This window comes from Anomalospiza imberbis, chromosome 12, assembly GCF_031753505.1.
Source record: "Anomalospiza imberbis isolate Cuckoo-Finch-1a 21T00152 chromosome 12, ASM3175350v1, whole genome shotgun sequence".
Lineage (NCBI taxonomy): Eukaryota > Metazoa > Chordata > Aves > Passeriformes > Viduidae > Anomalospiza > Anomalospiza imberbis.
This window is the reverse complement of record NC_089692.1, coordinates 17,867,509-17,919,170: the sequence shown is the minus strand read 5'-3', so window position 1 is coordinate 17,919,170 and position 51,662 is coordinate 17,867,509. Positions and strand designations below refer to the sequence as shown.

At 45.5% G+C, this 51,662-nt stretch overlaps 3 protein-coding genes across 7 annotated transcripts in view; 1 reads left to right on the top strand and 2 right to left on the bottom strand.

Moving 5' to 3' along the window:
* Positions 1-2,932: 2,932 nt before the first annotated feature.
* MEAK7 (MTOR associated protein, eak-7 homolog) lies at positions 2,933-15,523 on the top strand. Of its 2 annotated transcripts, XM_068203141.1 has the most exons (9): positions 2,933-3,092; positions 3,296-3,410; positions 4,520-4,696; positions 7,226-7,456; positions 7,919-8,063; positions 8,698-9,138; positions 10,333-10,451; positions 11,232-11,411; positions 12,438-15,523. In XM_068203141.1, exons 3-9 carry the CDS (start codon positions 4,529-4,531, stop codon positions 12,570-12,572), a joined length of 1,419 nt encoding a protein of 472 aa, XP_068059242.1. In that variant the 5' UTR covers positions 2,933-3,092; positions 3,296-3,410; positions 4,520-4,528; the 3' UTR covers positions 12,573-15,523. The 2 variants fall into 2 exon arrangements, with proteins under 2 accessions (XP_068059242.1, XP_068059241.1); XM_068203140.1 differs by lacking the exons at positions 2,933-3,092; positions 3,296-3,410; positions 4,520-4,696 and adding an exon at positions 5,974-6,033.
* On the bottom strand, positions 15,440-42,616 carry ATP2C2 (ATPase secretory pathway Ca2+ transporting 2). Of its 3 annotated transcripts, XM_068203133.1 has the most exons (27): positions 42,485-42,615; positions 36,919-37,029; positions 36,172-36,288; positions 33,557-33,646; positions 33,136-33,171; positions 32,982-33,043; positions 31,718-31,826; positions 31,492-31,641; positions 31,064-31,132; positions 30,679-30,754; positions 30,373-30,439; positions 29,088-29,212; positions 26,742-26,839; positions 25,586-25,687; positions 24,662-24,751; positions 23,162-23,263; positions 22,446-22,602; positions 20,654-20,824; positions 20,275-20,372; positions 20,136-20,186; positions 19,399-19,565; positions 18,672-18,740; positions 18,475-18,591; positions 17,713-17,860; positions 17,032-17,127; positions 16,588-16,729; positions 15,440-15,922 (listed from the first exon to the last, which is right to left on the bottom strand). In XM_068203133.1, exons 1-27 carry the CDS (start codon positions 42,581-42,583, stop codon positions 15,810-15,812), a joined length of 2,832 nt encoding a protein of 943 aa, XP_068059234.1. In that variant the 5' UTR covers positions 42,584-42,615; the 3' UTR covers positions 15,440-15,809. The 3 variants fall into 3 exon arrangements, with proteins under 3 accessions (XP_068059234.1, XP_068059235.1, XP_068059236.1); XM_068203134.1 differs by lacking the exon at positions 33,136-33,171; XM_068203135.1 differs by lacking the exons at positions 15,440-15,922; positions 16,588-16,729; positions 17,032-17,127 and having other exon boundaries at positions 17,719-17,864; positions 42,485-42,616.
* Positions 42,617-49,420: 6,804 nt separating this feature from the next.
* WFDC1 (WAP four-disulfide core domain 1) overlaps positions 49,421-51,662 on the bottom strand; it is a 14,204-nt gene continuing 11,962 nt past the window's right edge. For both annotated transcript variants that reach the window (XR_011003479.1, XM_068203131.1), the window contains exons 6-7: positions 50,726-50,800; positions 49,421-49,944 (exon numbers count right to left, since the gene is read on the bottom strand). Coding sequence is in view for 1 of the 2 variants with exons in the window: in XM_068203131.1 (XP_068059232.1) it covers positions 50,742-50,800 (59 nt within the window). In the remaining variant the exon portion in view is untranslated. The remainder of the gene's footprint in view (positions 49,945-50,725; positions 50,801-51,662) is intronic.

The following is a 51,662-nucleotide window of genomic DNA, read 5'->3' as shown; positions in this document are numbered from 1 at the left end:
AGGAGCATAATCTGTGCGATTTAGTGTGAGTATCTTGTGGCTTTAAGAGCTGGTTACCCTGCAGTTTACAGCCTAATGTCACAGGCAAGTGACAAAACTCCATCCAAGAGCAGCAGGAAGCTCGGGTTAGATTGATGGCAGGGCAAACAAACCCACAGCTCACAGTCAGCTCTGTCACAAACGGCCAAGGCTTGAGCAAGAGGATAAATTTGAGCTAAGCCAGGCCAGTAGCTTTCAGTAGCTTTTGACTGATTCTGAGCTCAGTAGCTGGAGAAAAAGGGTCTTGAAATCATCATTTCTTTGAGAAGATTATACTGGTCAATCAGAATTAGCTGGCTGGTTGTCAGTCTTAGTGCAAGGTCAGTAAACCTAGAATTTCAAGTCTTGTATTTCCCGACTGAAAAGAGGTCCTACAGAAATAGATAAAATATGAAACGCAACCAATAAAACAAACAAACAAACAAACAAAAAGTAAAAATACAATTGCACGTGAAGCAATACATCCACAGAAACACTAACCTTTAAAAATAAATTAAGGAAGAAAAAATTAACTTGAATGAAAAAATATTTTTCTCATTCTGCATGTTTCACTTTTCTCCTTGGGCATCAGCTAGAAGTTCATGAACACTGATGGAAACCAAACACACAGTGGACTTTTTCCAGGACCCGCTCATGTAGCCCAAGGAGGGATTTCCACCAAGAACCGACTTTTGTCCTCACAGTCATTACGCAGAGTTAACAGGAAAGGGATGAACTTATTTATTACACAAGGTTTTACTTCTAACACACAGTGTGTAAACGGGGGAATCCAAACCCGCTCGGAGCGGTGCTGAAGCTCGCAGTGTGGGGAACTTCCTAAACTTGCGATGCCATCGTGTGGGCAAAGACATCTCCAGCAGTTTCCAGAGGAATGTCATTGAATCCTGGAATGTTTCGAGCTGGTTTGAGTTAAAATGGTCATCTCGACCCTGCTACGGGCAGGGACACCTTCCACTAGCCCAGGTTACATTCACATCATATGAACATGCCACTAATTCCTTCGTTTTTACTTGCTATGTCCTGACCCTGCTGACAGGAGCTGGGTAAGTCCTGTGCCTCTAGTGGTGATCAGAGAGAATCTGGAAGAGCATCCACCCTGGAATTCTGGTCAATCTGTTTCTACGTCTGAGCTGGCAACAGAAGACTATTCGTCAGGTTTTTATGCAATTTTGAATCCATGAAGGTTGCAAAAAAACACCCCACAATTAAAAAGTGTGGTTAACTTTATCAAGATTTTTACCTGTTCTTGAAAAAGAGCAAAACAGTGAGGCTCTGCCATGGTTAGTACAGACAGAATCACAGATTGGGTTGTATTGGAAAGGACCTTAAAGCTCATCTCATTCCAACCCCTGCCATGGGCAGAGGGACACCTTTCACTAGCCCAGGGTGCTCCAAGCCTAATCCAACCTGATCCTGAAAACTTACTTCTCTGGGAAACTAGTTTTTTCCCCCTAAATTCTCTTCTTTTGTATATTTCTGCTTTCTGTTGAAAACACACTGATCAGACTATAATTCAAAGTTAAATGCCAAAGCTGTTAACCTGTTCTATGGTACCTTGTTGCAGGAACACTCACAATACCAGATTTGTGTGAATTTGCCCATCTCCCCCTATCTGGAAGAAGAACGCTTCACAGTGAGCTCAGGCTGCAAGAAAATCAACCAGAGTCAGACAAAGCATGGGCAAAAATGGTATCACTGCTCTGAATGTGAAGGCCTTGGTGTGCTGCAGGAACCAAACCCTGTGGCTGAAAGAACAAGGAGAATAATGCAAATGGGATGAAAAGTTGCCACCTGAAAAAAAAAAAAAAAAAAAAAAAAGTGAATTGTGGGATCAGAGTTTTGCAACCACTGAGATTATAATTTTTCTCCCAAGTCTTCACATGTCTGACCGAAGGCATGGCCAGTCCCTGTGACCTTGTGCTTGTCCCTTAGCCCATGTACAGCCTTTTTACCTCTCAGCCTCACACCAGCCTGATTTTGCCGGTCAGGAGACAGGAAAGGAACCTATTCATTGAGAAATTGTTGTGCTTTCCCTCCACTCCCCACTGCCATTGAAATTCACCAGAGCCTGAGCGTTTACCCTGAAAGTGACCCGGTGCACATGTGTGTATTGACTACACACAGGCACACCCAGCTTTTCCCTTCCCAAAGCCCATGAGCTGCTGTTTCCAGCACAGATCAGGGCCAGCAGCACCTTCTCCCAGACCTTTCTGGGACCTTCCCAGGATACTTTTTAGGATGCTTTTTAAAACACTTCAGCACTGGGCACCCCGCACCTCAGCCCTGACAGGAGCTGCGAAGGGTGGTTGCTGTGTCCCAGCTACAAGCCTGAATTTTTACTGTTTTTAAAACACATTTGAGGGCCAGGGAGGGCTGAGTGAAAAGGGATGCCTCAGGAAGAAGGGTCTCCTCAGGAAGGAGGGTTCCTGGAAAAGCAGGGTCTTCTCAGGGAAGAGGTTTTCCTGGAAAAGCAGGGTCTCCTCCGGGAGGGTGGTTCCCTAAAGGAGAATCTCTCAAGGGAAAAGCGTCCCCTCACAATGGAGGCTTTTCCCAGGGTGGAGGGTTCCCTCAAAAAGGAGGGAAGGGTCCGCTCAAAAATGAGGGTTTCCTCAGGGAAAAGTGTTCCCTTAGAGAGAAGGGCCCCCTCAAGGCTGAGGAACCCCTGATGGAGGCGGGGTGGCCGCGCTCTCCTGGTGTCCGGAGCTCTCCGGCTGCCTCCTCACCGCCTCCACTGAGGGCCGCGGCACCGCCCGCCTGTGCCCTCCGCATCGCGGGGACAACACCGCTGCTCCTCGCCTTCCCTGCCTTCCTCCAACCTTTCCCTAATTCCCTCTGCTTCCTCCAACCATTCCCTGCTCGCCTCGCTCCGCCCGTCCCTCCCCGTGGCCGAGGGCCGGCCCCGCGCTCCGCCCCGGCCGTGCGGGCGGAGGTGCCGGATGGCGCCGGCCGGGCTGGGGCCGGTGTCACAGCCCGGGGCCCATCGGGGGCTATCGAGGGCCGGGCCGGGGCCGGTGTCACAGCCCGGGGCCCATCGGGGCCGGCCCGCCCTGCCGGTAAGCGAGGGGCGGGCAGGGGCTCGCCCCAGCCCCGGCCTCCGCCTCATTGCCGGGATGGGGCGGGGAGGCGCTGCCGCCGGCTGCGGAGGGATGGGCAGGGCTGAGCTGAGCTGGGCACACCGGGAATAAACCTTTCAAGACCCCTTTTCTCCAGCGGTTTGCTGCTTAAATTAACAACATCTCCACGGTCTGTCTTCTAGGTTACAGTGGTTTCCGTTCAGCCCTCGGTGTTTACCCCTCCATCGGCATCTTCCTCAGGCAAACAAGGCTTCAGGCCTGAAGGTGAAGCAGCCACAACCCGGCTTCTTGTCTACGGTAAACAGAGTTAAGGACAGAAATACTGCATTGGGCTCAACAGTGTGTCCTTCGGAGGCGGCTGAAGGGCTGCGTGATGGGCTCCTCTACAAAAGAGAAGTGTCAGGAAGGACATGGCATTTGCAGGAAAAAACCCTGCAAAATGATGGTTTTGTTCCATATCTGATATTTTTTCATATTGTCATCCCAGGCTTGTGTCTTCCCCAGACAGGTGGGGAGAATGTTGGCAGTGGTGGCTGTCACTGTGGTCAAGGTGGAATGTGGGGATTCAGGTGCTGTTAGGTTTGTGCTGTGCTGCTCCAGGGAGAAGGGCAGAGCACATGGCCCAGACAATGCTAAAAATTAATCTGAAATGCAGGTGACTCCTGGGACATTGAGAGATAGTTACATCACTAAAAGTGTAAAACAAAGAAACCCCAAACCAACCCCTCACCACCATCTTTAATTCTGTGGGTACCAGCTCCCAATGATGGATTTATTGGTTTCACATGAATCTATGTGTTTTTAATGGGTCTTGAGTTGTGTCCCTAAATGTTTTTGTCCCTTTGTTTCAAATTATTTTTGTAGTGTGTCCATGAAAAAACCCACTCTCGTGTGATTTTTCAGAGACTTTGCAGTGATGGTGTTTTAGTGCCACATCATATTGGCAAACTTAGGTTCAGTCCATTAATGCACCAGAAAGATGCAGCATAATCTGTCATAACTAATCCATTATCTGACTTTGCTCTTCATGTTAGGGATGTATTCCAGCTGTCAAACTCACGGTCACTTTGTGTAAACTAATTTTACCGTTAGATCATATTGGTTTTTCCATCTGATAGAGGCTTCACTGAGGTTTGCATTGGTGGCCAGGGTGGTTTTAGCCAAGAGCTGTCAGACTGTCAGCTTTTAAAGCACAGTTACTGTTCACAGATGTTCTCCAGGTTCATTAAGCCTTGGTGAATACAGAGACTAAACAGTAGTTTTAATAATTTCCTGTAAGGCTGCTAATTTGCTCTTCTTGTAAAGCTTGCACTGCACTGTTAGTCTGTTTGATGTGTCTTTCATGGCCCTTGTGATACCTTTCTGTGTTTAATGTTTCTTTTTGATGTTTTTTCTCTTTGCTTCAGGTTGAAAAGATGGGGAATGCTGAAAGCAATGCCTATCAGAATCACCTTTCCAGATTTCTTCCTGAGGAGCAGTCTGACATTGATGGACTATTTGATACCTTATCAGGATCCAGTGGCTCAGCTGGAGCAAAAAATGCCAAAGCTGCAAAGAAAACTGTGACTCTGGCAGCACTACAGGCAAGACAGTCTGTTATTCATGATATATCTGGGGTGTAGTGCATTGAACAGAGTTCCAGAAATAAACTATAAAAATGTGGTGTTTTTTTAAGGATTGCTCATCTCAATTTAATTTTCCGTGTTTTGGGGCAAGATGGTTATTTAACTTTTTCTTGCAGTTTAACCAGAGTAGTGGCTTTCAGGTTTGCATTTATCTCTTAAATTGCACTTTTGGGTCCATTTGCAGCTTTTCTAATTCTGAAGTAAGTTAGATTATATGGAAATATTTTCACAGAGACATGATAAATGGGAAGAATATTTTTACCTCCGGAGTCTGTAGTGTGGGATCATTTATAGATTGTCTTGAGAAGCTGTCACAAAGTCAGTTTTTATTTGGTTATGCCTATCTCCCTCGACATATCAGTGTCTCTAATCTCTTCACTTGTACTAAAAGGAGAGAATTCAATTTGACTTGATTAAGCTGTGGCTCGCTGTTTTAGCTAATTAACATGCGTTATGCTTCTGATTAACTTTGCATTCATTTTCTAATCAAGAAAAGAGAAAAATGAGTCATTGGGATCCTTAATAACTTCAGCTAGTCAGGAACTAAGTGGCCAAATGAATGTAGTGGTAAAGTGCAGTTTGATATATATTACACAGATAATGGAGTCAAATTAAAACTCATTGCAAGCAGCAGGTTATTTTAAGGTTTTCAGCAATGCCTGTGCATACAGACCAGCTTCAGCCTTCCTGCAGCCTAGCTGTTTGTGAGCTGTCACCAATTTTTGGAACACCAAGTTTGGAAATGATGTTCCTGCTGCCTGGTTTTTCAGCACTAGGTCATCCAACGTCCTTGGTGCCTGTTAATTGTTTGGGACCTGGCAGAAGTTCTTTCTAGGTTTACCCCAGATTAGTGTGATCTTTGATGAACATTTGCCTTTCCCCTTCCTGCCTTTTTGTTTGCCAGCTTAAATCAAAATTTTTTGGAAGACTTCCTGTAGGTGCAAGGAGGATGGCGATGGCATTTCTGCCTTGTAGGTGACAATGCTCATGGCCTGGACTGAGATGTGACAGATTTGATCCAACAACAATCTGGTACCACTGGTGAGGCCCCAAGCATCTGGGCCAGGACAGGCTGCACTGCATAGCTTGGGAAGCAGGTGGAGCAGGAACCTCTTGATAATTTCATGAAGCCTCTTTAAAACAGGGGTTCTAAGCTGTCAGAGGTGTGAGTTAGATGGTTATTAAGGATTCCTGTTATACACACCTCCTTTTTTTTCACCCCAGGCCCACTCTTTGGAATAGCTAGAAACAAAATGAAACATCACAGTGAAGTGGTGGGATTAGGTAGGGAGTAGGTAATTCAGCAGTATAAAGTAAAAAACCCTTGAGTATAATGTTTTAGTTGTGTTCCCTGCTGCCCCTCCCACTTCAGGCTCCTACAGGATTTTTAGAAAGCCTCTCAAAGACAGCTGTACCCCCTGTGAGCATCCCTCCCTCGCTGTGGAGCGCTCTGATGGGAAAGGCTGTGGCTGCTATTTCTGCTGCTGCTGGAATCAATGGGAGTTGTGGCACTGACATCAGTGCAAGCAGCACAGAGCTCAGGATGCTGGATCTCTCATGCCCAGCAACAGCCATTAACAGCAAATAGGAGCAGCCCAGGTGGCTTCCCAAGAGTGGTATTGAGCCAGGAATCAGTAATAGCAGCTCCCCTGAGTGAAGCTGCAGTTGGGCTTTTAGGCAGGTGGGGCTCCGCTGGTTTCAGCACGGTCCCCACTGAGCTATGCCCCGTGTGGAAGAGTCAAGTCTTCATCAAACCTCTGTGCACAGCGAGGACACTGGGTAATCACGTCCTCCTCAATGCATGTACTTGAGATGATTTATTTTTAAACTGTGTCATTAACTTGAACACTCTGAAAGTTGAATCCAGAGTCAGATCTTTCCCACAGAGCTGTGATGAGTGATGATGTATTCCAGCTAGATTTCAATTCAAATGGCCAAGCATGCAATCCAGATGAGTAAGTGCTGATTTTGACTCTCTTAACACCAGGGATGCTTTTTAAAAATCAGGTGATCTGTGCTTCAATTAGCTGCTATGCAGGGGGAAATTTTCCAGGATTGTTTCTGCACATGTGTGGGGTTAAACACTACCTTGAGGCCAAAACTGACATATGAAAAACACTCCGCTTAGTTTTGAAATGAGCTGCACTATCGAAAGCAGAATTAAAACACAATTTTGAATGTTTTGCTGGCAGAGCTGTAAACCTTTGCACCAGAGTTATCACTGAGAAACCCTTTGCTAATATCCAATTAAGACTTTACAGTGTTGATTTTTCTGAAGGCCGTGTTGTTTCTAGAAAAACAGTATCAACCCAAATCACTAAAAAATCACTATAGAAATAGAGATTTTTAGTTTTTCTCTTGGCGAAGCAGTTCTTTGACAAAAATGTATTGCTGATAGTACATATTGCATGTCAGCACAGATTAACTGGAACACATCAGTTATTCTTCATTTGTAAAACTTGCTCTTTGCTGTTTCTCTCACTGCAGGCACACACCCGGGAGCCTCTGCCACAGCCAATGACTGCTCGTTTGTACAATGGAATGAAAAGCATTGACCTGCCTGGCAAATCATCCGGGCTCAGTGAACAGATTGCTAAGGAGCAATTTGTAATTTTTATGTCAAATCTCTTAAAAGGGAATGCAGATGAGAAGATTAGCATAATAATGAGAATGATCGACAAGACGGGAGGGCCTCTGAAGGGCAAACACATCCAAGAGGTAAACAAGCAGTTAAAGTGTGTTGGGAGGACAGTAAGAGAACAGGTCTATAGTTAAGAGTCAGCAAGGGCTGTGGTGTGGATGGTGCTTCAGGGAACTGAGTAAAATGCTTTCTAGAACTTTAGTTGCAGGATCAAGTATGTAGCTTTTGAGATGTCACCGAGTAGTAATTCACTAGCAGCTCCTACACTGCAAAACTTGACCTTCCCCTCCCTCTTTCATTCCCTGTTTTATGGAGGTGTTTTGTGAAGTAACATGTATGAAATGCTTTGATAAAGGATCCTTTTCAAGGCCTATGACACTGAAATAGCATTTCTGAAGTTCCTGACTTGTCATGGCAGATGTTTCTGCCTTTGGGATTACAACGTCACTACTGCTTGACTTTATCTTCAGACAGTCCTTTGAAGCTCTTGGAAATTTCACTTAAGAAATACCAAAATGGTGATGTTTTAATCTTTTAAGTTCACAGAAGATCTGATCACATCTGTAGTCCATGTACTGAGCTACAGGAAGGAGCTGAAAGGTTGGAGTTTGGAGAACACAAGGGATTCCTCAAGTGGAGTCAAAGCTTTGGCTTCTGAGCTGCTCTCGGAATTGAAACTTCCAGGTAAGCAGCCCTGATTCAGCTTATCCCAGAGCTTGTGTAATCAGTGATCTCATGAGAATTTCTCTCTTTAGGTCACATCTTTGAATTTTAAGGGTGAGACCAAAATTTCAAACCTAGTGCTTAGAAAATGACATTCAAATTTTATTTATTTAACCTTACCATCTTTCTCCCCTAAATTCAGGTGAGATTTGGTCTGAAGTCCTAGTTTGTCATGGAGCATGTCTATTTTACAAATACCTGACTTGCAAGTGATAGGAATGGGCATCTAAATAATATTTATTTAAATAAAATTTATAATGTATTTTTGGCTATGTCCTTTTATAAAGCCTAGGTCTATCTTTGCACTGTTGTAATAACAGATTTTGCTGTCTTGTAAAGAGCACTTCATGAGTTGTAGCTCGAAGTCTGTCTTTCTAAATTATGACAGCCCAACCAAAGAATGCCACAGGTAGAGGTTTCTCAGTTCTATGGTTGCATTTGTTTAATGTAGTTGACACTTTACTGTTCCAGGCTCCTTTCATATGTGGTTTTCTGTCCATTACAATAATGGACAATTATGTTCACACTTAAAAATAACCTGATTATTTTCCAGATGGGGAGACTTACTCCTCTCCCTGTATGTCTTTTTCTTTAGATGGTACAAAACCTGTGGGTTCTCAGCTCCTGGAGACAAATTTTGACCAAAGTGTCATTGAGGATTGGGTGTACCGAGTTCCCCAGATCTCAGTTTTCCTCAGTGTTGTCATCAGGCAAGGCCTCCACGTCCTGCATTCCCTCCCAGACCAAACCAACGACATCCTCAACCTGGTTCCTCACTGCAAAGGCATCAAAGGAAGAGGAGTTGTCAGCCTCTTTGACATCCCAGCCATCATCTACATCAACTCCCACCTGCCTGCAGAGATGCAGCACAAGTGGCAGCTTTTATTTTCCTCCAGGCTCCATGGGGAAAGCTTCTCACAGCTGTGTGCCCACATAGTGAACAAAGGCCCTTGCATAGTGATCATCAGGGACTTGGATGGTTTCCTCTTCGGTGGGTTTGCATCTCACTCCTGGGAGGTGAAGCCACAGTTTCAAGGTAAAACTCACTTTTTTGCTTTAGTATCTCTGGTAAATTCCCTGGTTTTGTACAGGCCTAAGAATCCTGTCCCCTTAATGGATACTGTCCCTTTAATGACACAAATTGTTTCTTACACTTCCAAGTGAATTTCTCTGTGGCAAAAAATAACACTAATTTTCAAATAATATAAAACACATGCAAAGTGTTATTCTTAACATGGCAGTCAGGCGTGTTACTGATTAATATAGTTTGGTATTTGATAAGGCTTTTAAAATTGCAGGACTTATTGACCACAGAACAAGTTGTCAGGGAAATCTGTCAAGCCCTGTAGCTGCTTAGGTTGAAAATTAAATGAAAATGAATGAAGTAGAGCACAGATGATGAATTAGTGTCTGAATAATTTGTCCACAGGATGGCAGTCCTCCATCAGGAACACCTGAGCCTCCTCTTGCCGTTTGTGCACTGTCTTTGTTCCCCTTCTAAAATCCAGCAGCCAGAAAATTCTATGGACAAGCTAAACTTCTTGTTCCCTTAGAACTTTGAGGGAGAAGGGAGGAAAGAATGTTTGTGATAGATTTGTGAAGAAAAAAACATGGCCTTTGGGTATTTGGTGATGTTGGGAATCCTTACTCTGGCTACATTAGAAACTCAATTCATGTTCTAAATGAGTATTTGAAAATTACCACTTCAGACAGTTGGTATTATAATTTTTTACACTGATTACACATCCCTTTCCTTGTATTTTTTCCTGATAGAGAAACATACAAAGACTACAGGGCAAGCACACCACAGGTGCCTCTGAATCCTGAACTGGTCATGGTGAAAATTGCTCTAAATCATCGACTCTGAACAGATTTATCTATCAGTGTAGTCAGAACTAGGGATGTCTGCATTCAGTTCATACAGATCTGTCAGCTGGCCAGTTTTAGGTGATATAATGCAGTCTGGGGTAGGTGACATAGTGACATAATGTCCTAGTGGTGCCTCTGACTCTGCCCTTGATCACAGCCTGTAATTGCATTGATTTTTGTGACTGCACAGAGTTAACTTAGGATAAAAAGTAGATCTAAATCTTGATGGGAGATGAACTGGATTTCTGAGATGGCAGCTGCTGTCTTTGAATTATTCAGCTTAAATTATTTTTTCTAATTTACATGTAGGCAAGTTAGTGCTTGATCTTTTGTCTGACCTGAGATGCTTCTCTGTTTGCAGGTGACAACAGATGCTTTCTGTTTTCTGTTTTCCCCACTCTGGCTGTATACACATACACAGGGTACAATGAGCACTACATGTATTTAAACCATGGCCAGCAGACTATGCCAAATGGACTTGTGAGTATTCACAAATGATGATTTAGAATTTGGATTTGTGGCTGGTGTTCGGAAGTGTTTTGTGGGTTTTTTTTGCCTTCCTGAGAGCAGATTTATTTCACTTGTTATTCTCTGAGGAAATTTGCATGCCTGAAGCAGCACAAAACAGTGATCTGTATAACTGAGGATTCTTCCACTGGCTGCTCTCCCTGCCACAAGCAACTGCTTTTGGAATTGTGGAGGAGAAAGCCCAGCAGGATGAGACATTACAAGTAGCTGCTGCTGCTGTGTGGTGACAGTGGCAGGAGCTACTCCTACTCAAATTCACAAATGAGCTCTCCAGATGCAGAGGAGTTTCTACAGAGCTACAACACACCACCTGTCTTGGAAATGCTTTACAGTTTTGGAGCATTATGTGCCCTTAAATCTAGAAAAAGTGAGCAACATCAAATGACATTATTGGTTTCTGTAGATATTTTCCTAAATGGAAGGAGGCAGCAAACCCGAGCCCTGCCACTCTGTTTGAAATGGAACTTTTAATAGTCAATAAACAAAAGCCAGGAGCTTAATTTCTGACACAAGTCATAGATATTTGTATTCTGTGAAGCACAGAGGTAGGGCAGTATCACTCAGGTAAATTTTTAGTATTCAGGAATAGTAGAGGTGGGTATCCTCTTTTTTCACTTACCCACAGAAGTGTGGCATAAATACTGACCACAGCAGCTTACTCTGAAGTTTCCTAACTTTCCCAGTCTGTTTTCCCTGTGCAGGATGTGTTTAATGTGCTGGTTTTCTCCTCAGGGTATGGGTGGGCAGCATGGCTACTTTGGGCTCTGGATAGACAGTGACTACGGCAAGGGCCACAGCAAAGCCAAACCTCGCTGCACCACCTACAACAGCCCCCAGCTGTCAGCCAAGGAGGATTTTACACTGGATGCCATGGAAGTTTGGGCAGTGGGAGACACCCCTGAGAGTGCAGGGGTAGGTGAAATTGTGAATTGAACCTGTGAAATTGCGTCCTGGTTGGAACAGAAGATGTCACAAAACCATGAACCAAAGCTCATGGTTGCAGTTTTCTGTTTAAACACTGTCTTTCCATGGTAGTGAATAATATTTTCTTTACCTGGCCCTGTGGTGCCATGTGTTTTATAGCACCAAACAGCAAAACTGTAGTGGAATTATTGAGGTTGCCAACAAGAAAGAACATCGGGAGCCATGAGGTGATAGAGTCAGAATAGCAGTATTTTGAATTTCAAAAGGCCTTTTCAATATTGAAGAATGGTCTCCAGGAGGAACCTCCTTGGAGGGGCTCAGTAAAACCCAGAGTTTCTAAAAGCACTGGAAATTCTCAAGTAGTCTAATCTGTAGTTCAAGAAGAGACCCAAAAGCTTTCTTTATCAGTAACTTTAAATTTACTGTTGTTTTACCATAAATTTGTGTGAATAGGTTTATGCCAGTCTTTCTGCATTTAGTTTATTTTTGGGAATGAATAGGAGCCCTCTCTCCAGTCTCCTCTATCCCTGCAATTTATTGTCTTATTAAACTGTCTGTTTAGTCTGTACAGTTTGGTGGGATTTTAAAATTTATTTCTTTTTAATTTTCACTTCTTTTCTTACTAAATTCATGTACCCTGACTTCACTGGACACGTAGCTCTAAGTAGAAACAGAGCAGACTGTTTACAGAAATTGTTGAATTGTAACTGGATCTCTTTCAAAACTCACATCAGCACTTCAGACTGAGGTAGGGTTAACCAGGATGTCCTGGATGGCTTGTAACCTGAATAAGCTTGAAATATCTCACTGTCATCTTAGGAAAAAGTTTATGGCTATTTTATGTAGCTGCAGCAGTAAAAATCATTTGATGTATTTGTGAATTTTGAAATTGGAAATAACATCTCTGTTGTGCCAAGCTTGCAGACCACATCACTTACAGACTTTTGAGTGTGTCCTTTCCCTGTAGCCTGATGTTGACGTTTTAAATTGACTGTATTTTATTTTGTTTTGAAGAGAAAAGGTAAGAAGAGTATCCTGGATGTGGATCCTCAGGCTCAGGCCTTGCTGGAAATGGCTGGGAAAAGCCGTCAGAGCGAAGGTCTGCGGGAGCCCATGGAAGAGGAAGAAGGTGATGATGATGAGAACTAAGGGAGCCACAGTAACATGTAAAAACTTCACTTTTATTTGCTTCGAGTGGTGATGATGTTCCTTGGACAAGATATTTTTTCCTTCTTTTTAACCTAATTGTCTGGGACAAAGCTTAAGCCTTGTACTTGTGTAATATTTAGGTTCAAAGCACTATTCTGCCTGAAGGGTTTTGTTTGGGGAGGACAGAAGAATTAACCGGGACAAAATCATTAGGCAAGGCTGAGCTCTAGCTGAATATGAATCTGCTTTCATTCCCCATAGATCATGCCTGCACACTGAATTAAAAGCAGCAGAAGTTATTGACAGTATGGCTTTCTGTCCTGGAGAATTGATATGTACATAGTTATATATTTATAAAGCCTGTTCAAGGCACTGATTAAAGCTCTTATACCTCAACTGCACAAATTTATTTGCATGCAATGAAATTAGTTAGCAAAGCTTACAAACTGTAACAATGTCTTACACTGGTGAACATAGAATAGTCCACATGATGCCATATGAAGGGTGCTATAAATTTGCATTGCTTCAGTTAAAGCATTAAATTTCAAGCTTTCTAAGTCAGATTTTCAGTGATTCCATGTGAGCTGTAGGTTGTTGCACAACAACAAGTTGTATAGTACTACACTATCCCTAGTGCATCTCACTTCATCTGTTTCTGCAGAAAGTTGTCTGTTGCTTTTTAAACTTAGACCAGAATCATTGGAGCCATATTTATCCTAAAAATACCTCCAGCAGAATTCTCTAGAGAAGGTACATTCTTTAGTAGCCTCATGAGACTGGAGTAAAAGATCAGGCTGTAAAAAAGGTTGAGTAAGAAGCAGCCACACTTAATTGAGAATAGGATCTACAGATACCTTGTGAAAGAAATAAAAATCAGGGTTATGTCTGTAAAATGTTTAAAAAAGATTGCTGTACACTTTATTTCCACATCAGGAATTATTACTCTGTTATGGAAAACTGTAAAATTGTTGGGGTTTGTGCTCTGTTTTGTGACTGTTCACCAGTTTTGTCAGTTCTCTTATACGTGGGACTTTTTCTCCTTGAATTAGTTCCCATCTCTCAGTAGTTGTTAGTTTGACCTTGCTAATTCTATGTGTAATTAACTTGTCAAAAAGAACCCTGATTTCTACCAGGGGCTGCAGTTTCTAACTCAGCAACGAGTGTTTGGTTATCAGTGTCTCTGATTGTCAGTCTTCCTTCTCCTGAGGAAAAGGACTGTGTCCATTCCCCTTTGTCCTGGCATGTCTTCTTTGCAGCTTAGAGAAAAACAGTAGAATTCTATCATTTCTGCTCATGTGGCTTTCCTTAAAAGTCTTTCCCTTGGTGTTTTCTTGTATGAGATTTTTCCCCCACCTCTTGTTTTTCATAGGGAGCCAGATTTGAATATTCTGAACAATCTGCACTTGTGCCTTAACGTAGATGTCATTTTTAAAAATTATATTAAACAACATGAATTTAGCCCTGAATGGAGAGCATGAAGAAATCACTCCAGCCAGGTATCCTAGGACTCAACTGTGTGTTTTGTGGAGTACCTGAACTAATGCTTGGGGCATTTACATGCTGTTTGTTCCAGTACAGAGTGCTGTGAAAGGCCTGGGAGAATGTCCTTTTATGCTGTATTTGCTTAGAGAAACCAGATAATCTTGTAAAACACAGAAAAAAATAAGCATCAGAACAATTGCACTGATACTTTTGTACAGTTTTCTTCTCTCTATATAAAAATAATACTAAAAATATTAAATTTTCCAATGTAAGGAGTAGTAAGTACTTTATGTTGTCTGTAAGTGTGGCGATAGCAGTTTTTGTTTGCTCCCACCACGAGTCTCCGAGGTCATTTTCACTGAGCAGTGACTAAGCCTATTAAACACTCCCATGTAGATGGCATACAGGATGAGACAGTTGAATTTCTGCAGTTAAACATAAAACAAACAGCTAGGCTTTATTTTCCTTCCATTACAAGGCAGAAGCTTGTTTTTGAGAACTGAAACCATCTGCAAGGGTATAAAAAATTTTACAAAGCTGCTCTCCACCAAAAGTATTTCAGTGGCCAGGTTTTCTTTGATTTTTAGTGAGTATCAGTATAGCTGTTTCTTTCTAGATTATAATCCTTTTTGAACTTCATTTTGTGACAATCAGCATACCATTGTGACCTCTGAAATTGTAGTTTTTTGACAAGTTTGTGTCTGAGACTCTTCATCTTCACTTTGAAGATGTTAAGCTGGGGCAAGAAGAAAACTGACACTGGCACTTCAGCAAATGTCTCAGTGAAGCATTATTTACTAGGACACCACTTGATCCAACCAGTAGATGGGATTATTCCAAATTGTTCTTTAAATGTAAAAGATGGGCTTGGGAAAGACTCAATTTTTATTTTAATCTGAACCTAATGATTAAGAAATCTGGGCTTCATGCTCATGCACCTAAAAATGTCCAGAAAGCTTTCATCAGCAGTGGGCTTAGCTATGATCTGAACAGCTCTGTCCCTTTTGTGCAGTTTTGGCCCAACTGCAAAGCCCAACATCCCTGCTCTGTTCCTGACTCATCTTTCTTCTCAGGCTCTTTGGAAGTGAGTCCCTTTCCCATTAAATCCATCCACTGCTGAGCGTTGGGTCTGATCAGCCTTCCCTTCTTCTCCTGACAGTCACACAGGTACAAAACCTGACAGCTGAGGGTTGGCACTTTGGCTCCCTGCTCTGTTTGACACCTCCCTTGAGTTTCCTTGAAAGTCTTGCTGAGTCAAGCCCGGGTATTTGGGAATCCACAAACTCTACAAATTGAAGGAAAAGAAATGCTTCGAGGCAGGTCTTTTCCACTCTTCTAATGAAACATTAAAGGATGTGTCTAAATCACGAGTCTCACTCAGATACTTGTCTGTAACATTTTAAAATGTAGATTTTATTAATAAAAATGATTTTGATTTAAATAAATAAAATTTCAGTTTGTGCACAATAGATTTTTCTGTACAGGTGTGAAACTTTTTTTGTCTGGGACTTGCTCAGCCTTCTGGAATACAGATCAGTGTTATAAAAATACACCTGCTCTTGGTTTAAAACGGGAGCCACTCTGGAGGTATCTGCAGACAGCTCACGTGGAGCGGGTAGAAGAGTCTCTGGTGAAAGCACTGTTGGTACAGCTGCACTTTTGAGTACCTTCAGGAAGGGTGTGGGTCACGAAGCCATGGATTGGGATTATCCAGCACCACAGCTCTGTTCCAGGTGTGTTTTAGAGCAGTGTCGGTCAGTTGTGACGTCCCTTTGTGTGCTTTGGGGGGCAGCAGCGCTTTTCACAGAGTTTGACCAGCTCGGACACCACGAACACTGAGGAAGCCAGGCCGGTGAGGAACAGCAGGTCTGGGGGAGGAGAGAGTGGAGGTGAGCTCAGCCGGGCAGGAGTCCCAGCCAGGGCTTTCCTGCAGCTGGGAATTGGGCTGGTGAGCCCCTGGGTACGTGTGCCCTCGCAGTGCCCTTGCCAGCTGAGAATTAGGGACACCACTGCAGCAGACAAGGGCCACCAACAGCTGGGATAGTCCCCTTGGAGGGTGGAAGCAGGAATCATTTGTGATCCCTGCCCCCTGCTTATGACACAGCCTAATGTAGATGGAACACGGTGTGGTAGAGTGGTAGAGTTTAATTTAATTTTTAAATTAAAATCGGTGTTCCATTTCAGCTGAGAAACTGAAGTTTTAACTCAGCTCTTTCCAAAGGGAATGTCTGCATAATGACCTGAGAACTATCATCATGCAGAGCTGGAAAGTCTTGGCATGTCTTCATCTACTTGCATTTATGTGCAGTAAATCAAAATTCAGAATCTAAGCTGGGATAATATGAAATACTGCTACTATTTGGGTACAGCTCTGTGTAAGTACACAGAGATTGGAGCTGTTGGTTGATTTCCCCTTCCAGTGATGTGTTGGGAGCTAACAGAGCAAACTGGGAACATCATCTGCTTTCTACAGTCACTCAAAGGAAAAAAAAAAAACACAACAAAGCAAACCATTATTTATTTTGCAACTTACCTAACACTCCTAAATTCTCTGTCTGGAAGATCTTTTGCAGTGGAGGGATGTAAATAACAGCCAGCTGTCCCAAAAATGACCCAAGCACAGAATACAAGAACATGCGGTTTCGGAAAAAGCCAATTTCAAATATCAACTTTGTCTAGAAAAGGGAAAAAGAATTTAAAAAGTAGTTTTTCCCAATCTCTGTTGGAGCTAAATGTCACCCTGTTTCTTTACATTTCACCTCCATTACTTTTTAAGTTACCTAAACAGTAATTTAGAGCTACGTAATTGAATGTGTAATTGCACTTGTGATGCATAATTTTATCTGTAAAAAAGTTGATAAAAATCATACTGCTTTAAATAACATTAAAAAAACCCCTTACTATGCAAAATGCTGGTATTCTAACGTTTATGTTTGTGATTTGAGACAAGAAATTACTGCTGACAGAGCCATCTCACCTGAGAGCGACATGTCAGGGCATTGAAGAGGTCAAAAAACACAAAACAGGTGAAAGTCATCGTTGTGGTTCGAGGAGTTATGCCCCCTTTTGGATTCTGGAAGCACACAAAAATTCAGGAGTTAGTTTACCCTTACAAAAATATGCCAATTCAATAGAAGAATTAAATGTTCCCTTTAACATTTGGCCCAGTCAAACCAAAGGGTAGTAAAACAAAGGAGTAAATCTAGTTCTAGCTATTATAGGTAGCATTCAGTTCTCTCTGCTAATTTTAAAGTTTATGATCTTATCAACCATATTTTAAATTCTTAAACTGATGTGGACTTTGAGTAAAGAACTTTCTAAATTAAATTACTGAGACTTAAAGTACCAGCAGCAATCCATTGTACTTGGCATTTTCTGCTGGGAAAATGGAAAGCTAGAGGTGAAAAGTCTCTTAAAGTATTGATGCCACATCAAGTAATAGGTTTCCCATTCTGGATTGGAAGGACCAAATTAGAGGTAACAGAGGGAGGCAGGATCAGAGCTGGGAGCTGACCCTGCTTTCTCAGCCCTCTGCCCACACTGAACCTTCCCATGAGATAGATTCCAGAAAGTCCTTGTCACGTCCTTCAGAAACTGCCCTCACTTTGTGCTCCACCCACCCTGATGGAAACAAGATCCGAGTGCAGATTTCCCTCACCTCCTTCCAGAAGACAAAGAGGGTTCCACTGATGATGATGATTGCTGACATGAAGATTTTCAGGATCAGGGATTTGCTGAGGATGGTGTCTGTGATGCAGCGGGGGGGCTGCTTGATGGTGTCCCTGTCAACAGGTTCAACCCCCAAGCTGCCTCCAAGAGAAGCAGAGGGATGTGTTAATTAATGCAGGGTGTCCCAAAATGTTCATCCTGAGAAAGCAGGATGGAGCTGGAGGATGCAATTCTTTGGAACACAGCGTGAATATTCAAGCAAGGTGACATAAGGCCCAAATTTGCCCAAGACACTGATACCAAAGGTCTTTTCTGCATATTGAGCTGCTAAAATAGCATTAGATCATCAGACCACCCCAATGTGAGAGCTGACTCTGAGAGGGTGCATAACGTGGAAGCTGTAATTGTATTTAGCTGTAGTTGTAATTAGCAGTTGGATGAGGTTCCTAAGTCTTGTGTTTTGGGGCATATCCCCACTATTCCCTGGCCATTCCACCAGCAGGTGGTATTTTCAGGATAACAGGCCATTCCTAGTCAAAAAATGGAATAGTTAAGTGATTCCACCATAAACCAGGAAAATACAGAAAACCTCAAGTAAATGTGAAGTGCTTTTTGAAAGACCAGGAGGGAACAGGAGTGCAGCTTGTTGAACCACTGGTGATGATTGATGAGGAATCACAACAGTTTGGGTTCCTAGGTCACATTCAGACACATTAAACAAGATTATTTTGCTCATTGGACTCTTCCATACCTCTGTGCTGGCGGCCCATCCATGATGATGTTGATCCATAAGATCTGCATAGCATTGAGTGGGTTGGGTAGGTTGAGCACTGTTGACAGTGTAATTAGGCTCAAAGCTGAAATACTCCTGCAAAGCACAGAACATTATTCTGCAGGGCTTCACCCTGAAGGTGCTTTTCACAGGAGCTGAAGCGAACAGGAACTTACGTGCTCAACTGGAACCGGACAAAATTTTTTATGTTGTAAAATATTCCCTTTCCCTCTTCTATTGCATTCCTGGAAGGGAGAGGGGATTTTGTTAAGTCAAGAGCACTCATACTGTTTTACTCCCCATGACACTCAAAACACAAATTGTCTTTTGTAGCCCTTATTTCAATGGAAATTCAGAGCCCAGCTCAGGAGGAGGTTGCCAGTGCAGCTTCTCATTTACAATTCCTTTATCAACGAGTAGATCTGAAAACCTGGGTCACATGGCCAGGTTTTGGTTCATAAAGCAGGCCTGGGACCTCTTTATATACTCACTGTACCCTGCCCACTCCCTCTGTTTCTATGAACCAACAGAGCATTGCAAATTATGTTTTTCCTCTGAGCTTCCTGGATGAGGCAGAGTACAAGGTAGAATCATAAAGGTTGGAAAACACCTCCAGGACCACCTCCAGGTCCAAATTATGACCAAAAAAGCTGTGATCTACCCAGACTTCTAGGTGCTCTCAGATCCCCAGTTAGCTACAGCAATGAGGAGCCAGGGCTTTCAGGTGAAAGGTGGCTTGGTCAGCACCACTTGGAAGGAAAGTCAGCGCCATGCATGCAACTTAAGACGAGTCAGAGCCACCCTGGGACTCTCCACTTCCATTCCCAGCCCTCCTCACACAACAGGCTTGCTGCAGCAGCCAGCCAGAAAAGAGCTGAAGAGTAAGAAAATCTCCAAACCTACATGACTTTTGAGAAGTCATCGTCCACGAGGATCATGTTGGCAGCCTCTTTGCTGACGTCTGTCCCCGCTCGTCCCATGGCGATCCCGATGTCCGCGGATTTCAGGGCCACGGCGTCGTTGACACCGTCCCCTGTCATTGACACCACAGCACCAGCCCTCTGCAAGGCCTGCGGGAGGGGACAGCTCAGAGGCTCTCAAGCCACAACATGAACAAGCCATGCTGGCGGTTTCAGACTCTGGACTATTTGCTTTGCTCTCTTTCTGTATTGGAAGATCAGAAGGTCTGTTGGACTCTGAGGGTAAAACGGACTCGGCACCACACTGAGGACAAAACTCAGACCAAGAACTGGGAGGCTGTTTTTTCAGGAGTATAGGGGATCTCACAACTCCAGCAGAAGTTAGAAGAAGGGAGTAAAACCCTCAGAAATCATTCTTCTGATGTTGTAGTTGCTAATACCTCACTAGGTTTTTTTTTTTTTTTGTATGCCCAGGCCCAGACTTGCAAGAAAAATCATAAAATCATAGAATATCCTGAAGTGGAAAGGACCCACAAGGATCATCAAGTCCAATTCCACAGCTAATACCTTCAGAGAAACAGTGCCAGTGCTCTAGCAGGGGTTTTACAGTCCTTTAGTTTGAGCTGATGCTGCTGGGGAAAACCAGATAATCCAGAGAACCGAGGCTCCCTCCCCCTTGTTTTTGTGAGGTGTACAATGAATTTCAGAGGCTCTTAGTACCTTTATTATTTTTAGTTTGTGCTTTGGACTTGTTCTGAAGAAAATGGAAACCTGAAAAACCAAAAAAGACAAAATATAATCTCGTATTAGGTGGAAGCTATTGGAAATAGGCTTTTTTTAATGTAATCAAAGCCATTACATTTTGGACAGTGGAGGAGAGCTCTGCCTCTGCCAGTTGGTCCAGCTCCTCCCCAGACATGGCTTTCAGCTTCCCATTGCACAGACCAATATTCTGTCCTGCAAAGAAAAGAGGTACTCACACTCAAAATATTAGTGGATTCTATAATCCTAGCAATGCTATCTGTGTCTTTTAAGAGTCTTACACTGAGATTCTGCCATTTCTGGTGCTAAAATAATGGAATTAATTTACTGGAATTTGGCCTAGAGTTTGTAGCTGCTCTATACTCCATTTAATGTTTATTTAAATGGAAAAGCAAAAACTCGGTGACCTTTAAAGCCTCTACTGCACACACAAAAGCAATGATAAAGTTGTTTATTAAGGGATGAAAGTTTGGTACCTATGGCCACAGCTGTTTCCAGGGCATCTCCAGTGATCATCTTCACTGACACACCAGACTCAAACAGGATTTGAACAGCTTCTCTCACCCCAGCCCTTGGGGGATCAATTATTCCAACCAGACCTAGAAATGTTAGTTTGCCAAGTTCTGGACCTGAAGCCAAAGCAAGTACTAGTAACAGAGAGGATAAAAAGAGCACAAGAGTAAATTGTTAGTGTTGTATTTCTGTGCTTTAAAAGGAATATTTTGAGAAGATATTAAATTGCCTGTTTCCCAGCAGAAAAAGTCATTAAAAGCAGATCTTTAGTCATTACAATCAGACCTTGTATAGACACTATAAAAATTCAGTCCACATTTTTATAAATTCAGTCCACTAAATAATAGTTTCTCTGAATGAGAGCATTTCTGTTTGACATGTTTCTCTTAGGATTTCTTTCTTTCTAATTTTAAGCTGTCTATCACATCTTCCCTAAATACAGATGGATTAAATCTGGACAGTGTTATGTTAAACCAGACACTGTTAAACTACTAAGTTAAACAATAGCATTCCTGCAAAAACTTGCACTTCTTTTAAAACCTAAAAATGTGAAATGTAAATTCAGTTAAAGCAGTGAAACTCCCACCATGTAAACATCCAGGCTCTGAACATTTTGTCTCTGTTCCTGGTGCACACCCATTATCATTCAATCATTCTTAAATCACTCAATGATATTTTGCCAGGGGTTCATGTCAGCGTTGCTTTGATGATGGAATCAAAAGCTGCAGCAGCTGCCTGAGTTAATCACTTCCCCTCAGAGCAGTAATTTGCCATTGCCACAAGGGCAGATAATTTGGATATTGTAAATCAAGCACTGCACAGGAGCTCCTAACCACAGTACACAGGGTGGGAGAATCTGTACATTGACTCCACCATCCTCCAAATCCAGCTGCCAAGGCTTTTCCTCATCTCCTTACAAGCTGGGAATGGTGTCTGTGTCACTGTGTGAAAGTCTGAGATGTTTCTGAGGGGATGTTCCTGGTGATGAAGGAGGTGACACGTGGATAAAGCTCCTGTGGGCAGTGCATTGACAGGCAGTTGGGATCAGGAGATGGAGAGATTTTGGCCTAGCAAAGGATTGAACCGAGCTTCAAACAGCAATCTCAGCACCCAAATCCATGTTTGGAACTCCTTCCAAAGTGTTGCTGCCTTCTCCAGAACCAAAAGTTGGCAGAGCAGCGCTTTGATCGGGCCCAGCACAAAGCTCTGCAGTGCAGCACCCAGAGCATGTCCCAGACAATCACAGCCCCCCATGGAAGAGAAACACTCACATTTCCAGTGCTTATTTGCAGTTCCTTTCAAACTCACTAATTTAAACCCAGCCCAAAAAAACAAGATCAGCTAGCAGAACTAAGACACAGCCCTTGGCACTCTGACAAGTGTTGAGAAGAGACCATGAAAGTGATGCTAAGAGCTGAGGGCTTTAAGGTGAAATGGGAGATTTAGATTGGAGATTAGGAATAAATTCTTCCCTGTAAGGGTGAGGAGACTTTGGCAAAGGTTGTCCAGAGAAGCTGTTGCTGCCCCTGGATCCCTGGAAATGTCCAAGGCCAGGGTGGACACTGGAGCTTGGAGCAACCTGGGACAGTGGAAGGTGTCCCTGCCCTTGGCAGGGGTGGGATGAGATGAGCTTTAAAGTCCCTTCAAGCCAAACCATTCTGTGGTTTTGTGAGGACTGAGCCTCTGCCCATCCTAACCATAAAAGAGCAGGAAAGTTTTAGGCCAGATAAGCTGTGAGGGGCAGTAAGGACTGACCTCGAAGTCCTGAGGAGCCCATTCTCTTTTCTTCCTGCTGGTAGAGGGCTTTTTGCTGGGGTGTGAGTGACAACGAGATGCCACCGCTGTTGTACAGAGTGCAGTGCTGGATAACTTCCTCAAATGCTCCTTTCATAAAGTAAATATCTTCCTGATCCTTGAAAGGAAGGAGAAAATACACTTTATCCAAAAAAAGGAGCACATTTTAAATGAGTATGTCTTTAGGTAGAAAAGATCCTATTTCCTCTTTTACCTGTTTCAAGAGATGCCCAGGAGCATATATTATGAATAGGATGGGATATTTTTGCTCTGGCCATTTTTCATGTTCAGCCCTCACAGACAGCATGGTAATGAAAAGCTTGGTGAGTTTTTAAACCAGAGCATAATATCAGCCAAAATGAGCTCCTTAACCCAGTAAGGGATAAAGGGCCAACCTTTTCTCCCAAACACCAGACCTCTCCCTCTCTGTCAGTTCTCTCTGAAAAACTTTTGTTTTCCTGCTTGAGCCACTGCATGAAAAGTATTCCCCCTCCCATTCAAACTCAGTTTTACAGGCTAAAAATCCACCCAAGCTGGGAATTTTGATGTTTGTTCCGTTTTCTCCCGACACAGTTAACTCCTGAAAACATTATTTGCTGAAGAGATACAATTTCATGCCCATTGTTGAGGTACACAATTAGAAACACGAAACCAGCCCCTGCCTCTGTTTGCTTTACCTGATTTTTCAGTGTGCATTTCACAGCCATCCACTTCTGCTCGGAGCTGAATGGAATTTCCTTCTTTCTTACATAAATGTCCTTTATGTCAGCTAATTCCATCTGAAGCAAGGTAAAACAAAAAGAGCACTGTAAGGCTGGGCATTGCCAAAAGCTGGATGTATTTCCCATATCACAAGGATTGACTGTTGACTCTGACCTTCCAGGCTGTCAGATACCACAGAGCTCAAGAGAAAACACGAGGAGAGCAAAATCCATATTTCAAAACATTTCTTCCCTTTTGGTGTGCCTGATATGGGATAGATTAAACTGGAGTTTGAAGCTTGAGTCCTGATACATTTTTAAAGAATGAAGGAGCTGCTCTGCCTTTTTGTGAGGCTTTGGGTCAAAGGAGGATCAAGTCCATTCCCTAAACCTATGGCCAAGCAATGGGCTGAGCAGATTTCTGGGTTTATTTTCTGGGTTATTTCCCAGCAACTCTACTTGAAAGAAGGGAAATAGCAAATAACAGAATGGTCAGTCGTGGATGTGGTTTTGAATTATTTCCTGATGAATTACACTCAAAAAGCAATTCACAACAAAACCTTTCAGTCCGAATCAATACAGTCCTGCTCCAGCAGAGTGTGTGGGTGTTCCCAGGTGGGAGACACTGGAAGCTGCTTTTGATCACCTCTGTCCCCAGCTGCCACCAAACCAAAACATTAAGAAGAAAAATAGGAGAGACACCCTCCCTCATATTCTGCTATTGCTTGGCTGCTGAATTCCAGAGCAGGAGGAAGGTTTTAACTCAGCATTTGGGGAAAGGAAATGCCATTGTTTAAAAAGAAAAAAAAATTAAAAATCATTATTTCACTGCTAGAGTTACGAGCTTTAAAAGCAGGGGGTAAGATCAGATGTTTGCTGGGGCATCATTTCATCAGGGACCTCTTGTGCTTCACCTGAGGGCTGAGGCCACAGCCTGGGTGACACCGATGAGGTGACACCTTGGGGTGTTTCACAGCCCTGCCCAGCAGTGTGAATGCAATATTCATAAAAACATCTTGTTTTACATAATCATGACTAGGAAAAAGTAAAAGCCAGCAGATGACCCAAAATGAGGGTGACCCTATGCCATGCAATCTGGCCTGGCCTGTTCCTGCCCATTTTTAACTCTTCTCTTCCTCTTGGACTCTTAATTGGCACATGCAGGAAATATAAAAAAGGCTGTCCTGTCTGAGCCCAAAAGAAATGCAGTACCCAGCCTAACTGCAGGATTAACCAAGCCAAGCAGGGATTGCTGTCAGCACAGGAGCTCCAGGAAAGTGTTTGTCCATGACTAAAGGATGACTGGGAGAGGCAACATCTGTGATCTTGGGCAGAGGGGACCAGGGGGGACTAAAACCAGCCTGGGGAATTTAAAGCAGTCTCACTCTGCTGCCAGACCTCACAAATCCAGCTTTTATTTATTGATTGATATATTTATTTGAATTGCAGGGAAATTTTAAACTCTAAGGCTCTTACCTTCATTGCCAGGGCAATGAGAGCTCCTTCTGTGGGCTGTCCTATCACACTGTTTTTCCTGATAACAGCATTATTGACTACACAGCCAGCCTGGAGAAAGGGACAGGTTTACATGAGCTAGTTTTGTCATTTCTGAAGTCCAAGCTTTTTCATCCCTTTAAATGAATGGATGAAAGGTTGGGGAATGAAAGGAGCCACATCCCAAAAGTTTTGGGAAAAGGTTTCCCCTCAGCAGCGTCACTTGAGATCAGTTCTTGTGTTTTCTAAAGCCACTTAATGAATAGCATACACCAATATTTTGGTAAGATATTATGCTTTGGATAAATTAACATCAAGAAAACATAAGACACATCTAGTGAGCTTCATAGATCATGAAAATGAAAGCTCAGTCTCTCCTACTACTGTTTCTAACGTGCAGTATGAATAAAACAGGACCCAATCTCCATTTGAGATCCCAGCTCAAATCATTTCAACACACAAACACTCCACTTTAGCCTACAGCTGAATGTTCAAAATTTTATATAAAGCTGACACGAAACCCAGAGAACATCACAATAAATTTATAAACTGACTGTGTAGCTGGCTAATGTCTAGAAACTGTGCACATTAAAAACCTGAACAGGGTAAAATCTATTGGTTTCTCCTCTGCCAGAATTGTATTTTTATCCAGAATATCATTGACTCATGAAGCTGATGGCTCTGGTCTCTCCCTGCATGCCTTATGATCACTGCCCTTCATTCCTAACTTCAGGAATTACATCACACTCAGTCTTTCCATGAGAATGTTTTCCATGGAATGTTTTAGCAAGCCAGTCCATTTTAGAATTACAAAAGTGGTTTTTTTTCACACTAATTATCCAAAGTAAGTTGTGCAACTGAAAACTGAATGTAACTAGGATAAGCTGGTTCATTATTTATACTTACCTCCACGAGTTTCCCAATGGAGATGTTGGAAAATTCTTTAAGGATCTCCTTGGATGGCAGAAGATAAACATTTCCTTCTCCATTGTAGCCCACCCCGCTGACCTGGGGGAGGGAGAGAAAGAGAGATGGGAAATTTCCCCTTTGCCAGGCAGGACTGGGGTGCAGATGTGTGCAGGTGGCTGCACTCAAGAAAATTCTCATTTTGAAGGAGTGCAGGGGTTCTTCTTTCTCTCTCAAAGCAAGGCTTAAAGGAAAGGCTGCAGACAGTGACAATATCACATTAAAATGGCTTTTTAGGGACAAAAGGAGTCAATTTGTCCTATAGGGAACTTGTTTGCTGTGATTCCAGAAGTCTCCTGCAGCTCGGGGGAGAGATGCAGACCTTTGGCAGCAGTGACATCTCTGGGTTTGTTCAAGCCCTGCCTTCTTTACTGTCTGTCCATCTCTCCTCTGCCTCACATTTTGCATTTTCCCTCATTTTGCACAGAGAGGAATGAACCAAGCAGAGAATAAAGCTGCTCTTATAATAAATATTCCTCCAGGAGATGGACCAGCAAGGCTCAGTGTCACCCTTGAGTGAGGTGACACACAGACTCTAGGTTTCTTCAGGAGGTTAAATTGAGTTTTATTGAAAACCTATTCTTTTATACACCATTCCAATACAGGTGGACCTGATCGGTCATTTAATCAACACCCCGTTACACCACTGGCTAATTAAGAAGACAACATTTGATAAACATCTTATGAGGAAACAACTGTTCAAAGCATCAGCTGCAAGATTGTTTTAATTCTTTCTCTCAGCCTTCTCAAAACTCCCCAGAACAACTCCTGGGAAAGCTTATCTGGCTTTCTCTCTCTGACCAGACTGTCACGTCCACAGGTCAGTGGCAGGTTTCAGTATTTACAAAACCTGCAGGGAAGAGCAGCTTATGCCAATGAACATCTCTGTGGTACCTGAGCAGTTCTGTACCCCCAGCTCCAACTCTGCTTGTCCCCAGGGCTGCAAAAATCCCTTCCCTGTGCGGAATGCGACAGAAACTGCTGGGTTTGGGGCTGGCCAGCCTCCCTGGTTGGGCTCTGAGTGAACCAGAGGCAGATTCAGTGCTGCTGAATCCCAGCAGGAGAGGCTGGGGGAGCTCCTCACCCCTTCCCCTACCTCAGCCTGGCAGCCGTCCGAGGTCACGAGCCGCGTCGCCGTCATCTCGTTGGCAGTCAGAGTGCCCGTCTTATCCGAGCAGATGACATTGCAGCAACCTGGGGCAGGGATGGCTCTGGTCAGAGCTGGCAAATAGCGCAGCCCAGCAGAGAGATTGGAAAGAGGGAGAACAAGTTGCACTCGCGGTGTTTAAACTGCACCGCTGAAAGGGGGAAAAGGGGGAGAAATGGGTGAGGTTCCTAACAGGGAAGGGAAGGGAAGGGTTTGAGTGCACACTGGGGCATTGTGAGCACCATTTGGGTGTGAGATGTGGTAGGGGACACCTGAAGAGGGTCACATTGTCTCAGTCATCGTTTCTGAGTTTCAGTATCACTCAACAGTGTGGTAGCCACATTCTTCTGTCTCTTAAGATTTTTTCATAGAGGAGCACAGAGAGAAGAAAGAGAAAACAATTTCTATTTCTGCTCCTTGTTTTTCCCATGTGGAATGTGTTTGGAGAATTGTTTACCTGAGGTAATTACTTGATTAGATTCTAGTGAAGATTGTTTGAGCCTAATGGCCAATCCAATCCACCTGAGTCTGGACTCTCACGAGAGGGTCATGAGTTGTGAGTTAGATATGGTAGTTAGAAGAAGTATGTAGTTTTAAATAGTATATTAAAATATAAAATATTAAATATACTCTACAGTTTATACAATATACTATATGCTATATTAAAATATACTATACTATACTCCTTTAAATAGTATATTAATGTATTATAGTATAGTTATAATAAAGAAATCATTCAACCTTCTAAACTAGAGTCAAACATCATCATTTCTTCCCACCAGGTTCACCTACATTTACAAGAAACAGAACAGCTGCTCTATCCCAAAAAGACCCAATTCCCACCCTGCCAGTTAAGCCTTGCTTCTCTAAATCAGGGATAGTGGCCCTTCCCTGCCTCACCAAGGGACTGTGAGAGGAGGTGGGTTAAAGACTGTCACAAAAAATACTCAGAGAACATATCTAAGAGCATAAACTGCCCCTTTGCTCTGCTTTGTGCCAATCCTGATCCAGCAAAGCACATTTTTCCAGTGCCCATTTACAAAATACCACAACAGGGTGAAGTAGCAGAGGAGCCACTTTCCAGATAGTTTCTACTCCCAAGAAGGGAGAAAATTAATAAAAAAACAGGCATCAGGCTCCAGCTCCCTTGTGAGTGTGAATATCTTCCCTGGCTCTGGAGGTGATCACAGTGCTCAGGCACAGACCCCATGAGCACAACGACCTCCAGGTAAAAGCCTGGAGAGAAAATAAAGCAGATTGGGCTGCAATTAAATCAATCACACTTTTGAAGGATTAGCAGAGAGCAAAGTATTGGAGCTGTGACCTCCAATACTTCATTTTCAGTGACTGACAATTAAAGAAGAAGGATTGTTTTTCTCCTTTTCAGAGGTTTCACAGACAGTTTTGGCTGTGCCTTCTCTGCACCTGCAGTTCCGCCTCCGTGGGCGCAGCACTAGCAGAACAAATTCCCTCAGGAGGGAAAAGCTGTTTCAGATGTCCTGGGTCAGGGCAGAGACAATAAAATCAGGGTGATAAGATTCCTTAACTGCAGAACAAACAAGGGCAGTTCAAACAATAGCAGTGTTTCCTAAGAGGACAGGTTTAAGCTGCAGCAGATTTTGGGAACAGCACGGACCAGCCTTGGTGTTTGTTGTGCCTTTAATGAGTGGTGCTAAGGAGACACCGTGTCTCCTCCTTCATATCTCTCCACCCTGACCCAGGGCAGAGCAGCAAAGCCTGGAGTGCAGCCACCTGGGAGTGAGGGACAAATTAAAGCTAAGGGGAGGTGGAAGAACAATTCCATCCTGGTGTGTTGTGCCGTGCAGCTGTGAGGATGTGCTGGACACCTTCTCAAGGTCCTCTCTGCCCAACTCTCCATGACTTTTTGGATATCAGGGAGAAGGCCAGCCAGCCTGCAGAAGGAAAAATGGCTTTATTTCTGCTGTCAAGAAGGGGCTGGGGAGGTTTTTTTAGCCAGACACTGAAGAAGTGGATGGGTGGATCTGCAGGAGGATCCCACAGCATGGAGAGCAAGGAGAAACAAAGATTTTAACCCAGTGTGTGTCTGGGTTGCACCATTCCAAGCATGTGCCTGTGTTCATACCACCAAACTAAGGGAGAAGGGTGAGAAACACAGGGTAGAAAATGTATTTAATTCTGAGTGGGTTGCTCTGTCCCACTAAGCCTATTCCAAATTTATTTTTCCGGATCAGACCAAGGCTCCCGAGGCCAGCCTGTGGCTGTCCAGCTCAGATTTTGGAGCCTGGCTGGTGACCAAGCCCTCTGCAGCCTTACCTAAGGTTTCTACTATGGGCAGCTTCTTCACAATCACCTTTTTCTTGGCCATGCGCAGCACTCCCAGCACCAGGGTGACAGTGACCACGATGGGCAGGCCCTCGGGGATGGCAGCCACGGCCAGGCTGGGGACAGCAGAGACACAACAGCCTCAACACGGGAGCCAAACCACAAGTACTGACCCAAAGGTGCCAAGGGGATATTCCCAGGGCTGAATTTTCCTAAGGGGATAACACTGGGACTCCTGGCACGCTGGAAATACAAAAGCAGGGTATTTATCCAGCCCTTCAACCTCTTCCTGGATGATTTTGACAGAGCAGTTATTTTTCTTCTTTACATTGCCAAAGAGCAGTAATTTCTGGCTAAGCAGGGATGCAGAGGCTGGATTTAATTTCGTTTATTTAAATTTCTGAGGATGGGAGTTGAATACTCACACGTTAGCCACTGGCTCCTGACCACGTGCAGCCCCTCACCTCCTCTCTTACCCCACGATGTCGGGGACAGAACCAGCTCCCAAATGTCCCCACCATCAAAACCTGCAACACCTGATGTGCTGGAAAAATCCAGTCCGTATACTGGATATTAGATATTCCTTGGGAAACTCTAAATGCTTCTAGGTATGTGCAAAATGTAATCCAGGAGACCTTACAAAACCATAATCTGCCCTGCAAAACTCAGAATGAACCACTTTCCTTTGCCACCACATCCCCTGGGAGACAGGAAGGTGGCACTGAGTCAGTTTGGCTTCTCTGTTGTCTCCTCACCTGGATTTTTTTCTCTTTGCATAGAACAATTATTTTCTTTAAGAATTGATTTTAGAACCATGACAACACCAAGTTAACAGGTTTCATGGGCACTGCTGGAAACACATTTTTTATAGTGTTTGAATAAGAAGCTGTGAATGCTTCTTTATGCTGTGTGAGGTATGCATTCCTTTCTTTAGATGTAAATCCAGTAGGAACAGCAAAGAGTAATATTTGCTGTTGGTACACTCCCACTAAATCCATAGCACAGATAGGAAAGGGCATTCACAGCAGGATGAGGTAGAGTTGCCAGTGAAGATTTTCAAGATAACAGTTTAGAAAATTAAATAAACCCTCAAGCTTGGTATTGTTTTTCTCCACTCTGTTTAAACCTTATGTTAATTTTTCCAGTGCATGAGAAATAGGTATTTATGAAAGGTTTAACTCAATTTGTCTTATGTGAAATGTCCATTGTTTTGAACGGGGAATTCCTGGGGATGTTTCATTAGAAATCAAAGAGAAAAGGGCTCTGCAGTCCTCACCTGACTCCAATGGTGAACATGCTGAGGAGACGCTTCCCTTGCAGCCAGCCAATAAGCATTATCAAACCTGGGCGGGGGGGTAAAGGATCTGATTAAAAAAAGAACTTCAAAAATCCCTAACCTGTTTTAGCTGATGTTGCAGAACTAAAAATGCAATGAGGCACCCGAATCTCTCCTTCAGTGTCTCTGCTGGAACCCCCAAAGGCCAGGTAACCCAGACCCACCAGTGCTTTTGGAAGAGCAGCCCTGGAGCACAGAGGGATCCCACAGCCAACCATGTGGGTGTGAGCCCTGCATCCCACTCACCAATTATCCCAAAGGAGAACAGGGTGAGCTGCTTCCCCAGCCTGTCCATGCTCTTCTGCAGAGGTGTCTTGGGAGTCTGGAAAAATTAGAGATGACTGGTTTTCCTTTGGTTGTTGTGTGGGATGAGGAGATGATGGTCAGCCCAGAACAAGTGTCCCACACAGTCCTGGTTGTCAATCCATGGTCCCTTGTGCTTTTCCCACCCTCAACCCTCCAACAGGCAGAGCCTGTCCTGTGCTTCTCTGTCACTTTGGTGTCCCTCACTCACACGGGCTTTTTGAGGCAGAAGCAGAACTGAACCCAGTGCATTGACTCCTGGGACTGCTCCTGCTCACAGACTTTCATCCAGGACATCCAAAATTTCCCCAGACAGGGACTGTGTTACCTCCTCAGCCTGCATCATCTTGAACACCTCACCAAACTGGGAATTTTCACCCGTGCCAATAACCACGCCCTGAAAAAAGGGAAAAAGGAGAGATGGAGGTAGAAAAACCGAGGGAATCCCAGACTGGTTTGGGTTGGAAGGGACCTTAAGCCTCTTGTTCCACCCTGCCATGGGCAGGGACACCTGCCACTGCCCCAGGGTGCTCCAAGCCCTGTCCAACCTGGCCTTGGGCACTTCCAGGAATCCAGGGCTTGGAGCCACAGCTCCTCTGGGCACCCTGTGCCAGGGCCTGCCCACCCTCACAGGGAGGAATTCCTTCCCAATATCCAACCTGCCCTCTGTCATTCACCTTTTCCTGTCACTCCATGCCCACACCAAAGGAATCTGTAATTAATGCCCAGGAAAAGAGCGGTGATGTCAGAACTCACTTTTCCCTTCCCGTATCGCACCAGGGTCCCCATGAAAACCACATTGCTCAGCGTGGTGATGTCCCCAGCCTCCAGCAGGACACCCTCAGTCTTGTTGCAAGGCTCAGCTTCTCCAGTAAAACTGGATTCATCCACCAGCAGATCTGTAACCTAATTAACACGATGCATTTCGGGCACTGTTAAGACAAGGACTTTCCCAGCCAGGCTCGTTTCCAGCTGTACTTACCTCTATGAGCCTGAGGTCTGCAGGAACCCTGTCACCCACAGACAGGTAGATGATGTCTCCAGGCACCAGCTCTCGTGCTAGAAGGTGCTGCAGTTTTCCTTCCCTTAGGCTACACGAGGCAAATGGAGAAAAAAGAAAGAGAACCAGTCTGTGAGGGATTTATTCTTTCTGCAAGATTGGGAATGTGGCTGGCAAGAAAGCAAGAAGCCTTGCCCCAAAGAGCTTCCAATGTAAATAAGAACAGAAAATCTTCATAGCAATGAGCAGAGGATTATGTTCAGCTTGGGCTTGGTTTTAATTTTTAAATAGATGGGCAGGTTATGGATGGTTTACATTTCAGAAGTGACTTAAACATTATTTATACAGTAGAGGAGCAATAAGAAGTTGTGCTTTCATGCTTTAAATAATGAATTGCAGATTCTTGAACCTAAAAAGAAGCTTTTTAAAGCTAGAATTACCCCTAGCATTCCACTGTTGCATTCAAAGTGGAGCCTTACAGGCAGTTGGATGCTTCTGGTGTCGTATCATAAATAAATAAAGAACCAGCTGTGGGGTTTGTAAGCTCCAGGGTGAACTTTGGACCAGAGGAAAACCCCACACCTCTTTGGCAGGGCAAGGCTTCCCTGAGCCTGACAACTTATTCCTGTTGGCTGTGACAAAACTGATTTGCAAAGACATGAATAGGGAAAACGTTTCCTGTCATTTCCAGCACTGATAACAAACATCAAAGCTGTGGGGAAAGCGGTGTCTGATCCACCCTGCAGCTGCTCCATGGGCTGTGACCTGGCTGTGCCTGTGCCTGACACGTGTGTGCAGCACCAGGTAGGACAGGAACCCCATCCCACCTGCACCTGCACTCAGGTGCTGCTTTGTGCCCAGCTCTTGTGGGGAAAAACTACCCTAAAGCAAAAAATTATATACACAGGTGAGGTTTTTCCTGCCTGGGGAGACAGTGACATGCAGGATACTGCAGGGATGTGGAGCAGAATTTTTCTGGGACCCTCCTGTCCCTTAGCATTTATTCAATTCCACAGGGTGCCTACTCCTTATTTCTAATTTTTTCCTAATAGTTAAACAAACATTCTAATAATTTCTGATCAATACCGATTATGTCATCCCATTTCCCTGTGACATGGTGCTGCACCCATTCATGGTACCACCTCTCCAGAGACCAGGTTCTCACTGTGTGCACAAGAACCTGGAATAATTCTCTTCTGTTGGTGCTGCCCTCTCAGCCCCACTCCCTGCTGCAGCCACGTCTCACCAGTTGCACTCGGGGGGCACCAGCTTGTTGAGTTCTTCCAGAGACTTTTCTGAGCGATATTCCTTTCAAAGGAGAAGGGAGGAGAAAGCCAAGTTACAGCAGAGGGCTCTGTCCTGCTGGCCATGGCCACGGAGCAGAGCTCTGCACAACCCACCTGGATGAAGGCCACGGTGACCACGATGAGCACGGCCTGGGAACAGAGGGGTGTGACAGGTGAGGGCACAGAGACGGGGTGGGGATAGGACAGGGGCCACCACCATGGGGACAAAGGACAGGTGACACCCACCATGGGGGATAAAAGACAGGTTACACCCAGCATGGGGATCAGGGACAGGTGACGTACCATGGTGATATAGGACAGGTGACACTTTCCATGGTGAAGGGGGACAGGTGACACTTTCCATGGTGATGGGGGACAGGTGACACGTACCATGATGATATAGGACAGGTGACACTTTCCATGGTGATATAGGACAGGTGACACTTTCCATGGTGATGGGGGACAGGTGACACTTTCCATGGTGATGGGGGACAGGTGACACGTACCATGGTGATATAGGACAGGTGACACGTACCATGGTGATGCTGGTGGCGTCCTCGTACTCCTTGGTGATGACACTCACTAGAGCTGAGGCCAGGAGCAGGAGGATGAGGGGGTTTTTGAACTGGGAACACAAGGGAAATATGGAATGGGAGGTGCTGAAGCTGAGCTGGCTGCAGACCCAGCAGGAAAGGAAGGGTCCCAGCAGGAAGGGAAGGGTCTCAGCAGGAAGGGAAGGGTCCCACCAGGAAGGGAAGGGTCTCAGCAGGAAGGGAAGGGTCTCAGCAGGAAGGGAAGGGTCTCAGCAGGAAGGGTGTCTCCCAGCAGGAAGGGTCCCTGGGTGGTTTTGCTGCAGGACCCTCCTTGCATCATGGTCATGTTCTGCAGTTCCTGCCCCACAGGGGATGGGTGGCTTTGGGGAGCAGCAGGCTGAAATCTGCTGCAGCCTCAAGCTGCATCAAGGGAAATATAGGTGGGATGTTAGGAAAAAGTTTTTCACAGAAAGGGTGATAAAGTTCTGGAATGGCTGCACGGGGAGGTGGTGGAGTCACCATCCCTGGATGGGTTTAAACAAGCCTGGATGTGGCCAGGGTTTAGTTCAGGTGTTGGGGCTGGGTTGCACTCCATGATCTTAAAGGTCTCTCCCAGCCTTGTGATTCTGTGAATGCTGTGAAGTTCACACCAAAACCCATAAATCCCCCCACTTTTCCCCTTTTTGCTCCCATTTGCAGACACAGAGCTGATTCCAAAAAACTTCTTAGATGCACAATAAGGACAAACAAAACCTCTACTGTCTTTTTAGAATCTGAAACAAAAAATCCTCTTTCTTCTTCTTTTTCATTTTTTCTTTAATTAATCTGCTCAAATCTTCACTGGACTGAGGGCTGTGGGAGTCAGGTGCTCAGTTGTTTCACTTTTAAACAGAGATTTTGAGGCCCCTTTTCCTACCTGAGAGAATTACAGCTCTGTTTAACTGATGTGGGAATTGATGGAAGGGAATTAAATGGATGAAGATAAATCTGCCTGCTTTGTGCAACAGATGTGTGGTGATGCTCAGCAGGAAAGCCAGGGTTTTAATTTATTCCTGGCTGGATCCAAAGGTGAAATTCCCTCCCTTCCTCTTTAGAAAACCGAGGCAAAGGGGATGTTTACAAAAATAGCAGCTGGGAAAAGCCACAGCAAGGGACGGCTGAGGGCTGATGCTCAAGTGCAGGGTGTGAATGGTGCAGGACCAGAGGCACCAAAAGGTTGCAGGAGGATCACAGATGTACCAACAAATCCCTTTGGAGTCCCTGTAGAAGAAACTGGTTCTGAAGGCTGAGCAGAATAAAACCCACCATCTTACTTTTTATCAGGAATAAAAGAATCCTTGCAGAGATTTAGTGATCCTTACCAAAAGCTTAAAGAATGTCAATCATATCAAAAAAAGGGATAAACTGTGAAATAAAAATGAAGTCTTTCAAAGCACCTCAAATCCTTGTGATTCAACTAAGGAAGATCGGTCAAATCACTGGCTGGAAATGAAAAATAAAAACAAACAAACAAAAGGTCCTTCTTGTCTGTTTAAAAGTTCTCAAAGAGAGGTGAAAGACGTATTAAATACTGATGGGAAACAGATAATAAAAGCAAAACTCAAGGATACTCAAAACTCAAGCTGGAGAAAGAGAAGATAACAAATAGCACTGTCTGCCTGGCTTTTGGGGGCAGTTGGTGTGAAATTGTGTCAACAGCACATGACAGCATTTCTGAATGTACCTGTCACTGGTGTGTCACTGACAGAGACCCTGATGCCTCAGGTTTTGGAGTTTCTATTTTTCACATTCTGTGCTGCTTTAGTGTGTGGGTCTGGGCTTCATATCAGGGGATGGTGAGCTCTCTGCACAGAGCAGGGAGACAAAACAATTCCTTCTCCAGCTGGGCACCAAGGACAAATGATCCAAATCTCAGGCCCAGGAGCACAAACAACGTGGGCTGGAGAGAGAAAAACAAGCAGGATGGGACTGCATGGGCTGGAGCTGGAATGGGACAATGAACTGCAATGTGCCAATGGAGCAGAGCTGATCACAGTGAGAGCCCCCATGACCAATCATCCTTTTTTTTTTCTTTTGTGGCCATTTTGGGTTGTGCTGCCCAAGGTGGATCCATTGAGGCCTTCCAATAAATCCCTACTCTATTCTTTATCTCCATCTAGTCTCTGTTCTAGGCCAGCCTTCACCAGGCATCAACCCTAAAACTCCCCTGAGCTCCACAGCTGCCTCTTTCCTGGAGGCACAGCCAAAATCAGAGCATCCTCCAGCCACCACTGGCTCTCCTCAAACCTTGCACAAATTTCTCACTTGCCTCGAAGGGAATAGATGTGCTCCAGCAATCAGGCCCCTGATCTACAGCGTTTGATTTGTGGGCTGTGTGGAGGTAAAAAGGTTCATTTCTGTTTGCAGATGTTATCTGCACCCTCAGTGAGCTGCAGAGGAGCCTCACAGTGGTTTTTCCCAGGAGAAGAAGCAGTTCTGTGCCCAGGGCACAGCCTGTTCCAAGGCTCAGCCTCTGGAAGTAGAAACCCTGAATATTTCAATGCAGGCACACGCTCAGAGCAACCCAGCCAGTTTTTGTTTCTGCCAAGAAATGGGGATCTGTGCAGAAAATCCTCACCTGGTCCAGATATTTCTTCCATATTGGCTCAGTGTTCTCTACTGAAAATTCATTCCAGCCGTGTTTTGACCGGCGCTGGAGCACGGAAAACTCAGAGAGTCCAGTCTGTAAATCAACCTAGAGGGGAAAAAACCCCAAACCCAACCCAAACATTTCATATTATAGTTACAGAAAACTTCTTATGTCAAATTTTTATTAAACCCCCATTAGCAGACTAGGCAAGATCTTCATGGCTCAGTCCCACATGAAAAAATTAAATCTGTCTGTTGTTTTTTTCTGTTTAAATGTGTATTTTTGTTAAACTATAAAATTTTGCCATCAACCACCACAGAAACCCATAAAGTAAGCACAAATTAATTAAAAAAAAAAGTTTATTTCTAAAAGGGAGAAATTATATTACAGATGACAATTTAGAAATGTAAAATAGTAAAAGAAAGGAGGATTTTCTGTTTGCACTGTGTATTTAAAGATAAAATAAAAATAAATATGCCCTGACAAAACTCAAAGGGAACAAAATGAGAAGGGATGAAATCTTTTCTGCCTGAATTTAAAAAATAATGAGGTCAGAACCCAAAATACGGCCAAGCACTAAAGCTTTCCCTGATGGTGGGCACCCTCAGAGGATTCATCCCACGAAAAGGCAGAGGAATTGGGCACCCCAGGAGTTTGCAAGTCAGTTAAAGGCTGATTTTGCAGCTCAGGCCCTTCCCACAGGCAGATCCCACATTGCCAAGGGCAAATCCTTACGTTTAGAGCTCTTGCCAAGTCCTCCTTGTGGCATTTACAGGCGTCCTTCGGGGGCAGGACTGCCACCTCATTCTCCTGCTGGATGATTTTCAGCTCACACTCCTCCTGGGGCTGAGGAAACACAGCAAAGCAATCGTTAGGTGAGAGCAGTGCTAATTAAAGCTTTCCAGCACCTCCTTGCTTCTTCCCTTCATCCCCTTCCCTCCCCTTGCCAGCTGGGCTCCTTCAGTCACTACACCCACTTCCAGAATCTCAGCGCTTTAATACCAGCTCTAATCAATCCTGACCACAGGCTTAAAGGCAGGGGCAGGTTCTCATTGGGGTAGAGAGGCTGTGAGGAGCTGGAGAACCACAAAGAGAAGCTCACGGTGCTGATCAGGAAAGGTTTGTGACAGAGCCCCAGAGGAGCTCTGTCCCCTGCCAGTGTCTCACAGCCCAGACTCGATGCTCAGAGCAAGGAAAACACCTTTCCCCTCCTAAAAATGTAATAAATGAAGGGAAAATATGAGTTAGAAATGTGAAGTGAGAAGCAAAATCTCCCCTCCTGTGTCCAGGGCTGTTTTGCTCCGCCACTGACTCTGCAGCTGCCTCCAAGCAGGGTAAACCCTTCCTGCCCCATCCAGGCAGCCCAAACTCTCAGCATCCCAACCTCTCCCTTTCAATTCCCTCCATTTCCATCTCTCAAATGCACTTCCCAGAGCAGCAGCATCCCCAAAATCTCTGCCAGGCCCATGATGAAGGCACTGTGATCAGGCTAAGTACAGAGAGGGAGAAATCTCCCCCTTCCCAAGGGACAGGGGTTCTATTCCCTTTTCTCTACATCCATCAAGCACAGGTGTGAGTGTTCATTAAGAAAGGAAGCCCCAGAGAGCGTGGCAGGCATTTGGCAGCAGCTCCCAGCACCCTGGAATGATTGCTGTGGGATGCACTCAGGTCTGGCTCATCCTCCTGCCGGGGTATTTGGGGACTTGGCCCTCCCTTGAATATTCAGGAGCTTTCTAGGAGCATCCAGGGCTTTGCAATCTAAAGCCTGAGATAAATGCAGAAAATCATAAATGCAGAAAATCATAAATGCAGAAAATCATAAATGCAGAAAATGTCCTTGGCTCTTCTCTCGTGGAGTTGGTTTCAGTCTTGGGGTTTCTGCAGAGCTCAGAGCGTCTCTAAGCCCTGCTCCTGGACCAGGCTTTAGCCATATCCTTCTGTTGCAGCCCCTTTTTATGGCCATTTCCTGACCCACAGCTCAGCTGCCAACACGAGGGATGCCAGCATGCCCCTGCTCCCAGTGGAGCAGCACAGGAGTCTGCTGGGACCCCTTGGTCTGGGCAGGGCTCACTTAGAAACCTTTTTGTCCCAAGATCAACCTGCCTTTCCAAACCCCCAGCAATTTGCCCAAGATCTCCATGGATTTTCCTGCTCCCACATTTCCCTCAAGCTGGTGACCCCGTTTTGCCCAGGGAAGCTGCAGCACTGCTCCCCTTTTTGAGCCATCCTAGCACTGGACATCACCCTTATTTCCACATCTCCTTAACAGACCTCTTGAGAAGGGACAAAAATACCCCTTCCATGTTTGACACCCATGATTTATATCCCTGTTTGGGTGTCCTGGTTGCACAAATCCATCAGGTCCCTGTAACTTTGTTGACATCCAGACACTGAAATCCCAAGAGCCACTTCTGGAGATGGAAGGGTTTGGTGGGAAGAAAACACAAGGCTGCCATGGATAGACACATCCTGGAATTCACTGATTCATGTGGCCTCTCCAGGCTCCTCTGTGCTGCAGGTGACACACACAGGTATCAAGGTACAGCTCTGTCCTGGAGCAGTTTTAATTTTAATGAAAGCAGCTGGAAGGAAGGCAGGAAGAGACCTGGACATGAAGATAACATGCCTGCAGTCCCCAAGGGAAGCAGGGCCCAGCTCTATCAGCAATATTTTCCTTCAAAAAGGTGTGGAGGAAATGAATGACAAAGGCTCTGGATGTGTCTGAGCCCTCTGTGGCTTCTCCAGAAATGCTGGCAGCTCCCTGCTCCCGGCAGCCGGGGCTGCTGTGACTGGAACAGCTTTATTGGATGCACTGCTGAGCCTGCACCTGAAAGGGCTTTCCCCTCATGAGCAGGGCACAGCTTTTCCCACCAGAACAGCCCCTGAAATGCATCAGTGGGGTCCCATCTCCCTCCTCCTCTGCACGTGCTGCCTCTGCAGAGCCCCTGTGCCCCAGTCCCATCCCACCCCATGCATGTGGGGCACCAGGCAGTGTCCTGTGCAAATCCCTCGACAAACAAACCTCTCCTGGAGCATTACTGGCTTTTGTATTTACACTGCAAAGCAGACATTGTGGGTTATCCACAGATATTGTGGGTTATCCACAACATCCATTTCCATTTTAACCTTTATCCTTTCGGCACAGGAGCACAGACTCCACACAGCAGGGCAGGAAGAAATAACAGAAGGGGAATTATCAGTTTATCTATTGCTTTGCAAGATCAGGAGGTATCGGAGGCTGTAAAGAGCAGCTGGTGTGGCTGGGAGCCACCTTGGAGGTACCTGAGCATCCCTCATCCCAAAACAATCCATCAATTGTGCCACAGAGCAGCCCATGTGGAAGAAAGAGAGCATGGGGCTTTCTGCAGAGCACACAGCCCTTTTTGTGTACTCTGGCAAACAGCCCAAAATATCAGTTCTCGGGATTTTCCCCCACCTCTGCCTCTGCTGAGGCTTTGCATATTCTTTTCCCTGTCTTAGGTTACATTGGACCAGTTAATGGACTGCAATCCAGAGTGGGCTGGATGAAGCCCTTCCAAATATTAAACTTAATCCCTGCCAAAAATCCAACAAATCAATCAAACCATTCTCTCCAAAGCCTTTTACATTTCTTTTTTTTTTGGGTGGACATGGCAGGCAAAAAAGACCCATGTTCCAGGGGTGCAGGCAGAATGCAGAATCCAGCCTAGAGCAACCCTCAGCCCTGCAGGTGAGGAGCTGCCTTGCTGGGCTTCCCTCTCCAAGCTCCCAGTCCTTTCCCATCACCACCACCACGATTTCTGCACCTCCCACACAATTTCCCACTCCCCTGTTGCACATCTGCCAACAGAATTCCGGAATTTTTTACGTGAAACAAAGATCTGGTCCCCCTGCTTGCTGACACAAAGCTCAAAACAGTCCCTTTGATTGCTCAAAAGGCCCCAGGTTTTCCAGTAAAGCTGACTGGAAGCACCCAGCTGCAGCCCCTTGAGAGTCTTGCCCTGGGCTGTGCCCCTGGTACGTGGGCAGAGGGAAAGGGGGATGTAAAGAAGCAGTGCCCAGGCTTTTCTCCCACTGTCACACACACTGGGACGCTCAGAAGAGAAACCTTTGACTGTCCTTCAGATTTCTGCAGGAAACACACAGTTCTCATAAACTGTAAATCAGCCCCACCAGAATTCCCCTGGTTCTGAACGGGGCACTGCAGGAAAGGAGTTAAGCCATGCACAGCAGAGCCTGGACACAGGCTGGGCGTGTGCTCTGGCGTGCCAGGGGAGTGCCCTGCCATCTCCATGGCCACAGGTGAACGGGGCATCACCCCACAGTGACAGCACTGGGGTTTCCTTCATAGGAAATGTTTGTGAAGACATTTCCTCACAAACACTTGGGCATTTATCCTGCCTGGAGTCCCACCAGATCACCTGGAATCACACCTTTATGGCCCAGCACAGTGCTTTGACTAAAATATTTATAAGTTTGGAAATGCTCTGCAACTATTTTCAAGTAAAGAAGCAAAATGCCATCAAGTAGGGGAAAAATGAGTAATTTACCAGCCTAACTCATACTCTGGGAATAAGTTCTTGATTTACCAAGTTCTTATTTTCATTTTACACTGCTGTCTACAAAGCTCTCCTCACCTCCCTCTCCTGTTACACACAGACCACTCTTTGCAAGGACCAGAACTAAAATTCAAGAGGGGTTTAGACTTGGAAGTAAATACATGTCACTATTTATTTTGGCACAGCACAAAGGTGCAGCCTAAGAACAAGCCAGCCTAATTGCCAGTGGCCTCCTGCCTACGTACAATTAGAAATCTCAGCTTCCCACCAAGCCAGGTCACAGGGACTTTCTGTAACCTCATCAAGATGTTCTTTTCCTGGGGTTTTGAGCTCTGGGTGAGCAGTGCAGAGCAGCATCACCCGATGCACTGCACAGGGTGAGAGTTCAATGTCTCGTTTTCTCTCCCTGTGACACTGACCCACCCCACACTGGACAGGCCAGACTCAGAAAGGGGATTAGCTGAAATGATATCTGGGAAAGGCCTCAGGCAGTCAGGAAAAGCTCATGAATCTCTCCAAGTGTGTGGACGGAGCTCGCTGGGAATGGGAATAAGGGCTAACCCCACGTGCTGTAGGAATTAGACAAATGGGGTTCACGTGGCAGAGCACCCAACCCATCTGCCATGTGGCAGGAAAAGTGGGGCTTGAGCCACGGGAACCTTGTGCCCAGCAAATAATCAGATAATCCCAGCCTGGAAGATTTTGTGGTGAAAACCCAAGAAAAACAGCAAATATGTCACCCAAACCACCACTGGCCACTCCATCTGCACCGAGGACAGGGAGGGGACATCAGTGCAGCATTTTTCAGGAAAGGAGAGCAGTATTTCCATGTTGACTCTGCAGGTCTGAGCCAAAACTCTCCTTGGCCACTGGCTACCAGCCCTGACTGCATGAACAGCACAGAGGGGTGCAGGAATAGCCCAAGGGTCAGAGCCCCAGGGTCACAGCCCGAGGGTCACAGCCTGAGGGTCACAGCCCCAGGGTCAGAGCCCCAGGGTCACAGCCCAAGGGTCACAGCCCAAGGGTCACAGCCCCGGGGTCACAGCGCCAGGGTCACAGCCCCGGGGTCACAGCCCGAGGGTCACAGCCCTGGGGTCACAGCCCTGGGGTCACAGCCCGAGGGTCACAGCCCTGGGGTCACAGCCCGAGGGTCACAGCCCAAGGGTCAGAGCCCTGGGGTCACAGCCCCGGGGTCACAGCCCCGGGGTCACAGCCCCAGGGTCACAGCCCCGGGGTCACAGCCCCAGGGTCCCAGCCCGAGGGTCACAGCCGCAGGGTCACAGCCCTGGGGTCACAGCCCTGGGGTCACAGCCCCGGGGTCACAGCCCCAGGGTCACAGCCCCTCTGCCGGGGGCCAGCTCTGGTGGCAGGGGTACCCTGCAGGGGACAGGGGAGCCCTGCTCTCCATTTCCCTTGTTGTGCCCACGCTCCAGAGAGCTCCCACGGCACTCCAGGGCCGTCCCACGCTCTTCCTCAGTTCGGATGCTCCTCAGAGCAGGGAACAAAGCTCCTGGGCAGGATTCGGGCCTCAGCTCTCGGATTGCTGCATAGAAACAAGGCTCCCCATGGCTCCTGACCCTGGCAAACAGCACCCACCTCATCCCCCTGCTGCCGGGAGCCGCTGGGCTCGCACGGAGCGGGGCCAGCGCAGCGACAGCGATCTCGAGTTACCGGCGGGACAAAGCAGGCGAAGCACACCGAGCGAACCCCAACCACACAAACTATTTCAGCCGGTCCAGGCAAGAGGCACGGGCAATCCTCACCTCCTCTTCCGGCTCGCCGCTTCCCAGGGGCTGATATTTCTGCACGAAGCGGAGGAGCGACCTTTTCTGGAAGAATTTGGTGATGCTCCCTTCGCCCATCTTCGCCGCGCCGCGCTGCGGAGCGCCCCGGGGCCAGGAGCTTGGGACCAGCGGGGCCAGCGGGCTGGGACCAGCGGGGCCAGCGGGCTGGGACCAGCGGGGCCAGCGGGCTGGGACCAGCGGCAGGGCTGGCTCCGGCTCCCCGGGAGCTCGGGGTTACCTGCAGGGAGAGAGAGGCACCTGGAGCTGCCGCCAAGTCACGCCTTCCCTCGGCTGCCGGAGCCCCAGGGAGGTGCGCGCCCTCCGAGCTGCTCCCATAAAAGCCGCCCGGGAAGGCCGGCTGTGTGTGACACCGGGCTGGGACACGAGGCACACCTCGGTGTGCACCTGAAGAGCAGGTTGGGGTTTTTCCTCCGCCCTCCGAAGGATTGCTGCGGGAGGAGCGGCGGCGGGGAGATAGGGAAGGTGTTTCGCCAGGGACAGGTTATGCGCACGGCCGAGCCTGTTTGTAAACTTCCAGGCTGGGATGGTTCTCCTTAGGAAATGTTCCAGTCAGCACCACGCCGGGATTTAGAAGTGTTTACACCATGGATGTGTGATGTGGGGATTTGTGATGGTCATTTATAAAACCCACAGTGTTTCATTTGTGCTGTCGTGGTGAAGCCCAACACACAGCTAAGGTTGGACTTCAGTGTCCAGAGCTGGACTTCAGTAATCCCTGTGGGTCCCTTCCAGCTCGGTTCTGTGATTCTAGGATTGATAAAGTGCACTGGCTACATCATTCCCAAAGATTTATGGCTGCCTGTCAGGGAGCATCACGCTCTGGTTTGCCCCACGAGACCGACATCCTCCCCCAGGCACCGTGACTGCGGGATCCACTTACCCTTAAGCTGTCCCTGAGGTATAAACTGTGAGATTAAGATCCTCCTTTGACAGTAAAAAACTGCATCGAGGGAATAAAAGTCATTCCCAGACAGAGAAAAATGGATGTGCAGTTTTCTGGAGGAGAAGAGTTTCCTCCAAGGATGATGTCCAGAAAACTGCCCATTTATTTTGCTCTGGACCATGATGAGGCCAAGCCGCTTGACCTCTGTGACAGCCTGTGGTACCCAAAACCTGGCCAAAAACCCTCACCAAAACGCTGCTTTTCCATGGAGCACCTCAGCTTTTCCTGTTTGCATCCCCAGCTCCAGGAAAAGCTGAGGACACCCCACACAGCTACAGAGAGCACCCACCCAGGTGCTGTGGAGAGAGGGAGGGAGGGAGGGAGGGAGGGAGGGACTTCTTCCCAGGAGAAAACACAGCAATTGGGAAACCCTGCAAGGAGCTGGGACCTTGTAAAACCCAGATGGGGCTTTCTGGCTCCCTCGGTTGTGCAACGCTTTCGCAAGGATCCGAGCTGGATGCGTCAGGCAGAGGGAGGGAGTTCCTGCAGCACCGAACAGCGCTCCTTCCCACGGGAAAGGAGCCAGGGCTGATGCTGGGCTCTGATTTTCGGGAATCTCACATCCAGGCCCTGCCCAGGGCTTAGGTAAGGTGCTTAGCCATGGCTTGGAGCAGATACAGAGGGATTTGGACTTTATCCTATGGGAATCAGGAGGTGAAACCTCTCTGAGCTCATTTGTGCTCTTGAACTGGTCCCCCCTCCTTGTGCAGCTCTTCCAAGGAGCTGGAGCACGTCCAGCTGGCTCTGCCAGCTCCTGACAAGGCACAGCAGCTCTGCCTGCCAGGGAATCCCTCCCCATGCCCACCTGAGCGTGTTTGTGGTTGCCACAGTCTTAAGATCACTCCAAATCCTGCCAGAAAAGTGGTGGAAGATATCTTCCCTCTTTCTAGGCAGGTAGGAAGAAAATTTCCCTTTGGTTTTGCTTTTGCTTTTCTCACCCCAAATCCTCACCCATCATCCATGAAGCTGCTGCCCACGAGGAGCATCCTGGGGCTGTGCTGTGCACGGTATCCCGTGGCCTGGGCAGCCCCAGCCTGGCTCTCATTAGCCACCGTGGCAAATTGAGCAACAGGATGATCCTTTCCATATTTAGCATCATTCCCTTGGCACAACCCTGCTGCTTGTAGAGACACATGGAGCTGCAGGAGCAAAATCCAGAATCTGCAGCACGGCCAAGAGGCCACACCCTGGGTTAGGGAGGGGGAACAATACCCCGAGTGGGACTGGCAGAAATTCCAAGACAAAAAGGACACAGAGAAGGAGAAAAACACGTTGATGAGTATAATAATGCACCATAACAATCAGTGCAGGGTGGTTGATTATCCAGCAAACTGGGGAGGAACAGCGTGGTTTGGGCTCAGGACCACGGCCCTCTCTCTCATCTTTGTGTTCCCTCAGTTCTGTTATGGGAAATTACATTTGATGAGATGGAATAAATGCAGGAAAAAAAAGTTGTTTTTTGCCCCTCACTCTGAGAAATTGCTGAATGGATTCAAGTTTCATTTTCTTGCTGCTGTTGATTTCTGCATGTTAGGAAATCTAATGAAAAATTAATGTATTTTGCTATCCCATGGCTCAGAAAATGCCAGGAATAGACTGAATCAGGACTATAATGTTAAGAAAACAACACTAATACAAGTTGTATTTCTTCACTATATAATTTTCACACTCTAAAAACATAACACACAGCACAATTACAGTGGCCTTACAGTATTTCCTATTTAATTGGATAACAACACTCCAGTTCTAAGGAAATTATTGGAAAACTTTTTTTTTTTTTCTTTTAAGTAAAAAATATCAGTTATCAAGACACACACAGCAAAGGACCCATTCTCTGAGACCCCCTGAGCCCAGAAATATGATGCTGTGAGCTCAAAACTCACAGCTCCTTCACCTGCTCCCCAGCCAGAACTGGGGCTTGTTGCACTTTTGTTCCTCTTGTGCCACCTTGAGGGAAAAAATCTCTTCTGCACGGGTAGAATGGAGTTTGCTGCTACCCAAAAATCCAAACACTTCACTTTTGGGTTGGGATTTCCCTGGGCAGAACTTCTGCTGCTCCTGGTTTTTTAAAGCAAAGAACAAAGTTTACAGCCACGGTTCTTTTCCATCTTGCCTCATAAAGGTGGAGTAAAATCCTTAGGTCTGTCCCCAGGTGTGTAATGGGGAAGGAAGAGGGAATTTCATGAAAGCTTTTGGTTTCTTTTTGCACAGTTTCCATTGCTTAAATTGGGAGACTCACCTCGTGGGGGGGCTCAGGATGAGTGGAACAAGCCCCACCATCCACAGCTCTGCCTGGGAAATTCTCTATCTTTTTTGTTTGACACAGCTTCTCTTGTTGTTCTTGCTATTTTGTCTGCATGGAAAAAGGTCCAAGAGGTCCAAGTGATCCTAAGTATCCCAAGGATCATGAGAGGTCCAAGTGATCCCAATGATCCCAAGGACCATGAGAGATCCAGGTGATCCTAATGGACCATGAGAAGTCCAAGTGATCCCAAGGACCATGAGAGGTCCAAGTGATCCTAAGGACCATGAGACGTCCAAGTGTTCCTAAGAATCCCAAGGACCATGAGAGTTCCAAGTAATCCCAAGGACCATGAGAGGTCCAAATGATCCTAAAGTACCATGAAAGGTCCAAATGATCCCAAGGATCCCAAGGGCCATGAGAGGTCCAAGTGATCCCAAGGACAACTTCACTGGCGCAGTGAGGAGCTACCCTGACACCTGGTGCTGCCTGGGGTCATCTCAGCCCCCCCAGACCTTCCCAAAGTGCCAGCACCCGCTGCTGTCCCCCCATGGCTTGGCTGCAGGCAGTTCCTCTCCCTGCCGTGGTGTCAGGGCAGTGCAGGAGGACTCCTGCCCCTCCTGACGAGCAGGTAGAGCAGGACCGGGTGGGTGGAGCAGGTGGGATGGTGGAGGCTGGGAACGGCCCAACCCTTCTCCTGTGCCAGCTCTGTCCTGCAGTGGGCACAGCCCAGCTCTGACCTTTGCCTTGCTTGGTTTCTCCACCTTCCGAGGCTCCTGCAAAGCTGCCTGAGCAGCTGCTGGTGCAGCCCAAACCACCTGAGCTGGCAGCACCAGCACTGCCCCAGTGCAAACAAAGGGTCACTTCTCCTGGGGTACCACCCCCAGCCTCCCCAGGGCTGTGCCATTCCCATTCTCTGGACAGAGAGACACAATTCTGTCTCTCAGGAAAAGCACAGAGAGAAGAGAAAACAATCTTTATCTCTGCCCCTTTGTTTTGCCCATGTGGAATGTGGTGTGGAGATTGTTCACCTGCAGTGATTGCTGGGTTGGATCCTGGTGAAGGTTGTTTGGGGTCAGTGACCAGTGGGATCCAGCTGTGGCTCGGGCTCTCAGCAGAGTCACCAGTTTGAGTTTGTTAGATGGGTGAGTAAGAAGTAAGTGTGTAGCATAGGATAGTCTCTCTTTTAAATAGTATATTAATGTAATATAGGATAGTTTTAATAAAGCTATCCTTCAGCCTTCTGATCTGGAGCCAGACATCAGCATTTCTTCCTGCATCGGGGGTTTGCTGCATTTTTACTGTACAGGGCTGTTCACCTGCTCCTCTGTGGGCAATGAAAATGCCAAGAACTGAGGGTCTGACCCAAAACAGGGCCCCTCTGGAAGGGGACAGAGGTGCTGGATGTGTTTTGGGGTCTATCACCTCCCTTCCAGTGGAGAAAATTACTTTTGTCTCCCTACATTTGTGTTATGTTCTCCCAACAACTAAAATTTAGAAGTTTTCTCCTTTTTTTTTTTTTTTCCAATAATCCAAAGCTGAAAATACACCAAAAAGACCCAACAGAAACTCAGCAGGGTTGAAAAATAGACTGGTCACTTTTTATTGAGCACCAAAGCAGAACCTGAATGGCACAAACCAAGGAGGGCTGCCCAGATCCTCGGGGATGTGGGAGGCCGTGGGCATTGCAGCACTCAGTGACACACAGGAAGGTTATCATAGCACCAAACACGCTGCAAAGTGGTCATGAAAATGTTAAAAACATCCTACACCAGGCATTTCCTACTGTGCTGCACCAAGCTGCTGATAAAGCACCTGTTTTTGGAGAGAAGAGCAGCTGAGGACAGCTCACTTGCTCTGTGTTTTCATTTCAGTGTCTGAGTTTCACATTTCAGTGTGTCACTGTTGAAAACACAGCACTTTGTCAAGTCCCTTCTGTGGCTTTTCTGAGTTTGACAATTAATAACTTGAATTAACTTGGAAAAAACCCCCTGAGCATTATAGCACCACGAAGAAGGGTGATGGCTGTGAAACACCCAGTAAACAGAAATTCACCATCAAATTATTAATTTGTCAATTTTCTTTTTTCTTTTTTTTTTTTTTTTGTTTTTTAATTCCTTTTGCAAGCAGAAAATACCTGTACTGTCCCACCCAGGAGGTCAGGTGGTTTGTAGCTTCTGCAGCTTCAAAGAAAACAGACACTGAAGTGAATGTGTCCACTCAAATTAATAATATTTTGGGCTGCTTTGAGAGATTAGGTTGAGATTTGAAGTTTTAATCTTTCAAATTTGTGAATGCACACCACCAATTTCTCAACTAGCGCCTCACAAGGTTTTAGGAATTTTTTAGTTTAAAATAGAACATTTTGGCTTTTACCCTTGGGGGCCAGCAGTGATCACTGGAGGGCTTTTCTCATTTACTCAGAATTTGATTTTTTCCTGCAGGAAGTAATGCTGAACAAAATCAATCCATTTCACTCAGCAGCACTGAGGAGCAAGGCTGCAGTAGGATAAAGTGACAAGTTTCTGGTCTGAACACAGATTGGAACTATAAAGTATGGATTGGAGCCTGGATAACCTGGTCTAGTGGAAGGTGATGAGCTTCAAACTCCCTTCCAACCCAAACCATTCCACAATTCTCTGGTTCTGTGTCTCTTGTCTCCAAGCAGGAATTAAGATCTCGCTGCTGGAAGCTGCACAGGATAAAATTCTAGAAACAGCTCTGTCCAAACATGGTGCTGCATTTAAGATCTTGCACTTTTTTCAAAGTGAATTCAACAAATGAAGATATTTAGGAAAATGTCGAGCCCTTCAGCTGTTCATTTGCTCTGTGAAGCACCCAGGACTGTGTTTAGAATAGGAAACAGAAGAGCAGTTTGGCACCTTCCCTCTCTCCAGCTGCAAATGTGATGTGCAAAGTAGCAAGAGTTTTATAGGTGTCTTGGATTTGGCTTAAATCATTTAGTGAGTGGAAAAAAAATAATCCTGTATTTTGTGAGTGGAAGAGGTGCTTGCATTTGTGAATTGGGTATTGATATGCAGTGCTTATAAATGTATTTATGTGCAAATCAAAATGCTAATTTCATGCATGCAGGTGGGGACGTGGAAGAAACCATGGAGCAAACGTGGCTTTTCTGCCAAACAATTCTGGCTGGTTTATCACAATAAATGCAACTGTCCCTTCAGGACTGCCACAGGAAAGGAAAACCTTAATAGAAAACGTGTTTTCCATTGTATAATGGTAAACAGCTAAAAGAAGCTGTGAGGCCCAAATACCAACATCCAGACCTTAAAGATTTAGAGAAATCAACACAAAGGCACAGGACTCCTGAGGAGCAGTGGCCCATCTGCCAGACAATCCTTTTCAGCACGCAAATTTATCCTGGATTTGATTTTCTAACACATTTAACAAATTATCCAGACTTCAGGCCTCTTGCTGAGGTTTTGCAGGTACAAACCCACAGATTTAGTGAGTATTAACTGTGCTGGCTAAAAACAGCACATTACAAAACCTGGCATGCATTTGTGTGTCTGCCTGGATATTGCAGGAAGGAATCTGTTCCATTATTAACTCTCAATCTGCAGCTCACCAGACTGAGAAGAGGAAAGTAACCTAAAAACATTTATAAAGCTATTTTTGCTCCTAGCTTAAACTTCCTCAAATTCTTAAGACTTCAGCTTCAGCCATTTAGAGCGGGTGCCAAGCCTGGTTTTTATCTGGGTGTAAATAGGAAAAGAAGAAACTTGCAGGTTTCTTTGAATTTTAAGCTGATGAAAAGGCTCCTTTAAAGGGGTTGTTCAAGATAGGCAGGCACTGGATTTGATCCAGAGAACCTCTTTAGTCTCACTTATTTTAAAGCAACTTAGATATGATATTTAGGTAGAATTCTGACATCACTGGGTTGTGTTCACAGGCCTGAAATCTGAATTGGTCACACAAAAAGCACATGAGGGCAGGCTCTGCGTCAGCAGCCTGATCATGGCACTGTGGCTTACAGGGATCCCTTGGAGGTGTTGGCATTTCATTTGTAGAAGGGCAGCTGATAGGCAGTGTGGCTTCCTTCAGGGGATTGCATTTCACCCCTTCCTGGTGGGGTTAAAATCTGGACTCATCCTGTTCCTTGGATAATGAATTTTTTGGTCGGTGATGGGCAGGGATCAGGGGGTGCTGGAGATGTGGAGATCTGGGACCAGAAAGCTGCTGGGTAAAGCATTCCTTGACAGAGTGGTCCAGCTGGGTGAAAACCAAACAACAAAAGAAAAAAAAAAAAAAAAAAGGAAGAGGAATTAAAATATTTATCCTTCCTAGGATGTTTGCACAGAACTTGTCTTTAAGTAGCTGAGTAATCTTACCAGCCAGCCTGACGTAGGTACAGAACGACACTGAACTGCTTTGTTTTCACAGCTCCCAGCTAAACCCAAGTTAATTTTAAAGTGAAGCTGAAAGTGTTGAGAAAACCATCTTGGGACAGAACTTTGGTGTAATAAATCTTGTCATTCTTGCCTAATGCAAGGCTGATAAAACAGACAGAGCTTTTGCAGTTGTCTTGGTTCTGGCCATGTAAATGTGCCTTTGCTCACATGACTGGGTGCCACTGCTCAGCACAAGCGTTCACACACATAAAATTATCCCACAAAACCCCCCACGTGCTGAAGTATTTGCAAGACTGACCCTTTTTCCAGTCAGGCCAGAATAAACAGCTTTTTAATTTGTCTGGCAAGGCCCAGTTACACCTGTGTTAGTGGAAGCCCCTAAACACAAAGTTTAAAGTCTTAAGGAACACCAATTATTTTTCATCCTAAAATCACCCCATCCTCTAAATACCCACAAGGCAAAGGTTCTGCAAAGAGATCAGGTGTGTCTGGTGGAATGAGAGTGCTTCATGCACCTGTACAGAGTTTTAAGGTGCTGTCCTTAGAGGAAATATCACCCTCAGACATTGTTTCTCTGAATAATTGCAGTCTAAGCAGCAGCAATTTCCACCCAGCTTTCCCTTTATTCACAGGGCACTTACCCAGGCACACCTTCAATTAGCCTAAATGCTTCTGCTGGTTTTTCACGTAGCCGACCAAATTGTTGGAATTGCTCCCTGTAAAACAAACATCAGCAAAGCCAGGTTTTGGGTTGGGCTGTGGCAAATGGTTTCTCGAGGTTTTCTCAGCAGTGCAGTTTACAGTTTCTTGTTAGTGAAATAGTCTCACAACTAGGAGTTTGGTAGCTTTTTATTAGCAAGGCACAAAATGGTTAACTAACTCTTGTTACAAGGTCTTTTAAAACGAAACTATTTAATTAAGAAAGGACATTTAGATTATTTTTCCTTTTAACCTAATAACTGATCCTTTGAAGCCCACAATGCAGACTTTTCTGTCCAATCACAGAACATTACTTAAACTCATGAAGAAGAAGGAGAAGGTAAAGAAGAACAACTTGTCTCTAATCTAAAACTTCTATCTTGCTTCAAATTTATTTCTATATTCTAAAACCCCAAACTCTAAGTTTTTTACTCTGTGATATTACACATTTCTAACTAACTATATACTCATTAAGCTCAGTACTATTAATCAATTTTTAAAGTCTTCTCCACAGCTTTAGGTCAAATGTAATGTTCTCTCGTGGGTCTGTGCCTTTCAGTACAGGACATTTAAAATTCTTAGCATCCAGGATTCCAACATATTGGTATAATTATTTAACAGAGCTGGGCTAGCCCACACTGGAAGAGATGAAAGGAAATCCTGTCATGGTTTTATCAGCCAAAGTGGCCAAATCTGACTGTTTGTAAATCTTATGTCAAAGATGCTGTCTAGTTATACCCAAATGTCACTTCCAATCTGATCCACATCCAAGAGAGAGGAACCAGGAGCTTTGGAACTGTGAGGAAAGATGTGGGAGATGCTCCTGCTTTCTTTGAGCCCCAGATTTGTGAGGAACCTGACACGTCTGAGGGAACTCAC

Coding starts and splice junctions, on each gene's coding strand:
- MEAK7 (XM_068203141.1), top strand. CDS start 4,529: ATGGGGAATGCTGAAAGCAATGCCTATCAGAATCACCTTTCCAGATTT. Junction 9,139..10,332: donor GGTGAAGCCACAGTTTCAAG/GTAAAACTCACT, acceptor CTCTGTTTGCAG/GTGACAACAGATGCTTTCTG. Junction 11,412..12,437: donor ACACCCCTGAGAGTGCAGGG/GTAGGTGAAATT, acceptor TTTGTTTTGAAG/AGAAAAGGTAAGAAGAGTAT.
- ATP2C2 (XM_068203133.1), bottom strand. CDS start 42,583: ATGGGCGAAGGGAGCATCACCAAATTCTTCCAGAAAAGGTCGCTCCTC. Junction 31,827..32,981: donor GTGCCCCCCGAGTGCAACTG/GTGAGACGTGGC, acceptor TGCCTCGTGTAG/CCTAAGGGAAGGAAAACTGC. Junction 30,440..30,678: donor GTTCTCCTTTGGGATAATTG/GTGAGTGGGATG, acceptor CCCCCCGCCCAG/GTTTGATAATGCTTATTGGC.